General features: G+C 49.2%; 3 protein-coding genes across 4 annotated transcripts in view; all 3 read left to right on the top strand.

Annotated features, from left to right (window-relative positions):
• LOC116955887 (tyrosine-protein kinase SRK3-like) overlaps positions 1 to 13136 on the top strand; it is a 15506-nt gene extending 2370 nt beyond the window's left edge. Inside the window, exons 1-8 of one of the 2 annotated variants that reach the window (XM_076053612.1) lie at positions 4924 to 5471; positions 5780 to 5901; positions 6591 to 6754; positions 7832 to 8000; positions 8879 to 9031; positions 9203 to 9384; positions 11136 to 11289; positions 11652 to 13136. In XM_076053612.1, the coding sequence (XP_075909727.1) occupies positions 5796 to 5901; positions 6591 to 6754; positions 7832 to 8000; positions 8879 to 9031; positions 9203 to 9384; positions 11136 to 11289; positions 11652 to 11848 (1125 nt within the window). In that variant the 5' untranslated portion in view covers positions 4924 to 5471; positions 5780 to 5795 and the 3' untranslated portion in view covers positions 11849 to 13136. Of the gene's footprint in view, positions 1 to 4923; positions 5472 to 5779; positions 5902 to 6590; positions 6755 to 7831; positions 8001 to 8878; positions 9032 to 9202; positions 9385 to 11135; positions 11290 to 11651 lie in introns of those variants that run through there. The other variant, XM_032977218.2, reaches the window with a different exon arrangement.
• A 17848-nt stretch (positions 13137 to 30984) lies between these two features.
• LOC116955876 (tyrosine-protein kinase FRK-like) lies at positions 30985 to 48893 on the top strand. The gene is made up of 9 exons (XM_032977206.2): positions 30985 to 31358; positions 35495 to 35616; positions 41107 to 41270; positions 41683 to 41851; positions 43029 to 43091; positions 43410 to 43562; positions 44534 to 44715; positions 45457 to 45613; positions 46441 to 48893. Exons 1-9 carry the CDS (start codon positions 30985 to 30987, stop codon positions 46638 to 46640), a joined length of 1584 nt encoding a protein of 527 aa, XP_032833097.1. The 3' UTR covers positions 46641 to 48893.
• Positions 48894 to 62493: 13600 nt separating this feature from the next.
• Positions 62494 to 70994, top strand: part of LOC142906238 (tyrosine-protein kinase SRK3-like) — an 11095-nt gene continuing 2594 nt past the window's right edge. Inside the window, exons 1-6 of the mRNA XM_076053611.1 lie at positions 62494 to 62610; positions 67713 to 67876; positions 68289 to 68457; positions 68803 to 68865; positions 69183 to 69335; positions 70179 to 70360. Coding sequence (XP_075909726.1) covers positions 62505 to 62610; positions 67713 to 67876; positions 68289 to 68457; positions 68803 to 68865; positions 69183 to 69335; positions 70179 to 70360 — 837 coding nt within the window. The 5' untranslated portion in view covers positions 62494 to 62504. The remainder of the gene's footprint in view (positions 62611 to 67712; positions 67877 to 68288; positions 68458 to 68802; positions 68866 to 69182; positions 69336 to 70178; positions 70361 to 70994) is intronic.

Genomic DNA, 70994 nt, shown 5'->3' with positions numbered 1-70994 from the left:
TGATCCAGCAACACGCTCCACTAAGTTGATCCAGCAACCCGCTCCACTAAGTTGATCCAGCAACACGCTCCACTAAGTTGATCCAACAACACGCTCCACCAAGTTGACCCAGCAACACGCTCCACTAAGTTGATCCAGCAACACGCTCCACTAAGTTGATCCAGCAACACGCTTCACTAAGTTGATCCAGCCACACACTCCACTAAGTTGACCTGGCCACACACTCCACTAAATTGATCCAGCAACACGCTCCACAAAGTTGATCTGCCCACACAGTCCACTAAGTTGATCCAGCAACACGCTCCACTAAGTTGATCCAGCAATACGCTCCACTAAGTTGATCTGCCCACACAGTCCACTAAATTGATCCAGCAACACACTCCACTAAGTTGATCCAGCAACACGCTCCACCAAGTTGATCCAGCAACACGCTCCACTAAGTTGATCCAGCCACACACTCCACTAAGTTGATCCAGCAACACACTCCACTAAGTTGACCTGGCCACACACTCCACTAAATTGATCCAGCAACACGCTCCACAAAGTTGATCTGCCCACACAGTCCACTAAGTTGATCCTGCAACACGCTCCACTAAGTTGATCCAGCAACACGCTCCACTAAGTTGATCTGCCCACACAGTCCACTAAGTTGATCCAGCAACACGCTCCACCAAGTTGATCCAGCAACACGCTCCACTAAGTTGATCCAGCAACCCGCTCCACTAAGTTGATCCAGCAACACGCTCCACTAAGTTGATCCAGCAACACGCTCCACCAAGTTGATCCAGCAACACGCTCCACTAAGTTGATCCAGCAACACGCTCCACTAAGTTGATCCAGCAACATGCTCCACCAAGTTGATCCAGCAACACGCTCCACTAAGTTGATCCAGCCACACACTCCACTAAGTTGATCCAGCAACACACTCCACTAAGTTGACCTGGCCACACACGCCACTAAATTGATCCAGCAACAGGCTCCACAAAGTTGATCTGCCCACACAGTCCACTAAGTTGATCCAGCAACACGCTCCACTAAGTTGATCCAGCAATACGCTCCACTAAGTTGATCTGCCCACACAGTCCACTAAGTTGATCCAGCAACACACTCCACTAAGTTGATCCAGCAACACGCTCCACCAAGTTGATCCAGCAACACGCTCCACTAAGTTGATCCAGCAACACGCTCCACTAAGTTGATCCAGCAACACGCTCCACCAAGTTGATCCAGCAACACGCTCCACTAAGTTGATCCAGCAACACACTCCACTAAGTTGATCCAGCAACACACTCCACTAAGTTGACCTGGCCACACACTCCACTAAATTGATCCAGCAACACGCTCCACCAAGTTGATCCAGCAACACGCTCCACTAAGTTGATCCAGCAACACGCTCCACTAAGTTGATCTGCCCACACAGTCCACTAAGTTGATCCAGCAACACACTCCATCAAGTTGATCCAGCAACACGCTCCACTAAGTTGATCCAGCAACCCGCTCCACTAAGTTGATCCAGCAACACGCTCCACTAAGTTGATCCAACAACACGCTCCACCAAGTTGACCCAGCAACACGCTCCACTAAGTTGATCCAGCAACACGCTCCACTAAGTTGATCCAGCAACACGCTTCACTAAGTTGATCCAGCCACACACTCCACTAAGTTGACCTGGCCACACACTCCACTAAATTGATCCAGCAACACGCTCCACAAAGTTGATCTGCCCACACAGTCCACTAAGTTGATCCAGCAACACGCTCCACTAAGTTGATCCAGCAATACGCTCCACTAAGTTGATCTGCCCACACAGTCCACTAAATTGATCCAGCAACACACTCCACTAAGTTGATCCAGCAACACGCTCCACCAAGTTGATCCAGCAACACGCTCCACTAAGTTGATCCAGCCACACACTCCACTAAGTTGATCCAGCAACACACTCCACTAAGTTGACCTGGCCACACACTCCACTAAATTGATCCAGCAACACGCTCCACGAAGTTGATCTGCCCACACAGTCCACTAAGTTGATCCTGCAACACGCTCCACTAAGTTGATCCAGCAACACGCTCCACTAAGTTGATCTGCCCACACAGTCCACTAAGTTGATCCAGCAACACGCTCCACCAAGTTGATCCAGCAACACGCTCCACTAAGTTGATCCAGCAACCCGCTCCACTAAGTTGATCCAGCAACACGCTCCACTAAGTTGATCCAGCAACACGCTCCACCAAGTTGATCCAGCAACACGCTCCACTAAGTTGATCCAGCAACACGCTCCACTAAGTTGATCCAGCAACACGCTCCACCAAGTTTATCCAGCAACACGCTCCACTAAGTTGATCCAGCCACACACTCCACTAAGTTGATCCAGCAACACACTCCACTAAGTTGACCTGGCCACACACTCCACTAAATTGATCCAGCAACAGGCTCCACAAAGTTGATCTGCCCACACAGTCCACTAAGTTGATCCAGCAACACGCTCCACTAAGTTGATCCAGCAATATGCTCCACTAAGTTGATCTGCCCACACAGTCCACTAAGTTGATCCAGCAACACACTCCACTAAGTTGATCCAGCAACACGCTCCACCAAGTTGATCCAGCAACACGCTCCACTAAGTTGATCCAGCAACACGCTCCACTAAGTTGATCCAGCAACACGCTCCACCAAGTTGATCCAGCAATACGCTCCACTAAGTTGATCCAGCAACACGCTCCACTAAGTTGATCCAGCAACACGCTTCACTAAGTTGATCCAGCAACACGCTTCACCAAGTTGATCCAGCCACACACTCCACTAAGTTGATCCAGCAACACACTCCACTAAGTTGATCCAGCAACACGCTCCACTAAGTTAATCCAGCAACACGCTCCACTAAGTTGATTCAGCCACACGCTCCACTAAGTGGAGGCGGCCACACGCTCCACTAAGTTGATCTGCCCACACACTCCACTAAGTTGATCCAGCAACACGCTCCACTAAGTTGATCCAGCAACACGCTTCACTAAGTTGATCCAGCAACACGCTTCACCAAGTTGATCCAGCCACACACTCCACTAAGTTGATCCAGCAACACACTCCACTAAGTTGATCCAGCAACACGCTTCACTAAGTTGATCCAGCAACACGCTCCACTAAGTTGATCCAGCCACACACTCCACTAAGTTGATCCAGCAACACACTCCACTAAGTTGATCCAGCAACACGCTTCACTAAGTTGATCCAGCAACACGCTCCACCAAGTTGATCCAGCCACACACTCCACTAAGTTGATCCAGCAACACACTCCACTAAGTTGATCCAGCAACACGCTCCACTAAGTTGATCCAGTAACACGCTCCACTAAGTTGATTCAGCCACACGCTTCACTAAGTGGAGGCGGCCACACGCTCCACTAAGTTGATCTGCCCACACACTCCACTAAGTTGATCCAGCAACACACTCCACTAAGTTGATCCAGCAACACGCTCCACTAAGTTGATCCAGCAACACGCTCCACTAAGTTGATTCAGCCACACACTTCACTAAGTGGAGGCGGCCACACGCTCCACTAAGTTGATCTGCCCACACACTCCACTAAGTTGATCCAGCAACACACTCTACTAAGTTGATCCAGCAACACGCTCCACTAAGTTGATCCGGCCACACACTCCACTAAGTGGATCCAGCCGCATGCTCCACTAAGTTGAATCTGGCCATACGCTCCACTAAGTTGATCCGGCAGCATGCTCCACTAAGTTGATCCAGCAACACACTCCACTAAGTTGATCCAGCAACACGCTCCACTAAGTTGATCTGCCCACACACTCGACTAAGTTGATCTGCCCACACACTCCACTAAGTTGATCCGGCAGCATGCTCCTCCACTGAGATCCACCGACGGCGCCCGACTCGGTGTGGCCACCGCGCTCCAGGCTCCGAGCCCTGAGGTCCCCACCGGGTTTTATTCTGCACGGCGCCCAGGCCCTCGAGGTCCCTGCCCTTGGAGGTCAGGGAACTCGCAGTCGACGGAGACTTCTGAGTCCCGGGTGAAGATCCACAACACCATCACCACCAGTTGTTTAGCACGGCGACCTCCTCTCTCTCTGGTTCTTGGGATGGCAGTCTCCCATCACAAGCACCAGACTTAGCCCTGCTCAGCTTCTGAGATCTCACGAGACCGGGCATATCTGGCCTCTATTCATTGTGCAAGTCCGTTGGGACTCTCGTCTTTGCTACGTAATGTAAGTTTCCTGAACTGCAAAAAACCCTGCCCTCCAACCTGACTCCCACAAGGCAGGGTAGTTGATTGAGGGTACAACACCTTTATTACCGGTGTGTTTTTGTTGGTGTCTCGGGCCCGGGTATTGTGCCCTCTATCAGGGAACGCTGTTCAAGTCAACGGCGCGTTTTTGGAATGAATTGCTTTGAGGGTCAAGGCGGTTGGAGGCGGAGTGCGGGTGAGAGGCGGTTAACTCGGAATCAATTTAAATTGTACAACAAAAAAACACATTCTTATATTAACGACATTGCTTATATCGGCCACGTTTTTTTTTCTTAATGAAAACATTCAGGGAAATAATAATGAACCCGATAACCCTATTTGCTTTCATTTCTTGATTCTAAAAGTTGGTTTTACCATAATGGCTTTGACAGCCATCCTTATTTGGGAAGGTGTCTCGGAACGTTGAGCCCTGACGGCACAGCTTCCATGCTGTCTCAAGCTGTCTGCTGCCGTCTGGGAACCCCGTTGGTCAGAGACTGATCAAAAGCGGCTCTCCACGTGAATCATGAGTATCATCGACACGCAGGAGTGCGTGGAAGCTGCGAACAGAGACAACAGTCACGTGGCCACAGTTTGTGTGACTCCCTCTCTCTGGGTCGGTGGTCCTCCCACGGGGCTACGCATCGATCACCGGGCACGACTGAAAGGGCCCCATCTCGTGGTCACAGCCGCGCCTTTTGGTGTCTCGAAATCACCTTTGGATTATAATTTGTCATGGTGGGGGGGGGGGGGGAATCTGACATTTGTAATTTAATAATCATGTGTATTTAACTTTGTTGAATGCTTGTACAGGCTGCATGGAAAGTCCCTCGCCCCCGCAGCTCACACCAACCAAGTGAACTCGTTGAGCTAAACAAAGCGTGGGGAATTCCAACCTGAGAACAGCCACTCCCCTTCTAAAATCACGATATAAATAGGCCTTAATGAACGTAAACTAAAATTGTTATTTCAAGTACACTCGTGCACTGTAACTGTAGCTAGTGAACAAGCTGTGCGTTCGGAAGATAGACCTACCTACTACAAGTGTCCATAATAGAGGGGTTTGTTTTGGGGTTAGATCGCGTAAATATATAAATGTGTCGTTAAAACCCACCACCACCCGACACAGCCAACTAGTAGGGGTTGTCACGTAAACAGAACATGCCAATTAGTACAGCACACCGGTGTGTTGGAGAGCCAAGCCTCAACATTTACAATCTGAGTAAGATACTAAAAGTATCTTAGCGTTTATATTCTTTGGGTCTTTCGGTAAAGTCACGGAGATAGGTTCAAGTTAGTAAAACTAAAATAAACAAAAAACTACGACGTTTCGATCACCGGATGACGATCGCTTGTAGTTAAAAAATGATCTTGTTATTAAGCCCCCTTGCCCCCCCCACCAATTATAAAGTCAAACTCCGCCTATGCCCTGTGTAGTAATTAGGAGAATCATTGCACCGCTATCACCGCTCGGCCTCTTTAACGCCGTGTCGCGCTACGCGCCGCTCTCTCTATCTCCCTCCCGTGCAGGTGGTTCTTTGGGCAGATGCAGAGAGAGGAGTCGGTGCAGCTGTTGATGAAGAAGCCCAAAGAGGAAGGGCGCTTCCTTATCCGCAATGCCCGCACGCTGCCCAACACCTACGTGCTCTCCGGTGAGCCGTACAGGGGAGCCAGGCGGCTCGCCGCTCCAAGGCAACGAGCCCCCCCCCTCCCGCGCAGTCATCCGCAGCCCGGTGCCGTGCTGCCTTGGTCGGTGTGGGCCGGGCGTCACTGCCTCGGTGTCGCACGAGCTGCGAGCGCCTTCCGATCGTGGCCGCCCGATCTGCCGTGCACGACGCCGTAGACGGATGGCGCCGTCGCTGCAAGCAGCCCGTGCGAGGGGCTGGCTCGCTCCCTCCCGCCTGCCCGCCCCCTGCACGTGGCCTGGCACCCCTTGGGCCCCTGCGGGCCAGGAGTTGCGGTGGCTGCTGTGCACCCACGTGTGGGCACGGCAGCCAAGTGCCACAGCTGGTGGAGGCCGCGTGGATTGGGAAGATGCAGAGTCAGCGAGTTGTGATGATAATTTTTGTACACTTAATCCCAAACTAACTTAAGGCATAATACATGTTTATTGGGTTAGGTTGCGTAAATATGAATGCGTCGTTAAACCTGCTACCACCCAACACAGCGAATGAGTAAGGTTTGACAAACCTAACTCAAAAACAAACCTTTATTATGGATCATATTGGTTGCGAAAGCCGACGTGTTAAATTAACTTAGGGCACTGTACCAGGGGTGTGAGATGGCATTTCTCCCGTCTCACTGGCCTGCGCTAACCCCACTCTCTCGCTCCCCTCCGCAGTGCTCAAGGAGGACGAGGTAATGCACGTCAAAATCAACTGTTTTGACGATGGAGAATTCGGCTTCACCAAAGATGCAACCTTCCCCTCCGTTGAGAGTCTGGTGGAGCATCACTCCGCGCATTACAACCAGCAGATTGGTCAACTGACCGAGCCTTGCGAGAAGGTGACCTGTGACTGTGCTCGCCCGGCTCGTGTGTAACTGTGTGCGCGCTGTTGTACTGTAGCTCTACGCTCCCGCAGATATGCTGCCCACCTTCACCCACCTGTGGCGATCGGCCACGGTCAAGTATCCCCCACCGACGTCATTACGCAGTGTACACACACGTACACACACGTACACACACGTACACACACACAACGGTGTGTAGTGTGTGCGTTGAACCAAGCAAACCCGAGTTCAATTCCCTCCTACGGCTAACGTTAGCGGCAAGAGATATCCGAACCAGTCTTGAGACTCCCTCTTCGCTATCCGATGACTGAGCAGGATGGTGAAGTATGGTAAAAACAGCATGGGAGACCTTTATCCAGCAGTGGAACTAATGATCACAAACACAAACGTGGATGAGGATGATCACTGTTAATGTCCCGCTAACTAGTATTCATTGTTAATACTACTTAGTGGGATGTTAACAGTGGGAGGGTAGGGGATGGGGTGCACTGGGGAGCGCTAGGGAAGGGGGCCGGAGGGTGCCACGCACGATGGAGGGGGGGGGGCACCCTGTGGCGGTGGGGGGGATGTTGGAGGTGGCACCGTTGTTGGATGATGGGCACTGCCACCAGTAGGTGCCCTGGGTGGCAAGCCAAGAATTTAACACGTAGGCTTTCGCGACCAATATTATTCATAATAAACGTTTTTGGGTTAGATCGCGTTATTTATAAATGTGTCGTAACCTTCCACCACCCGACACGGCCAATCAGTAAAACAGTGACACGTTGACAAAAGACAAAATAGTTCACTACTTTAGCCCACCGGTGTGTTGAAGAGTGAATCCACAACATTTACGATTTTTGAGTACGAAGTTTCGCTGGTAATTGCATCTAATATCATCGGGCAACTTGCTAGAATTCTGTTGAAAGCCAAGAATCCCTGGCGTGGGTGGCGTGGGCGGCGTGTGCTCCAGCCAACAGTGCGGGGTGGATTTGTGGTCGTCGCTTCTGCTTCTCGCCCCATGCTCGGTGATCGGGCTGGACGTGCGTTGCGTGTGAACGGCAACGCGTGACCCTCCTGCTTGCGTTCCAGGAGTCGGCGCCGCCCATCTCGGACCTCAGTGTGGAGCTCATGAACACGTGGCACGTTCCTCGATCCTCCATCAAGATGGGGAATCTACTCGGCAGGGGCAACTTCGGCGAGGTGTACGAGGGCCGATGGAACGACACCACGGACGTTGCGATCAAGATCGTGCGCACGAGTGAGTGGCTGTGCGCGTAGCCACGCGCGTCCATTCAAACCCACGCTGACCGGCGTGGTATGGCCAAAACGACCCCAACTGCCAGCCAGCAGCGAGTGGGGAGGCCCTTAACACCACTGATCGGCTTTGTCAAGTCCAGTCAACATAGTACAGCCAACAGATAATGAAACATTTAAAAGCCGTTATATACGTGCATTAGTCTCTTGAAAATAGCCAACATATGGTGTGGGTTCGGGGCATACCAACCATCCGCAGTGCAGCTTTGTGCAGTAAAGACAGTGTATGTACTTATGTTGAACTTCTTTCGTACCGTACGTAGCCAACTGTGTTGATCAGAGGTGCGGGGAAAGGACAAACTTAACAGGAAAAGCAATTCTAAAGAAATGCTTTTTAAATCGAGATTTGTAAGTGTATAACTCCAATATATTCTTAATATCAGAAGGAAGAGTGTTCTACGCGGCTGCAGAAGTGCATCTGGAATTGTGCGATGCAGTGAACGTTTGTAATGGTTAGCCAAAAGCCGTTGTGAGGATGACCAGAGTTTGCGTGATGGTTTATGCTCATCAATGTAATCGAGGGACTGTGTGTTGGAATGGTGTGGTCTGGGACTGTTGTTGTTTTGCTGCCTTGCCAAGCTTGCATTTGGTGTTGACAAATCGGCAGGAATATATATGTACTTGTGCAATTTGTACTTCTAAACTTTATATACACTTTTTTGCGATTTGCTTACTTTTTATTAATGTTGCTCTTATAGCGTTGTTTTATTGTTTGTTGATGTAACTCACTAACCCGCCCTTACTAGACATCTGTGAAAAAGAGCTTCATAGCTCATCAGATTCCTCCAGGATAAATAGAGATTCTGAAATGTTTTATTACAGATTCCAGCTTCGACACGTTTATGAAGGAGGTGAAGACCATGATCTCCTTCAAGCATGAGAACGTCCTTCAGATTTACGCCGTGTGTAAGGAGAAGTGGCCCTACTGGATCGTCACGGAGCTGGTGCCATACGGAAATATGCTGCACTACCTGGGTACACCGCTAAAGCCTCATTAGCCACCATCATCAGGCAGATTCCAGAACGCCTCTCTCACATTTCCATTTAAAATGTTCGATTACTGGCAAAGAAAGGGAGAAGTGGAAGTGGGATGAAGTGGAATTTCGCCCTGACAGTCTCGGCTGGCTCTCGATTTGTGATTTGCAGGTCGCTTTGGACACGAATTGAGCGAGGTCGAGCGGCTGTACATGGCGTTCGGGATAGCAAGTGGCATGGCCTACCTGAGTAAGAAGAGGTGCATCCATTGCGACCTGGCGGGCCGAAACATCCTGATGGGACAACACAACATCTGCAAGGTGGCCGACTTTGGACTGTCCCACAAACTAAAGGTACTCCCCCTCATTAACACGTGCATTCGCTGTTTTTCTAACAACGGCACGATGTTAGAGAAAATGGGCTGATTTTCCAAGAGTGACCAATGACCATTAGTCCCAAGTGCCATTAGAGCTCTACAGGTTATTTGGTGCTGCTGCTCCATTGGCAGTGGTGCACAGACACACAACTGCAGACACTCGTCAATAACAGTGGCCTTACTAGAATAGTAATATATATACGTTTCTATGATAGGTGGAATCTTGGCTATGGGGCTAGTTCACAGAAGGGCCATTGCCTGAAATGTCTCAGCTAAAATGCTAAAACTATAAAAGGCAGCCCAGAACAGTGTACACTAAGCTCATTGACCAATGTATGAGTGTGTACGCCACACATCGCAGGAGATGGACACTCAAAACTCACTTCTTTCTTTGTGTTTAGTTTGTTGTCCTTTCTCCACACCACCAATTAAAACGGTTGGTTACTTACGGTGCGAAAGAAGTTCAACAGACATACAGACTGTAACCCTCTTCCATGTGGTTTGCCAAAATAAAATCAATATAGCTACCTTGTCTGAATGAAGAATATGCAGAGATACGTAGGAGGTATGGACAATCCAATCATCCACAAGTAGCCACCTATAGCACCCCTTGATGGCGTGAAGGCCAGCCTGAAGATCCCATTGGGGAGACGCGACGTCAGTAGGTGGACGACCTCTAAGCAACAGAGCATAGACACTTGGTCGTTAGGAAGCTCGGCTAAACACAAAGCCCTAACCCAGACTCATGTCAAGAGGTCTCCTAAAACGGGAGTGTTGGTATGGTATACCTGTCCAAAGTGGCCCAGGCAGAGCAAAGTCAGAACTTTCGAGGCATCGATTGTAAACAAACTTGGCGTTACGAGAAGACATCTCCACAGATCTATCCGAATGAAAGCTTCCAGTCGTTCTCAATAGAATAAATATACCAGGAAATTATTTCAATGAAGGTAGGGAAATCCCCTGGATTTGACGATGTATTATTACCTGAACCCCCACAACATCTGGGAAGTAACAGCCACGGACTCTCCATCTTCAAGTCTCACGTCATACAGGAGAGCACGAAACGCAAAATATTGCTCAGATCCAAAGTGATTGGTGTACCAGAGCCAGGCAAGAGACCACTCTCTGTCATTAAAGTACTACTCTTGAGCTGTAGCTACACGTTTCTAGGGCATTGGAGAATGGCCCAACTGTGCAGATGCAGTGATGTAGACCGTGGGAGATGCTGTTGCACACACACACACAGGGTGGTTTGCTCTTCCTGTGCTGGACTCTCTGGACGTCTTCCACAGCTGAACACTGAAGACTCAGAGGCCATTGAATGTTTCAACATAATGTTGCTCCATTATTAGTATTTTGGACCTCATCTTGTTTGTCTTAGCCACGTGCATTTTCAATCAATATATCGGCAGTAAGTGATATGTGAACTGGTCCTGGGTCTTCACTTGACCAACTTGAACTGACCTGCTTGGTGAAGTATGGGTAAACATATTCCTATGAGAAATTTGGCCATTAAGAGGCCTCCGACCGGCAGCTGATTGATAAAGGGCTGAAAATATATTTTTTATCTAAATATATTTCCATCCGACACAGCCCACAAAGCAGCAGGAAGTGTTCACATGACAACTGAATTAATGTGCCCTGTTACAATCATTATTAGTTTTGTACGAGTTGGTTTGGCTAAAGCTGCCGTTGATGTATCGCCGTGTTCCGCTCGTCTCTCCGCAGGAGGAGTACTATGACGCAACAGGCCATGTTGTCCCGTTCCAGTGGATGGCTCCCGAGGTCTTGATTCAGTTGAAGTTCACGCGCAAGTCGGACGTGTGGTCGTTCGGAGTGCTTCTCTATGAACTGTTCACCGATGGCAAGCGTCCGTATGCAGGTGACCTGGGGGCCCAGCATGGTTGTCCTCACGAGACCAAACTTTCCCCACAATGCATCGTGCCAGCAACATTTCATAATACTCTTTGGTTCTATTCGGTAAAGTCACGTAGGTAAAAAATAAAATAACATGACTTTACCGAATAGAACCAAAGAGTATGGATCCTTGCAGCCACGCAAGCTTCAAATCGAGAACATTTCATAATCTTTACTTTTTATACAAATCAGTTTATTTAGTAACATTTTGTAATTATTGATGAATTTGTCGAGCGGATAACGTGCGTTGTTGACGTGATTACTATACTATTATTATTGTTATTATTGTTCTATTATACCAACAGTTGTTGTGTGGTGTGTGTGCAGACATGGATAAGCAGCAAGTACAGGATCTTATCAAATGTGGCGGAAGGCTGAAGAGGCCCGACGCGTGCCCCAATGTGGTGTACCACATCATGCAGCGCTGCTGGAACTTCGAGCATCGGAAGCGACCGCCGTTCTGCAAGCTCAAAAGGGAGTTGCTCACCATGTGTCTGGAGGATGAGAGACTAGAGGGGCTGTAGGGATGCCGCACGGCCGATTTGTGGTTTGGGCGCCGTGCCGCATTAAAAGACAATCATTCACGGTTGAGACAAATACAAATCTGAACTGCCACTGTGGGTAATTCAGATTTCCGATCGGTTTAATATTCTCTGCACGAGTGTGAAAAGGGAATTTTATAGTGAGGATTTCCAAACATTTCAGGAATTTTTACTTTTCGTGGTTGTGAGGTGTTGTATATGCCGGATATGAAAATTTAATGAAAATAATAAAATTTAAATGAAATTTGGAATAATGCGTAACTATCCTAAAATATAAATTTTGATTTAAAGCTTTCGTGACTACAGTAATTCATATTCTTATATTCTTATATTGTATTATTTTGTTGTTTCTCTTCAACGTGACTTTACCAAAAAAACTAAGAATATCCTAAAATATGTTAAGTGATATAATTATGCGCATAAATTATGCTAATTCGAGATAACCATATTGATTTATGCGAATGTATGCGATTATGCTAATGAGATCAGTTATGATAATTAGGCTCAACCTCGTTGTCGAGGGAAGTATTATCAATCGGGATAAGACAATTAATTGTATGAAGTTATGCAGGTGTGATGTAAGTATGCTAGATTAAGCTCGGCTTCGTTGTCTAGGGTTGTATAATCAATCGGTATAATACAATTATTCTCGCTTTAACATTTACTGATTATGTATTAGTGTGTTTATATCAGGTCTCCAAATTCAAATCTCACTGCAGGATACAGTTCTTATTATTAAGCTTATTATGCATGAACTTAGGAAGGCACCACGCAGACACGTCTTGTGTTAAGGAATTTAAATTTCTAAACAAAACCTTAACACTCTAATATGCAAACTCTTATGCTTGGAATTGTCAACTCAACTCGCCGTGTTTGGAGGAGGAGGAATGCTGCCTATGACCCCAAGAACACCATCCCCACCGTCAAACATGGAGGTGGAAACATTATGCTTTGGGGGTGTTTTTCTGCTTAAGGGGACAGGACAACTTCACCGCATCAAAGGGACGATGGACGGGGCCATAAGCCGCCAAATCTTGGATGAGAACCTCCTTCCCTCAGCCAGGGCATTGAAAATGGGTCGTGGATGGGTATTCCAGCATGACAATGACCCAAAACACACGGCCAAGGCAACAAAGGAGTGGCTCAAGAAGAAGCACATTAAGGTTCTGGAGTGGCCTAGCCAGTCTCCAGACCTTAATCCCATAAAAAAATCTGTGGAGGGAGCTGACGGTTCGAGTTGCCAAACGTCAGCCTCGAAACCTTAATGACTTGGAGAAGATCTGCAAAGAGGAGTGGGACAAAATTCCTCCTGAGATGTGTGCAAACCCGGTTGCCAACTACAAGAAACGTCTGACCTCTGTGATTGCCACCAATGGTTTTGCCACCAAGTACTAAGTCATGTTTTCCAGAGTGGTCAAATACTTATTTCTCTCATTAAAATGCTAATCAATTAATAACATTTTTGACATGCGTTTTTGTGGATTTTTTTCTTTTCAAATTAACCCACCATTAAAATTATAGACTGATCATTTCTTTGTCAGTGGGCAAACGTACAAAATCAGCAGGGGATCAAATACTTTTTTCCCTCACTGTATGCCTCCACAATGATTGGTCGGGAGGCAGTGTTTGAAAAGATTGGAGGAAAGATGCAAACGGCAAAAAGCGGGAGAGTGGAACCCGGGGGTGACGGTTGGGAACCGTTGGAGGAGAGGGATTGGCTGCGACAAAAACAGTGAGGGAAAGTTCGAGAAAGGGGGCCTCGAGAAGGATAAACAAAAAAGAGCACGAGGAGCGAGGACATTCCAGGGAAGGGACGAGGAGCTTCAAGGTCAAGAACGAAGCCCGTGCCTAGTGTTGTGTCTAAAATAAAGAGGCTCCGAGTACGCAGTCGTTGTCATTTCACCTTGCCTAACAGAATGTGAGAAACTATAGCACGCGGGAGAAGCTTCCATTAGCACGCGGTGGGGGGCGTCATTATTTAACCAGGTTTCTGTTAAAACACGCACTCTAGCTTACGTTCCGTAATGAGGTCATTTATCACGAATGATTTATTGGTGAGTAAAGGAACATTGGATAGTGCAAAATTCATATTGAAAGGGCTGCCCAGGCAGGCCCGAAGAGCAACAGCTCAGACCCGGGGATCAGCAGCTTTCAGTGATGAAGCTAAACATAACTACTCGAGTGTAATACTCGAAAACTAGAAGGCGACTTTAAAACAACAATAATAAATACTCTGATAAAAGCGCACAACTTTATCTGTGATGAACGCTGCACTTTCCGTCGTTTTCATGCAGGGGGCGCTGCAAACCCACGTGTCCCCTGCATGAACGACGGAGGCGCAGGGACAGACGTTCGATCACGTTGGAATCGATCTGCAGACGGCGGTCTTCTCGCACGGCCAGCAGCTCCACGTCGCCTTATCTCGGTCCCGCAATCCCAAACAGGTGGAAGTCCGCATCGAACCGAACCCCCAGCAAGGCCATCTACTTAACGACGAGAGAAAATTCACACGAAATGTCGTTTTCAATGAAGTCTTCCAGATGTAAAATGATATAAGCTTTGAATGAAGAAATACAATTATCTAATTCAAAACATAATACAATTCAAAGATGTTTCATTTTAAAACTTCAAAACAGAGCATCGGGTGCCTGCGTGAATGCGTCGTTCGTGTGCAATTTTCTTGGTGACTGTCCTGGCCGAAGGCCATAAATGGTTGTGAGGGGCGCCATAGGCGCCCCCGAACATCTCCTGGTGTATATAATAAAAGTATAAAGAGGTGAAGCTCAAAGACTAAAAGATGGAGGAGTGTAACAGGTGCAGCATCCCCTTTCATCTTAACACTGTAGGGGCAAGGTGCTGCTAGCGAGCATCTATGAAGGCCGGCATGGCACACGAGGGGGTGGGTGGGCCAACAACCATGCCCTGGTTGCCTTTGTCTCCCCAGTGGCAATGAGTCGACCTAGGGGAGGTCCAGGACCGGTTCAATTTATCGTTACTGGTGTTGTCCATGAGCAGGAATCGAACTCGGGTGGCTGGGTTCGTCAGAGAGAACCTCCTTCCCTACCACTCCATCGAGACATACACACGACAAAGACACACACGTACAGATGTATACCAATGGTGTGGGAGTGACAGAATTGATTCGATTTGTAATTATGCCTCACAAATATTTGAGGGAGTCTGGAGAAGCTCCTGGTTTGAATTTTGTCAATCTTTTATCATAATAATCATCATACTCTTTGGGTCTCTCGGTAAAGTCACGTAGATGGAAAAATTATAAAATAATAAAAAATCACGACGTTTTGATCGCAATACAAGCAATCGTCTTCAGGTGAAAAAATACAGCAGGCGGACTGCTGAGGCAGGAAGAAATGTAGCGAGCTACTGCAGCCAAAGGTTAAAAACCAAGGATAAGTGGGCGGAGCTACAGATGGAATTTGCAAGCTCCGTCGTGATTTTATTATTTTATTATTTTCCTATCTACGTGACTTTACCGAAAGACCCAAACAGTATGAATTCCTGCAGTCACGAAAGCGTCAAGTCAATAATCATCATCTCAACTGCGCCGCCACCGCACGGTACCCGCTCATCGCTCGCAGAGGGATGGGGGCGACCCAGAGGCGTCAGGAGGAGGAGGAGCCACAGACGAGGAGCAGGGAGGCAGCAGCCACGTGGTGGCGTGGACGAGCTGGCACCACCAACAATTGCCCAAGCTCTGCGGTTCTTGATATCTCAAGGTAGGTGTTATAGGCCAATTAAAGCGTTTACGCCCCCTGTACGTAGCACGGTTGTCTACGTACGTTGCGAAAGAAGTTCAGCATACAGGAAACCGGAGAAAATCCCCGCGTGCGAGGGGGAAACACTGTATCGTGTACAGGCGGAGCAGGTAGAGTTAACATTTTTGCTGTAATCTACTGCCGTCTCCTGGTGAGCCACGGTACGGCACTTCCCAGACGTCCACGGGTGGAAGGGAGTCTCCACAACGTCCGTTCGTGATCCATCAACCCTCGCTACCGCTGCCTTCAGAGCGCTGAATCACGGGCGTGCGCCTGTGTATATACCGCCTAGAGGGTTAACGTCGCAGTTTTACTGTGACAGACGACATGGAGTTGAGAGTTTTGAAACTCCGTGAGAGTGGCTCACAGCCGCTGATGCTGCCATCGCAGGGTCTACCGGCGCAGTACAGCAGTGGGCAGCATTGCCCCACTCGCTCGGTTACTTGAAGGTTCACTGCTTGGGATAGTCAAACCGATATTTTCATTTAACCAAATTGAAACTCAATATGATGGCGTGTTCATTTGTGCAGTTATTGTTTACCGGGCTGAGACCATCAACTCACCACACTAGATAACCCGGTTACATACCAGGCGAGGGAGATTTGATCTCGCTCGCCTGGTATGCAGGAGGCCGTCGGTTCGATTCCGACCCTGGCGCCTGCTGCTGTATATACCTGGAGTTTGCTCGTTTTATCTCTCTCGCCGTGGCCGCGTGGATCGGGTCCTCCGGTTTTCCGTGCACATTTCCACGTGATAAGCCACTTCGTTGAGCTATCATTTGTGGCCAGGTCTCTTCTGAAAAAAGAACTATATATCATCTTCTTTGGTTCTTTCGGTAAAGTCACGTAGAATGAGAATAAAATAATAAATTGATAAAATAAAATAACACAATAATATTCTCACGACGTTTCGGCCACAACACAAGCGGCCTTCATCAGGTGAAGGGAGCGAGACTGTCTGGTAGGACAGCGCTGGAGTGAGAGAGCCACGTTCAGATCACGGCTTTTAAGCTGTGTGAGAGGAACAAAGAGCCTTGACGAAGGAATTAGCATAAAATTTAGCATTGAAAAGGCTGAATGATTAGCTTGTGACTGGTCACAGAAATAGCTATGTTAAAAGTTAAAGCATACACATCCGCAGAGGCACCCATTGTTAAAAGGAATTAGCATAGAATTTAGCATTGAAATAGCTAAATTAAGGCATTCGCTTGTAACTGCTACAGAAATAGTTACGTTGAAGTCAGAGCATACACATTCACCGAGGCACTTAGTACAAATCAAAACAGGAGAATTTAGCATTGAAATAACTAGGCGAATTTAGCATTGAAATAACTGGGTGATTTGCTAGTGACTGGTCACAGAAATGCCTACACATCTGAGCTATTCACAGTACTATATAGTGAACCAATAAAAACTAAAATATAAATTACCTTCATGTTATCAATAAACTCTATATTCTCCAATCAGCTAAGCTACCAACCATAAGTCGTTATATATCACAATGCTATATGGCGAAAAAAATGGGTGGATTCTTACCCTCAAATTTCCGTACCACGGATAGCTACGGGCCCCGTTCAGACGGACGAGTTCGTCCATGGTCGGAACAGAGGAGGGGGAGAGAGACAGCTGCGAAGCCCTAGTATACTCCATGTTGTAAACCATACCATTAACCGTGGTGTGAGAGGTATTAAGAGGCAATGCTGGCGAAAGAGCTGCGGTCTGAAGGTCATCGTAAAATTACAATTAATTAAGAACAGAAATGATTTAACACATCTTTCCAGTGGTTACTAAGCCTGAATCCATCTTCTCGGTTGAAATTGTCTCTGTGCTTGTATATGTGAATGGCCTCATGAACGAATCTCTCATGGTAGCCAGTTGGTTTGCAAAGAACCTCCGTCTTGGAGAAGTCAATGTCATGTGAGCCCACTGAATTGTAACAGTGATCTGCCACGGCAGAGGAGTTCGTCTTACCGTGTTTCAAGTCTGCTTTATGTTCGCGGATGCGGTCCGAGATATGTCTTTTGGTTTCTCCAATGTAGCTACTACCACAGAGGCACTTTAGTTTGTAAACGCCCGGGTACTGTATGTCTGGAAGAGCATCTTTTACAGATGGAACTAAATCACGGATTTTGTGTACTGTGTTGAATCGGACCTGGATCTTGTGTTTATTCAGGATTTTGGAGATCTTTTTAGTGACCCCTGCAATGTAGGGTAAGGTGATGGTTTTGAGTGGCTCCACAAGAGGATCCTTCTTCATGACTGGAGTGATGGCTTTGCGGATTGTGTAGTCGGAGTAGCCATTAGCCCTGAGAGCCTGGTGTACGTGCTTGAGTTCACTGGTAATGTGTTCCTGGTCGGAAATGCATTGGGCTCTATGGTATAGAGTCTTGATGAGGCAGTTCTTCTGGGATGGATGGTGGTGGGAATCCGGTTTCAAGTAAGCATCTGTATGGGTAGCTTTCCTGTAGACAGAGTGGCTCATTGAACCATCATGTCTCCTTTTAATTAAGACATCCAGAAAGGGTAGTTTGCCATCTTTTTCGACCTCCATGGTAAATCTGATGGCTGGGTGTATGGAATTGATGTGGTCGCGGAATTGGTCTAGAGCAGGCTGGCCATGTGGCCAGATGACAAAGGTGTCATCAACGTACCTCTTCCATAAGGTCGGGCGTAGAGTGGCAGTCTGGATGGCGTCAGTTTCAAATTTTTCCATGAATACGTTGGCTACAACCGGAGATAGGGGGGAGCCCATTGGGGTGCCCTCAGTTTGTTTGTAGAAAGTTCCATTCCAGGTGAAGTATGTGTTGGTTAAGCAATGTCTCACCAGGGGGGGTACATCAGTATGCAGTCCTTGATGAACCAGGTCTTCAATGATAGCGATGGTGTCAGGTACCGGGACTTTGGTGAACAAGGACACCACATCAAAACTGACAAGCAGGTCGTTTGGGGACAGGGAAATGTCTTTGATTGTCGATACCAGGTGAGTAGAATTTAGTACCGCAGAGGTGGTTTTTCCAGTGAAAGGTCGCAGTATATCAGCCAGAAAACGTGCCAGTTTGTAGGTGGGGGAGCTGATAGTAGAGACGATGGGACGAAGGGGTGTATCTTCTTTGTGTATCTTTGGAAGGCCATATAATCTTGGTGGTCTGGCAGCAGAGGGTTTCAACAAGAACTGTTTGTTCTCATCAATTAATGCTGTTGAATCAGAGATAATTTTGTTCGTTTTGGTGACCAGGCTGTTGCTGGGATCTCTTTTTATTTTTGTATAGCTGCCATCGTTGAGTAGTTCTTGAATTTTGTTGTTATATTCTGTTTTGTCCATGATGACAGTGGCATTGCCTTTGTCGGCTGAGAGAACGACAATATCATCCCTATTCTTAGTTTTTTCGGTAAAGTCACGTTGAAGAGAAACAACAAAAGAACAAAATATATATAAAAACAATAAAAAATTCTCACGACGTTTCGACCATAACTCAAACGGTCATCATCAGGTGTGTCGGTTTGCATAAATTTATTTTGAAAACGACATATTTATTTGTTTATATAAAAATAACGTTTGCGTCACGCGCAACGATTGGCTGTTTGCCAGGACTAGTCCATCTATTTTTTGAAAAGAGGAGGGGGGAGACGAAATTTGTTTTTATGTATGCTGTCTGAAAGCCACTGTAAGCGTGAACAATCAATCAAGAACTGAAATGATTTATCAAATCTTTCCAATGATTGCTAAGATAGAATCCATCTTCTCGGTTGAAATTGTCTCTGTGTTTGTATATGTTTGTATATGTGGATATATATTTGTATATGTGGATATATATTTTGTTCTTTTGTTGTTTCTCTTCAACGTGACTTTACCGAAAAAACTAAGAATATGAATTACTGCAGTCACGAAAGCTTTAAATCAAAATATCATCCCTCTTTTTTAATTGAGATAATTCAAAACGTTCGTCTTTGCTGATGTTGCTAGGTGGCAACTTAGCGTTTTTGAGGGTTGCAGCGATTTCAGATCTTGCTACGTCTGCAGAGATGTGACTCAAGCCCTTGAGTGCAACGTCGACATGGGCAATGATATCATTAACCGGTACGTGTCTCGGTGTGACAGCAAAGTTTAGACCTTTAGCTAAAACGGATTTCAGACCATCAGAAATGGAACTGTTACTGCGATTAATTACGACTTTGTTGACGTCTATCTTTTCGGTGTGTGGATCCGATTTTTTGCTGGAGAGGTGATTGAATTTGGAAATCAAATTGTCCCTACATTGGTTCGACATAGTGGCAGCCGAAGAGGTAGTCATATTGTCTACATGTTCCCAATCCGATGTAGACATTGTTGCTGTCAATTTTAAGTGTGATTTGTAGAGTGTCTTGTCTAACTGATCGAGTTCGGTGCGTGTAAGTCTGATTTTTTCCGAGATAAGAGCGAAGCTAGTTCTAGCTAGAATTCGTTTTGCATTGAGAGAAGTTGCAACAGTAGATGCAAAACGAATTCTAGCTAGAACTAGCTTCGAATTCTAGCTAGAACTAGCTTCGCTCTTATCTCGGAAAAAATCAGACTTACACGCACCGAACTCGATCAGTTAGACAAGACACTCTACAAATCACACTTAAAATTGACAGCAACAATGTCTACATCGGATTGGGAACATGTAGACAATATGACTACCTCTTCGGCTGCCACTATGTCGAACCAATGTAGGGACAATTTGATTTCCAAATTCAATCACCTCTCCAGCAAAAAATCGGATCCACACACCGAAAAGATAGACGTCAACAAAGTCGTAATTAATCGCAGTAACAGTTCCATTTCTGATGGTCTGAAATCCGTTTTAGCTAAAGGTCTAAACTTTGCTGTCACACCGAGACACGTACCGGTTAATGATATCATTGCCCATGTCGACGTTGCACTCAAGGGCTTGAGTCACATCTCTGCAGACGTAGCAAGATCTGAAATCGCTGCAACCCTCAAAAACGCTAAGTTGCCACCTAGCAACATCAGCAAAGACGAACGTTTTGAATTATCTCAATTAAAAAAGAGGGATGATATTGTCGTTCTCTCAGCCGACAAAGGCAATGCCACTGTCATCATGGACAAAACAGAATATAACAACAAAATTCAAGAACTACTCAACGATGGCAGCTATACAAAAATAAAAAGAGATCCCACCAACAGCCTGGTCACCAAAACGAACAAAATTATCTCTGATTCAACAGCATTAATTGATGAGAACAAACAGTTCTTGTTGAAACCCTCTGCTGCCAGACCACCAAGATTATATGGCCTTCCAAAGATACACAAAGAAGATACACCCCTTCGTCCCATCGTCTCTACTATCAGCTCCCCCACCTACAAACTGGCACGTTTTCTGGCTGATATACTGCGACCTTTCACTGGAAAAACCACCTCTGCGGTACTAAATTCTACTCACCTGGTATCGACAATCAAAGACATTTCCCTGTCCCCAAACGACCTGCTTGTCAGTTTTGATGTGGTGTCCTTGTTCACCAAAGTCCCGGTACCTGACACCATCGCTATCATTGAAGACCTGGTTCATCAAGGACTGCATACTGATGTACCCCCCCTGGTGAGACATTGCTTAACCAACACATACTTCACCTGGAATGGAACTTTCTACAAACAAACTGAGGGCACCCCAATGGGCTCCCCCCTATCTCCGGTTGTAGCCAACGTATTCATGGAAAAATTTGAAACTGACGCCATCCAGACTGCCACTCTACGCCCGACCTTATGGAAGAGGTACGTTGATGACACCTTTGTCATCTGGCCACATGGCCAGCCTGCTCTAGACCAATTCCGCGACCACATCAATTCCATACACCCAGCCATCAGATTTACCATGGAGGTCGAAAAAGATGGCAAACTACCCTTTCTGGATGTCTTAATTAAAAGGAGACATGATGGTTCAATGAGCCACTCTGTCTACAGGAAAGCTACCCATACAGATGCTTACTTGAAACCGGATTCCCACCACCATCCATCCCAGAAGAACTGCCTCATCAAGACTCTATACCATAGAGCCCAATGCATTTCCGACCAGGAATACATTACCAGTGAACTCAAGCACGTACACCAGGCTCTCAGGGCTAATGGCTACTCCGACTACACAATCCGCAAAGCCATCACTCCAGTCATGAAGAAGGATCCTCTTGTGGAGCCACTCAAAACCATCACCTTACCCTACATTGCAGGGGTCACTAAAAAGATCTCCAAAATCCTGAATAAACACAAGATCCAGGTCCGATTCAACACAGTACACAAAATCCGTGATTTAGTTCCATCTGTAAAAGATGCTCTTCCAGACATACAGTACCCGGGCGTTTACAAACTAAAGTGCCTCTGTGGTAGTAGCTACATTGGAGAAACCAAAAGACATATCTCGGACCGCATCCGCGAACATAAAGCAGACTTGAAACACGGTAAGACGAACTCCTCTGCCGTGGCAGATCACTGTTACAATTCAGTGGGCTCACATGACATTGACTTCTCCAAGACGGAGGTTCTTTGCAAACCAACTGGCTACCATGAGAGATTCGTTCATGAGGCCATTCACATATACAAGCACAGAGACAATTTCAACCGAGAAGATGGATTCAGGCTTAGTAACCACTGGAAAGATGTGTTAAATCATTTCTGTTCTTAATTAATTGTAATTTTACGATGACCTTCAGACCGCAGCTCTTTCGCCAGCATTGCCTCTTAATACCTCTCACACCACGGTTAATGGTATGGTTTACAACATGGAGTATACTAGGGCTTCGCAGCTGTCTCTCTCCCCCTCCTCTGTTCCGACCATGGACGAACTCGTCCGTCTGAACGGGGCCCGTAGCTATCCGTGGTACGGAAATTTGAGGGTAAGAATCCACCCATTTTTTTCGCCATATAGCATTGTGATATATAACGACTTATGGTTGGTAGCTTAGCTGATTGGAGAATATAGAGTTTATTGATAACATGAAGGTAATTTATATTTTAGTTTTTATTGGTTCACTATATAGTACTGTGAATAGCTCAGATGTGTAGGCATTTCTGTGACCAGTCACTAGCAAATCACCCAGTTATTTCAATGCTAAATTCGCCTAGTTATTTCAATGCTAAATTCTCCTGTTTTGATTTGTACTAAGTGCCTCGGTGAATGTGTATGCTCTGACTTCAACGTAACTATTTCTGTAGCAGTTACAAGCGAATGCCTTAATTTAGCTATTTCAATGCTAAATTCTATGCTAATTCCTTTTAACAATGGGTGCCTCTGCGGATGTGTATGCTTTAACTTTTAACATAGCTATTTCTGTGACCAGTCACAAGCTAATCATTCAGCCTTTTCAATGCTAAATTTTATGCTAATTCCTTCGTCAAGGCTCTATGTTCCTCTCACACAGCTTAAAAGCCGTGATCTGAACGTGGCTCTCTCACTCCAGCGCTGTCCTACCAGACAGTCTCGCTCCCTTCACCTGATGAAGGCCGCTTGTGTTGTGGCCGAAACGTCGTGAGAATATTATTGTGTTATTTTATTTTATCAATTTATTATTTTATTCTCATTCTACGTGACTTTACCGAAAGAACCAAAGAAGATGAATCATTGCAGTCACGAAAGCTTTAAATCGAAACAGAACTATATAGCTCAGTAGGCCTTACCTGGTAAAATAAAAATAGTTTATAGTTTAGTTTTTGTTTAAATCACAACCTGGTCCATGTGTGCATTTAAGGTCATCTTTGTACGTCTATGGGTCTCTACGCGAGTATCGACGTGAGTCTACGGGTTTCTGTGCAAGCCGCTGGAGGCCGGGCTGAGCACCATCAACTCGCGACGCTTGAGAACCCAGATGAATGGCACAGTATTCGGTGATGCTGCTGTGCTGGCAGTGATGCACAAATAACGAAACAACTCGAATCGGTCCGTGTCAATAGCAACAATGTGTGCGGGACTCTCACATGAAACACCCCTGTCGACAATCAGCGACGTTTCAGGCAACTGCACTTCTTCACAGCAGGCCGTCCGTGCCCGAGACCCACGGGCGGTGGTGGCCTCACTGCTGCAAGTGGCTGCTGTAGTCCAGCTCTCTGCAGGCAGCAAGCGGGGGTTGGTGGATCACGCACAGATGCTGTGACCCCCCTTTCCGTGGGCGTCGAGGAGGCGTCGTGCCCCAGCTCTGCCAGGATCATGTGGACGTCACCTGTACCGTCTGTAGGGGATACAGCGTTTCCCCCTTGCTCGTGTTGGTTTTCAATGGGTGCTCCGGTTTGCTCCCAAACGTAAGGGCTCATTATTTGGCCGATAACACCTTGATGTAGAGAGGACCGTAGAGCTCGGGCAATTGTTGGAGGAGCCGACTCCTCAAGCGCGTGGCTGCTGCTTCATCCCCACTCCTTGTCTGCGGTTGCTCCTCCTCTGAGTCGTCTTCTCGCTCTCTCTACGAGAGCGAGGAGCGGGTACCGTGTGGCGGTCGCGCAGCTAACGTTGTTATAGCTTAAGATGCATGACAATATATTAACATTTGTTTAAAGTTTACTTAACTTAATAATAATCTTGATTTGAAGTTTTCGTGACTGCAGGAATCCATGCTCTTTGGTTCTTTCGGTAAAGTCACATAGAAAAGTATTAATAATAAATCACCACGTTTCGATCGCCTCCATCGGGCAAGTAATGAGTGTTTACAAGTGTAGAGGTGTTAACTACGCACTGTTCGGTAACCTGCATTGTCACAAGGTATCAAAGGGGCAGTGCAGCGTTACCTCTGTGTACATAACGATTGGGGTCAGACGAGGTGAAGTGGATCGTAGCCACAGTTTGGTAAGAACCAATCAGACAGTTCCACGTGGGAATGTGGGATTGGTTACACCTGGCCACAAACGAGTATAAGAAGGGTGACCACGCAAAGCACGGGGAGTTCTCTCCCTACATGAAGACCGAAGCCCGGGCTGAAGAATAGCTAGGACCCTGGACCCAGCCTTCCAGCCCTTCTGAGGGCTAAGGCTCGGCGTATCAAGTGGTCAGGACTCACCGGGCCAGCGGTGAGTCAGATAGCCTCTCCTAGGTTCCAGCCGGAGGACTCTGGGATAGCGGTAGACGTGTAAGTCCCGCCAAGATAGAAGGCTTTACCTCCTTAGGTATCAAGGAGACCTGTGTGTAGGTTACGCTGAGTCCGGAGGCTGTACCTCCTTAGGGTATCGGATGAGGGGACCCTATACCCCTCCGTGTGTTAAGGACTGTGTAAGAGAAAGAATTACAATAAACAGAGTGTGCCTCATAATAAGTTTATTCGTATTCCTAGTATTTTTATAAATAAATAAATACACCGTTTAAAAATAAATAAATGTATGCAAACCGACATACCTGAAGACGACCGTTTGTGTTATGGTCGAAACGTGAGAATTTTTATTGTTATATATATTTTATTATTTTATTGTTTCCCTTCAACGTGACTTTACCGAAAGAACTAAGAATATGAATTACTGCAGTCATGAAAGCTTTAAATCAAAGTTTATTCGTCTTTATAAACACTACACAAGTAATGAGTATTTACAAGTAATGACCATTTACAAGTAATGAGTGTTTACAAGTGGTAGGAAACCGGAGCACCCCGAGAAAACCCACACGTGAGAGAGGGGGAAACACGATATCCCATACAGACGGAACATTTGGAGATGAGTCGACGTTTTCGCTGTTCTTCTGGCGAGTCAGGGCTGCGGCTCCATGACACCCACAGCGCTGGGTCACAGCAGCGCCGTGCAGCAGCGCGGTCACCGCCACGCTAAACGTCTACCTTGTCGTGACCTTGTCGTGACCTTGTCGTGCCTGCCCATCCCCCTATGTCCCCCCCACCGCTCGCCCCGCGCGTCAAGCGACGTCAGGTAGCTCGCACATCGCAACAGCTGCGACAAATCCGTGGTGCAGCTCGCAAGACCCCGCGCCGCCCCGCCTCCACGCTGTTGTGTGCGACGTCAGACGCCCCTAGTCACGGTCAGTGAGCAGAGGCACGGGACGAGGAATGTTTCCTTGACGCACGCAGCAAACCTCTGGATCTGCCGGTCCAACTCGTTTCCTCTCTGCAGATTTCGGCCCCAAAGCAAACAACGCTCTGCCCGCGTCCCTCGCGTCCGCCTATGCAATCAGAACACCCCCCCCCCCCCCTGCAAGGCGGCCGTCAGCGACGGAAGAGATTGGCGGTGAATTTGTTCACCTTGAGCCAGCGGGCAGAGCGAGGAGGCCGACGGCGACTCCCCGTGTTGTTTTTGATGGGGAGCGGGAGCGGTGGCGCAGAAGTTAGCGCACCGCGCTACGAACACGGCGAACGAGCACAGTTCTAGGCCGACTCACGGCTAACGTCAGCGACGAAGATCTGAACCGTTGCCGCGCCGAACCTAGGACAACTCAGCCGTAAATGATTGCCTGGTGCGGTGTTTTAAGCGTCAGAACTGCAGAGATACAAAGGCGGCCGGGGAGTGATCCCAATCAGAACACCCCCTCGTGTGCCGTGCCGACGTTTCGAGGTGCTCGCTGACAGCCCTTGCCCCCGACGATGTGTTAAGGCTGTATCAGCATGGCGCACAAGGGCGTGGGTGGCCAGCACCACGCCCGGCCGCCTTTGTCTCCCCAGTGCTGATGTTTACACACCGCACAAGGAAACCCATTAAGGCTGAGTCGACCTAAGGGAGGACCAGTTCAGATATGTGCCACTGTAATAATTATTGGTCGTGAGCTTGAATCGAAATACGGCTCACTGGGTTCGTAGCGCACAGCAGCGCTCACCACTGCACTACCACAACATTGCACCCCCATCAACCAGCTTGGTGAAGTATGGTCAAACAGTTATGGGGGGGTGCGGGTGCTCAAAAAGGAGTGCAGCATTGCATGTGTACCAAACGCTCTCCTCAACTTAATCCAGACCACCGCATCAATAGAACTGCCATTCATGTTTGGCGTCTTCTTTCTATCACATCCAGCTGCTCAAGCCAGATGACCGCGTCAGGAGCAGCGGAGTTAGATCGCTGTGATGTCTCCTTCGTATTTGTGGAAGTCGCACACTGCTGGAGAGTTTTTAATTCTACATTTGTGCACCAACCATCCGCACCTGCCATGGATTGTGTGCCAACATTGTTCGTTGTCGGCCACCAGCTTAATAGCTGAGAGTGCGGCCACCGCTTGCAGCAGGCAGCAGCGAGACGAGGACCCGACGGTGAGGCGTGTTGAGCCCTCTTCAGGGGACTCCTCTGTTGCGTCGTTATATACAGAGGAGCGCAGAGCTCGGGCAATTGTTGGAAGAGAAGCTCCTCCCTCCCCGTGGCTGCTGCTACCTCCCCTGCTCCTCATCTCTGGGTCCTCCTCCACCTCCTCCTCCACCTGGCGCCTCTGAGTCGCCCCCCCCCTCTTTCTGAGTCGCCCCCTCTTTCTGAGTCGCCCCCCCCTCTCTCTCTCTCTCTGACTCGCCCCCCCCTCTTTCTGAGTCGCCCCCCCCTCTCTCTCTCTGAGTCGCCCCCCCCTCTCGTTCTGAGTCGCCCCCTCTTTCTGAGTCGCCCCCCCTCTCTCTCTCTGACTCGCCCCCCCTCTTTCTGAGTCGCCCCCCCTCTTTCTCTGAGTCGCCCCCCTCTCTCTGACTCGCCCCCCCTCTCTCTCTGAGTCGCCCCCCCCTCTCTCTGACTCGCCCCCCCCCCCTCTCTCTAAGTCGCCCCCCTCTCTCTCTCTGAGTCGCCCCCCTCTCTCTCTCTGACTCGCCCCCCCCCCTCTCTCTGACTCGCCCCCCCTCTCTCTCTGAGTCGCCCCCCCCCTCTCTCTCTGACTCGCCCCCCCTCTCTCTCTGAGTCGCCCCCCCTCTCTCTCTCTGAGTCGCCCCCCCCCTCTCTCTTTGACTCGCCCCCCCTCTCTCTCTGACTCGTCCCCCCCTCTCTGACTCGCCCCCCCCTCTCTCTCTGACTCGCCCCCCCCTCTCTCTGAGTCGCCCCCCCTCTCTCTCTCTGAGTCGCTCCCCCCTCTCTGAGTCGCCCCCCCCTCTCTCTCTGAGTCGCCCCCCTCTCTCTCTCTGACTCGCCCCCCCCTTTTTCTGAGTCGCCCCCCTCTCTCTCTGAGTCGCCCCCCCTGTCTCTCTGAGTCGCCCCCCCCTCTCTCTCTCTGAGTCGCCCCCCCTCTCTCTCTCTGAGTCGCCCCCCCCTCTCTCTGAGTCGCCCCCCCCTCTCTCTCTGAGTCGCCCCCCTCTCTCTCTCTGACTCGCCCCCCCTCTCTCTCTGAGTCGCCCCCCCTCTCTCTCTCTCTGACTCGCCCCCCCCTCTCTCTCTGACTCGCCCCCCCTCTCTCTCTGAGTCGCCCCCCCTCTCTCTCTGACTCGCCCCCCCTTCTCTCTCTCTGAGCGAGGTGCGGGCACAATGCGGCCGTGGCAGCGGCGCAGTGTCACGAGCTGACGAGTCGAGATGATGAATTATGAACATCCCCAATTCAAGACTAATTGCCCCCGCCTCCACCCCCCCCCCCATTCAATTGTGCCCCCCCCCACCCCCACGCGTGTTACCCGTCGATCGACACCCTCGTCGTAGGGGCTCACGACACAGGTGGTGATGGTGAAGCCGCTGCTCGTTCATTTAACTCGGGCGGATTTTCCAGGCCGCCTGGTCACGCGACGAACCAGTCGGGCAGCATCTCGGACCGCGCGCGTGGAAAGGGGCCGCCACGTGTCGCGAGTCCAGCCCTTGCGCAACCAACACAGGAATGCATTTCCTCCTCCTCCTCCTCCTCCAGCCCTGAGCGCCCCGTACGCAGAGGACGACACCTCGACCCCCCCCCCTCCTCCGTGCGTGGTTCCCCAGCGCTCGCGCGGCTCGTGTGCCGCACCCGAAGGCCTCCCCACTCGCGCTGCCACCGCTCGTACGTGACAATCGTCTTGGGGTCGTATTTCATCACCACGCTGCTTAGTGCGGCGTGTTGGTGGTGCTGATGGGGACGTGCTGGCAGGGCTGGTTCAGCCTCTCCAGTCGCCACTGATGATGCAAAGGCGACGATGACCGTGGCTGGGAAGCTGATCTTGGGTCTGTGTGTTTACACGTTGCGTTCCGAGCGCGGTTGCGTTGCTAACCGCTACGCCACGTACAGCCGAATTGCTTGACTCAACTAATTGAGTGGGGATGCTATTTTATATATTTGGGGTAGAATAAATTCCCTAATTAAAGCAATCCATGCTGTAGGCGGGTGCCTAGTAAGCTAGCGGTGAAGATTACCACAAGTCTAAGTAATCTGATATTAACCCAAGGTATGTATAACCGTTCACAGTGTCATTATTACTTAATCATAACCTTTTGACTCTGCGTATAGGCGAGTCAATCACATTTGCGTGCCATATATATTTCAAGTCCGAAATGATTCCGAATGTAATTGAGGGGCGACGGACGACACGGAACCTACGGGGCTCGAGGTGAGGAGAGCGGAGCGCAACTGCGGGGCGCGGCGTTGGGTGGAGCCCGAGCCGATAGCAGAGTCGGAGTCGTCCACCGTCACCACCATCGTCCACCACCACCACCACCACCATCGTCCACCACCACCATCGTCATGACCATGAGCTGGCTCCAGTGCAGTCATCATTCTGATCACACGAGGCCGCTAAGTCCGCTCCGACACCCGACGTTTGGTGAGTTTGATTTGAATCACAATGGCCAACTCTATAATAACCGCGTCACTGTTCATTACATCTGCAACTTTAAACGGGATGACGTGACGATGGTTTCTTTTACACTTACAGCTTTACTAATATTAATAGCAATGCATGATTACATAGCCATTAACAGCTCTGTCAATCAGTAATGCTATTAAACCACCAGAGGATGTATGTGTACGGTGGACATGCACCGTGCCCATGTCTCGAATTAACATGACGCCGTTCGCTTTTTAAATCCGACACAGGGGAATAAACAACCCCTCGCGTTTCCTCCCTCGCTGTTTCTGTCAGCAGCTGCGGGGTGACTCGGTGAGCCATCAACTACGGAGTGATTCGGTGAGCCATCAACTACGGAGTGACTCGGTGAGCCATCAACTGCGGGGTGACTCGGTGAGCCATCAACTGCGGAGTGACTCGGTGAGCCAGCAGCTGCGGAGTGACTCGGTGAGCCATCAGCTGCGGAGTGACTCGGTGAGCCATCAGCTGCGGAGTGACTCGGTGAGCCATCAGCTGCGGAGTGACTCAGTGAGCCATCAGCTGCGGAGTGACTCGGTGAGCCATCAGCTGCGGGGTGACTCGGTGAGTCAGCAGCTGCGGGGTGACTCGGTGTGTCAGCAGCTGCGGAGTGACTCGGTGAGCCAGCAGCTGCGGAGTGACTCGGTGAGCCATCAGCTGCGGAGTGACTCGGTGAGCCATCAACTGCGGAGTGACTCGGTGAGCCATCAACTGAGGAGTGACTCGGTGAGCCATCAGCTGCGGGGTGACTCGGTGAGCCAGCATCTGCGGGGTGACTCGGTGAGCCAGCAGCTGCGGAGTGACTCGGTGAGTCAACAGCTGAGGGGTGACTCTGTGAGCCATCAACTGCGGAGTGACTCGGTGAGCCAGCAGCTGAGGGGTGACTCTGTGAGCCATCAACTGCGGAGTGACTCGGTGAGTCAGCAGCTGAGGGGTGACTCTGTGAGCCACCAACTGCGGAGTGACTCGGTGAGCCAGCAGCTGAGGGGTGACTCTGTGAGCCATCAACTGCGGAGTGACTCGGTGAGCCATCAGCTGAGGGGTGACTCGGTGAGCCATCAACTGAGGGGTGACTCGGTGAGCCATCAACTGCGGGGTGACTCAGTGAGCCATCAACTGCGGAGTGACTCGGTGAGCCAGCAGCTGAGGGGTGACTCTGTGAGCCAGCAGCTGAGGGGTGACTCTGTGAGCCAGCAGCTGAGGGGTGACTCGGTGAGCCATCAACTGCGGAGTGACTTGGCGAGCCATCAACTGCGGAGTGACTCGGTGTGTCAGCAGCTGCGGGGTGACTCGGTGAGCCAGCAGCTGAGGGGTGACTCAGTGAGCCATCAACTGAGGGGTGACTCGGTGAGCCAGCAGCTGAGGGGTGACTCAGTGAGCCATCAACTGAGGGGTGACTCGGTGAGCCAGCAGCTGAGGGGTGACTTGGCGAGCCAGCAGCGGGGCTCACCCACTCACCCAATTCCAACCTCGCAACACACGGCAGCGTTACACCCTCCAGTTTACCCCAAACACGTGAGCACAAGGAGGAGACTGAACGTTTCGTTACTCATTCCCGATTTAACAGCTCCGGGGTTAATGAATCAGTAACCCAGCAGGAGGCGATTGCTACAGTTGGGCCGTCAACGTTACTCCAGAGTGGCAGCCTGCCCCCAACTTAGCTGCGCAACTGAGGGCGATGATGGCAGAAGGCAGCGGTTGCTGGGCCTCGTTCAGGAAACGATGCTGCCACTGCTGCCGAGCGCACGGCGCTGCCGAAGTGAATTTAGGAGACGTCCAAGATGACAAACAGCATACCCAGATACAGCGGCTTCCGAGTGACGTCGGCGAGGTGGTTGAGGAGGTGGCGTTCGTTGCTCTGCACGACTACAAGGCGAGGGCCCAGGTGGACATGAGCTTCAAGAAGGGCCAGAGATTTCGCATCATCGCGAGAACAAACGCCGACTGGTGGCTGGCTCAGCCAGAGGAGGTGGACGAGGTGGACGAGGAGGTTACAAGAGGCTTCATCCCGGCAAACTACATCGCTCCCGCGCTCAGCCTGGAGGCAATGCCGTGAGTTGACACGATACGGTTCTTTGAGTCGTAATTGATCGCGCAAGTTGCCGCGATTGCTGGCAACAGAGCGGTGGTGACGAGGGGGCTGCTTGTTGGTAACCACCAGCGAAACGTCGTACGAGCCAACTGTTCAATGATGGGGATCGCTCTCCACCGTTCCCGGCGTGGTGAAGCAGTAATAGATTGGCACGTTTGTTCACCACTTGTCAGCGTGCTTAACTTTGCTTGGTCGGGTGGAGGAAGGGTTGACTCACGTACGATTATCTGACCCAAACATAAATTATGAATAATTACATTGGTCGTGAAAGCCTCGACGAGTCCGGCCAGCAACACTCACCCCTGATTCATTCCAGCCCCTCGCTCACTCAGCTCACTGACTGGAGCTCAGTTGCCTCCTTGTCACTCTTCTATCGCTACTACCATGCTTCTTATTCTCACGAACTTAAGTCTTTGGACTTCTGACGCGTTGTCGGGTTGTACCGCGTGTCGGTAGGCATGGTGTCCGACGTTTCACTCCGCGTGCTGGGAACTCAATGTCAGAGAGCTATGCAGCATGATTGAAAGAAAATCCCTTCCCAGTAGAGTAACATCACCCTTTGATTCCGCCACCCGTGTTGACGACTCGACCTTCCAGACACTGACTTTCATCTCATCCACCACACTGTTCAATCACCACCTCACTGCAGATCACAATTCACTCACTCACCCACACACTCACCCACACACTCCGATGTGTTAGCCTCAAAGGGTCCCAATCACGCCCACGGCAAACATCAGTGGCGAGTGATATCTGGAACTGCTCCAGCGCCCTTTTCTTTCTCAAATCCACGAACCATTTCGTGGCCAAACATCCTCAGTGACTTTGTACGGAGTGGGGAGGTGGATCCAGCAGTGGATCCACAAAAGGGCTGTATTTTGCGCTGGGCACTCCACGCTGTGCACTCCGCGCTGTATCCGCCGTGCGCCGAACGTCTGATGGATGAGCCTTTGCTGCGACCCAAGAAGAAGCCACAGCGAGTGCGTGCAAGCGCGCCGGTTGTCGGCAGCAAAGCGGGGCTTGAGTCTCGTTCAGAACGAGTCGAGTAAAGGCGCGCGGCCTCGACACAAACAGCCAGCAGCAGCTCGTGAAGAACTCCACTGCGGTCGTCTTGCTGTCTTAGCTCACCGTGAAAATACATTTGAGGGAACGTGAACGGCTGACAGCAGTGCGGACCGGTTTTCGTGCTGATTAAGACTCATCAGCACGTCAGTAGTCATCACTGCTGCAAAGACCGCCGCTGGGAGCCGTCCCTGGTGGAGTCCCCAGTTCCGCACAACCCGTGGGGGGTGACGAGAGGATGAAAGCGGCACCCCAGCAGGTATCCACCTCTGTAGTGCAACAACAACAACAAGAGGAACAATACGCAGTTCCTCAGGAACTCGTGATGGACGTTTGCATAATGAACAACGACTGAGTGCTGCGTGTGCCCGTGTCTGTGTGGTGGTGGTTGTTGAGTTGTTGTCAGCTCGTGGGTTTCCGCCTCGCGCGGTGTTTCTGCTCCGAGGGGGTTTCCCCTCGTTTCACAAACAAATCAGATCACTGACGTCCCCAGGCCGGTGCTGCACCACAAACGCCTTCGTGCTTGGGAGCATAGAGAGGCGACGAGAGCGGCGCGGCTGTGGCTGTGCCAACCCAAACTGAGGACCGCACAGTCAACCCACTTTGGTCAGCGCTCCTTCAACGGAGTTTGAAGAACAGCGACGCGACACGAAGTCTCCCTCTGCTGAAGCCCTTTCTCGTCACGGCAGCAGCAGAACTCGACATTGGCATCGAGCTCATGAACCTCGCTGCTGCTGCTGCCGCCATCACGCGCACAAATATAAAGTCTGGGACTGCCACATTTTGTAATGTTAATGGGGCTGCCAGGTAGCTATGAGATGGCAGCACCGCAATGGATCATTGAATCTATCGGTGCAAGAGCTTTGAGTACCGTACTGTTTATATATCAGTACTGTACAACAATCAAAGCTGTGTAGCCGGGCTGCGGTGGCTACGCACGTGGCTGCTGCGATCGAGCGCCGTGGAGACAGCAGCAGCGAGGGTTGGTGGGTCACACACAGATGGGCTGTGAAACTCCCTTCCCGTACCCTGGCTCGCCAGGAAAAGGCGGAGCAGTCGACATGTGGACTACACTTGTTACACCTCTATGGGATCGAGTATTTCTCCCTCGCACACGTGGCTTTGCTCCAGGTGCTCCGGTTTCCTCCCACATATAAACATCCGTGATTTGGCCTCTGCTGCTCCCTCCCCGCTCCTCGGCTCTGGTTCCTCCTCCTGGTGCCTCTGAGTCGTCCTCGGCGACATTTTTATTTATCTGACACAACTTACGTAACACGATATTTACATGACTATAATATTGATTGATCTTTGTGCGGTGTTATCGGTTTCTGTAGAGCTCTTGCCTGGCTCTGATTTTCTATCAGATTGCTGTACTCTTTATTCAGAGCCATTGTCCCACCTCTGGTTAAACACAATCTACTTGAAAAGTAAACTCGCTCTCTCACTCTTGCAAATGAGACTATTCTGGGGTCTCGCTCGAGTTTCCCTAGCGGGGTTAAACAAATAAACACTGCGTGACCTCTCCCGACACGAAGCCAGTCATTGATGGGATCGCCCGAACCCCGCCTTGGCTGAACTCTCGCGAGCCAAACTCAGGGCCTCGCTGAGGCCTTCACGGTGAATGTTAGCAGAGAGGACGTCGCCTGCAGCTCTATTGAAACGCTGCCTCTATTCCCCTTGTTGAACCTAATATAAATTCTCCTTCGGCGATCTCGTTGCGGTATACGCCGGTCCGTTCACAACCGCGAAGAATCACGCTGCGTGTGTGGAGGGGGAGCGGGCGCGCAGTGGTTGGCGCACTGCGCAGCGAAATCCGGTGACCCGAGTTCGATTTCGGCTCACTACCAATAACAGTGGAGCATGTTTTTTTCCTTGTTCTGGGCCTCCCCGTCGTCGACTCGGCATCAAATTAGTACTTTGTGCGATGTGAAAACATTAGCATTGGGGAGATAAAGGTGGCTTGGCGTGGTGCTGACCACCCACCCCCCTCAGCCTTCAAAAATGCTACTCACAAACAGCAATTACCCACACAGCAGTCTGTTAAAGGCTACAGGGGGGACCTTTGTCTTTGTGTGTACAGGGGGAGTGGATAACATCATGATAAAACAAACACTGTTGTGTCTGAACCTGTTCTGGGCCTCCCTTGGGTCGACTCAGCATTAAACGATGGCACGGTTTGGTGGGTGAACAGCAGCACTGGAGAGACAATGACGACTCTGGGCACGATGGTGCTGACCTTAATAGTTGGTTGTTTCCTGGACTTGCAGTGCCATCACTGGGTGTGGATCTACTCGGGATCATTATACTATAGCACCTGTGTCCATACCAATGCTGCTCACCAGGCAGATACTTGCCGCCGTCTGGCAGCGCAATAGTAACACTCGTGCCTCGCAGCAAAAAGCGCCTGGGTTCGATTTCCAACTCGGGCTCCTTTCTACGTGGAGTGTGTGTTCTCCCTCCTGCTCGGCATGGATTTCCTCCGGGCTGTCTGGTTTCATCCCATAGCTAAACCTACACAGACTTATAGTGCCCCTGGTATTGGCCAAACAAACATCCCAATACTGAAAAATTACCTGCAAATTACTCAGTTGGGATCACACACAATACCAGCAGCAGCAACGTCGCCCCATGTACTGCGAAAATTTGGCAGAACCCTCCTGAAAAAGAGCCTTGAGACTCAGTGGGATTTCCCTGGGTTAACGAGTGGCATAACGATAGCAAGAGTAATGCGAGCATGACATGACCTGGTCAAGCCCACTTTTGTGAAGTCATTGTAATGCCTCGAACTTCAATAACCCTCAAACATCTAAGCACTCATTAATTGGCCAATAACACCCTAAACCCTAAACATATAGAGGACTGCAGAGTTTGGGGGCAATCGTTGGTAGCACCGGCTCCTCATTGAGTGGCTGCTATCTTCCAGCTCGTCTGTGGTTCCTCCTCCTGGTGCCTCCGAGTCGCCAACACCAATGCCGCCGCGCGGCTCTCACGAAGTGCACGCGATGACCACCGGGTCATGTTTGTCGTCCCCCAGGTGGTACTTTGGGCTGATGCAGCGGCAGGAGTGCGAGAGGCTTCTGAAGAAGGAGCCCAGGCAAGAGGGAAGGTTCCTGGTGCGCGCCAGCCCCTCGCGCCCCGACTCCTACTCGCTCTCTGGTAACGTCTTCTCCCTGCCGCGTTTGGACAGAGAGCAGCGGCCAGCTACAGTCGTGGGTCTAACGGGGCAGCCGGACAGAGAGCAGTGACCGGCTACAGTCGTGGGTCTAACGGGGCAGCCAGTCAAAGAGCAGCGGCTGGCTACAGTCGTGGGTCTAACGGGGCAGCCAGTCAGAGATCAGCGGCAGGCTACAGTCGTGGGTCTAACGGGGCAGCCGGACAGAGATCAGTGGCTGGCTACAGTCGTGGGTCTAACGGGGCAGCCAGTCAGAGATCAGCGGCAGGCTACAGTCGTGGGTCTAACGGGGCAGCCGGACAGAGATCAGTGGCAGGCTACAGTCGTGGGTCTAACGGGGCAGCCAGTCAGAGAGCAGTGACCGGCTACAGTCGTGGGTCTAACGGGGCAGCCAGTCAAAGAGCAGCGGCTGGCTACAGTCGTGGGTCTAACGGGGCAGCCAGTCAGAGATCAGCGGCAGGCTACAGTCGTGGGTCTAACGGGGCAGCCGGACAGAGATCAGCGGCAGGCTACAGTCGTGGGTCTAACGGGGCAGCCAGTCAGAGAGCAGCGGGTGGCTACAGTCGTGGGTCTAACGGGGCAGCCAGTCAGAGAGCAGCGGGTGGCTACAGTCGTGGGTCTAACGGGGCAGCCAGTCAGAGAGCAGTGGCCGGCTACAGTCGTGGGTCTAACGGGGCAGCCAGTCAGAGAGCAGCGGGTGGCTACAGTCGTGGGTCTAACGGGGCAGCCAGTCAGAGAGCAGCGGGTGGCTACAGTCGTGGGTCTAACGGGGCAGCCAGTCAGAGAGCAGCGGGTGGCTACAGTCGTGGGTCTAACGGGGCAGCCAGTCAGAGAGCAGTGGGTGGCTACAGTCGTGGGTCTAACGGGGCAGCCAGTCAGAGATCAGCGACCGGCTATCGTCATTCGTCTAATGGGTCAGCGTCCCGGGAGCTCGATGCTTTTGTGGACAACTGCCGTGCACTTTTCCGGATGGTTCAGATCAAAGTGGTCCGCAGAGGGCGGCAGAACAGCGAAGGCCACGGCGTTGTTCGGTCCTCAGTAGTTTCGTTTTTAGTTTACTTGTCCACTCCAGCGTCTGTTGCTGTACGCCTTCACCAACGTACAGCGACCGCCTTGGTGAAGTACGGCCAAGGAACCTCCACGATGTGCCATCACGCGAAACACCTCTAGCACTTCCTGACCAAAGTGCATTGTGGTCCGCTTGGCTTAGGCCACATACAGATACATTTTAAGAGGGCTGCCAAACTTTTTTTCACTGTAGGCCAACGGCCGGGCGAATTCTTGTTCAGCCTAGGTCTGTAAAAACATGTGCAGTCTACTGTAATAACCTACACGTCAATTATAATGATTACCTCTTTACACAGAAGAGAGACACTGGTTCGAAAGACTTTTTTAGGGGGATTCTGCATTCAATTTTTTTGTCCAACACCAATGGGAGGAAACGCATGCAGGGGGAGAACATACAAACTCCACTCATTCACTCTGTAGAACAGGGGGAGATCACACAAACTCCACTTCACTCACTCTGTAGAACAGGGGGAGATCACACAAACTCCACTCATTCACTCTGTAGAACAAGGGGAGATCACACAAACTCCACTCACTCACTCTGTAGAACAGGGGGAGATCACACAAACTCTGCTCACTCACTTTGTAGGACAGGGGGAGAATATACAAACTCTGCTCACTCACTTTGTAGGACAGGGGGAGAACATACAAACTCTGCTCACTCACTTGTAGGACAGGAAGAGAACATGCAAACTCCACTCACTCACTCTGTAGAATAGGGGGAGATCATACAAACTTCACTCACTCTGTAGAACAGGGGGAGATCATACAAACTCCACTCACTCTGTAGAACAGGGGGAGATCAAACGGACTCCACTCACTCACTCTGTAGAACAGGAGGAGATCACACAAACTCCACTTATTCACACACTCTATAGGCCAGGTCAAGAGAACATATACATTCCTCAAAGGTTTTTGGGCTAGATCGCGTTATTTATAAATGTGTCACAACCCTCCACCACCCGACATGGCCAATCAGTAAAAAAAGTGTCACGTTGATAAAAGACAAAATAGTTCACTACGTTAGTCCACCGGCGTGTTGAAGAGTGAATCCACAACATTTACAATTTTTGAGCACGCCGTTTCGCTGGTAATTACATTTAATATCATCGGGCGATTTGCCAGAATAGTGAAGCCCTCCACCTGCTCCCGGTCTTAAATAGAGCAGCAGCAGGGTGACGTCATCATTTAACCCAATCAGGTGCAGAGATCAGAGGCGGAGAGGGGGGGGGGTGTAATTATATAATAGATTAGTAATCAGTTAAATGTTATCATTAGTAATCAGTTGTAGATTAGCAATCAGTTGCAATGTGTATTATTTAATAACTGAACCACCCAATCACTATACCAAATCAGGTGTAGAAATCAGAGGTGGGGGGGGGGGGGTATTGTAATGATATACTACGTTAGTAATCAGTTAGTATGCGTTTCACCTATAAGGAATTGTAATGGTAATATGTATTATTTAATAATATGCTTCCAAGCCGCACTAAGCCTGTCGCTGTCAGAGCGATTAAAGTTATTTGTATTTCTCTCAATTTCAATGGATTCTCTAATTTGTCTTGGCCAGTCATAATTAGTTTTACACAACGCTTCAACGTTATCAAAATCAATTGAGTGTCCTTGTTGGCAAGCATGTTCTGCCACTCCGACAGTTGTGTTTGAGATCATTTAATGTTCCTTTGGTGTTATTTTAGTCTTATGCTGATGTTACGTCCCGTCTGTCCAATATAGCATCTGCCACATAAGCAATTCATCTGATATACACCTTCTGTTGATAATTTAGGTAATTCGTCTTTAGTACAAGATACTAGTTTTTTTTTTATTTTGTGTACTGTACCAAATCTTACTTGAATGTTTTGCTTTTGCAAAACACGGGCTAATTTGTCAGTTACTCCTGAGATATATGGTATTTTTTAATAATCTGATCACTTTCAGCAGTGTTGCTTTGCGATCGTGATTTGTCAATTAAATGTTCTGTTAACTTGAGCATTATTGTAGCCATTCTGGTGTAGTTCTTCCTTAACATGTTAATCTCTCTCCCTAGACTTTCACCATCTGACACTGTTTTAGCCCGATGTATGAGCGTCTTGATAAGAGAGGATTTCTGAGCTGGGTGATGATGTGAATCTACATTCAGATAGGCATCAGTGTGCGTTTGCTTTCTGTAAACGCTGTGTGCTATTTTGCCATTTAGACCATGTCCAAGCGAAATATATAGGAAAGGGAGCATGTTATTCAACTCCATTTCCACGGTGAACTGGATGGCCGGGTTTTGTGCATTGAGATGATTTAGAAATTCATTAAGTGCATCTTTACCATGTGGCCAGACAACCAAAGTGTCATCTACATATCTAAATGAAAACTATGGTTTTAATGTACTTGAGGCAAGTGCTCTTGTTTCAAAGTCTTCCATGTACAGATTTGCTATAGCAGGAGATAAAGGAGAGCCCATTGCTGCTCCTTCCTTTTGTTTAAAGAAATCACCTCTCCATAAGAAGTAAGTGTTATTTAAACAATGGTCAGCTAGTTTTGGAATATATTTTGGTAAACCTGTATTCTTTACTAGTGTATCAAGTAATTTAAGCGACTCGTTAACTGGAACCTTGGTGAACAGAGAAATCACATCAAAACTCACCAGAATATCATTAGGGTTAAGTTTAATATCTTTAATCACATTCACAAGATGTTCTGAATTTCTTATGAATAAAGATGTCCTACCGATGTAGGGCAGTATTTGTTTAGTTATATATTTTGCTAATTTATATGTGGCAGAGCCAATTGTACTGACTATGGGTCGTAATGGGATGCCGATTTTATTAATCTTTGGTAGTCCATACAGTCTAGGTGGTTTTGAGGCCCTTGGCTTAATTTGGTATTGCTCAGTCTTGGGGATTAATGGATTTGCAGTGATTGCAGTAGTCTTACGTTCTAAAGTATTATTTGGATCTCGTTTAATTTTAATGTAGGTACTTTCCTCTAGTAAATATTGAATTGTATTATCATAATCGGCTCGTGACATTACTACAGTAGTGTGGCCTTTATCAGCTGCCAGGATTTGGATATCTTTATTTACACGGAGCTCTCTTAAGGCTTTTGCTTCGTTAGAGCTAATATTTACTTTTGGTACTTTGCTATTCTCAATTATTTTGGCAACCTCGTGTCTAGTCATCTCTGCCTCATTATGTGGAAGATGTCTTAACGCTGATTCTACCTCAGTAATGATCTCATCCACTGGAATTGTGCGTGGGGTAACGGCAAAGTTAAGGCCTTTAGAAAGGACGGAAATCATGTCGCTGGTTAAATCAGTGTTAGTTCAGTTCATTGAGGTTTTGTTTTAAAATTGTTCGTTTTTAGTTGGAAATTGTTTGTTATGAAGTCTAGAGAATTTATTAATTTGGTTAGTTTTTGTTAGATTAAATACATTATCAGCCGATTGTTGTGTTATAGTATCGATTATATTCCAATAATGCATGGATACACTATTGCTGATATTTAAGTGCAAGTGCCTTAGAGATTTCGAAATGTGATATAATTCACTCCTGTTGTGCTGTATTCTCTCTAGTAATAATAATTCGCTGGCTTTGTGTAGTATTTGGTTAGCTTTAACAGACTTTATGTGATGTGTTATTGTAACTGCGTTTGGTATTACCCTCGAACATATCAACTCCACGCAGAAAGGTGCCCGGGTCAGAGTCAAACCCAGGCCCTTTCTTCTGACTGTGAGGTCCGCATCCAGCAGTGTCACGGTGGTGAGATGTTAACTACCTCGCCTGGTATGCAGGAGGTCTTAGGTTCAATCCCAACTGACTCCTGTATATTTGGAGTTTGTTTGTCTCGCTCCCTGTGGTAGCATGGATTTTTCTCTGGGTCCTCCGGGTTTTCTCCCAAAATGTAGAGTCAACAACATACGTCTAGAGCAGTGGTTCTTCAGCTGGGGTGCACGCACCCCCTGAGGGTGCGAGATGCCCTTTTTGGGGGTGCGAGACACGGACAGATGTTTTCACAAGGTAAATAATTGAAACACAAATTAAGCAGGGCACATAAGTACAACTACTTTGTTTCATCAAACCCCTATGTATTTATTAACATACATTTATTTACGATTGAGAACCAAATGGGTGCAAGGCTGGAGTAAAGGTTAAGAACCACTGGTCTAGCGTATTTGGCTCCTATAAATTTCACTTAATAAACCACTTCGTTGAGGTATCATTTGTGGCCGGGTCGCTTCTGAAAAAGAGCTATATAGCTCAGTGCTCCTTATCTGGTAAAATAAAAAAAAATTAGTTTCATCGTTTTCTTATCAGTGTTTTGTGGTTCTGCTATGCCCGTGATGACAATCCCTGTGCATGAGAACACCCGTCTCAAGTGTTATTGTGTTGTGGCGCCGGCTGGTGGGTGGGCAGTGTATGCGCAGAGCGAGGTGGTGCACTACCTCGTGACGAAGGGACCGGACAGGCACGTGAGCATCCAGGAGGGCCTGGCCTTCGCCTCCGTGCTGCAGCTGGTGGAGCACTACCTGGAGACGCCCGATGGCATGATCTGTCCCCTCGGCCCGCCCTGCGAGAAGGTGCCAGCGCACAGCACCGGTCACTGCAAGAGCGGTGAAGATTTCTGTCAGAGCCACCCCTCCATCACGACAAGGCAACCTGCAGTGCTAGCAGCAGTCGCCCAAGCTATGGGGTCCTCTATCTAGTAAGACTTTTCAGCTGATTAAATGAGTGTTTATACACGTGACAGAAAGCTGAAGTGCCCGGAGAAAACCCACGCTTGGGATGGGGCGCCACTCTACTCCGTGCAGATGGGACAGATGGAGTTTAGTCCACACTTTGCTATACCGCCTTCTCCTGGTGAGCCAATGGTACGGCTCCTCCTCGACGCCATCCCACCCCGGGGGTAGTAGGCAGATTTGCAACATTTGTGCGTACGATCTGCTAACCCCACTGCCTGCAACTCCCAACCCCCCTTCCCACGTTGGCCAGGAGTACGTGCCAACCATCAGCAGCCTGAGCCCGGACCTCTTCAACGAGTGGGAAGTGCCACGTGAGTCCATCGACCTGGGCGAGAAGCTGGGAGCGGGCCGGTTCAGCACCGTTTTCGAAGGCCGGTGGAATGGCCACATCAGAGTGGCCGTCAAGATCTTCAATGTGGGTGGGTGCTGTCTCGCTCAAACACGCGGCCTGCACCCAGCACCATGGGTAGTGGGGTGGGACTCGGTGTGTGGGTAGTGGGGTGGGACTCGGTATGTGGGTAGTGGGGTGGGACTCGGTATGTGGGTAGTGGGGTGGGACTCGGTGTGTGGGTAGTGGGGTGGGACTCGGTGTGTGGGTAGTGGGGTGGGACTCGGTGTGTGGGTAGTGGGGTGGGACTCGGTGTGTGGGCAGTGGGGTGGGACTCGGTGTGTGGGTAGTGGGGTGGGACTCGGTGTGTGGGTAGTGGGGTGGGACTCGGTGTGTGGGTAGTGGGGTGGGACTCGGTGTGTGGGTAGTGGGGTGGGACTCGGTGTGTGGGTAGTGGGGTGGGACTCGGTGTGTGGGTAGTGGGGTGGGACTCGGTGTGTGGGTAGTGGGGTGGGACTCGGTATGTGGGTAGTGGGGTGGGACTCGGTGTGTGGGTAGTGGGGTGGGACTCGGTGTGTGGGTAGTGGGGTGGGACTCGGTGTGTGGGTAGTGGAGTGGGACTCGGTGTGTGGGTAGTGGGGTGGGACTCGGTGTGTGGGTAGTGGGGTGGGACTCGGTGTGTGGGTAGTGGGGTGGGACTCGGTGTGTGGGTAGTGGGGTGGGACTCGGTGTGTGGGTAGTGGGGTGGGACTCGGTGTGTGGGTAGTGGAGTGGGACTCGGTGTGTGGGTAGTGGGGTGGGACTCGGTGTGTGGGTAGTGGGGTGGGACTCGGTGTGTGGGTAGTGGGGTGGGACTCGGTGTGTGGGTAGTGGGGTGGGACTCGGTGTGTGGGTAGTGGGGTGGGACTCGGTGTGTGGGTAGTGGGGTGGGACTCGGTGTGTGGGTAGTGGGGTGGGACTCGGTGTGTGGGTAGTGGGGTGGGACTCGGTGTGTGGGTAGTGGGGTGGGACTCAGTGTGTGGGTAGTGGGGTGGGACTCGGTGTGTGGGTAGTGGGGTGGGACTCGGTGTGTGGGTAGTGGAGTGGGACTCGGTGTGTGGGTAGTGGGGTGGGACTTGGTGTGTGGGTAGTGGAGTGGGACCCAGCAGCATCAGCAGGAGCGGCCAGGCAATGAGGAGCTGATACCAGCAATTGTCCAAGTTCTGTGGTCCTCTCTATATCCTGGTGTTCTCTCTGTGCTGTACTCACCGCTCGTTCTCTCGTGTTAGATTTGGGGCAGATGGAGGGATCCTGCAGCGACGAATTCAACGGCCTGCGCCCACCGTCGCAATGTGAGTTACACATTTCCCTTGCAATGGACTTAAACGTTTTTATGTCCTTATTTGAGCACGACAGTTTAATATTTTTTCACGCCATTTAAGATTTTTCACTTTTAACAAAAAGTTTCATGCATGATACAAACATTTCAATCCATTAGGTTTTTTTATTTCAATAATTTAAATTAAAAAACAATCTTTATTCACGTTTCCAAGACAAGGAGCATTCCAACAATAAAATCAGCACCCGGCGGTGGTGATTCACAAACAGTGGCACCATTGAGGCTAAACGAGCATTGGCACTCACGTCAACTGTGAACTTTGCCCTTTCAGCCACGACCCCGAAGGATTTCCTGAGCGAGGTGAGGAAGATGACTCTTTTCAAGGACGAGAACGTCCTCAAGATCTTCGCCATCTGCCAGGACCGCTCCGCCTGCTGGATCGTCACAGAGCTCATTCCGAACGGCAGCCTCCAGCTTTACCTGGGTGAAGCTCCCAACCTCCCTCCATCCCTCCCTCCCTCCCTCCCTCCCTCCCTCCCTCCCTCCCTCCCTCCCTCCCTCCCTCCCTCCCTCCCTCCCTCCCTCCCTCCCTCCCTCCCTCCCTCCCTCCCTCCCTCCCTCCCTCCCTCCCTCCCTCCCTCCAGATTTACCTGGCTGAAGCTCTCTCCCCCTCCCTCCCTCCCTCTCTCCAGCTGTACCTGGCTGAAGCTCTCTTCTTCTCCCTCCCTCCCTCCCTCCCTCCCACCCTCCCTCCCTCTCTCTAGCTGTACCTGGCTGAAGCTCTCTCCCCCTCTCCCTCCTCCTCCCTCTCTCCCTCTCTTTCTCCCTCCCTCTCCCCCTCCCTCATTCCCTCCCTCTCTCTCCAGCAATATCTGGCTGAAGCTGTAACATTATCGGCGGCAGCAGCAACCAACGCGCGCGCCTCATAGCAAGAAGACGCTTGGGTTTGATTCCCAACTCGAGCTGCCTTGCCGTGTGTGGATTGTGTATGTTCTTACTCTGTTCTGCAGAGTGTGAGCGACTGAGAGTGTGAGCGTTTGCCATTTGTATGATCTCCCCCTGGCCTCCACGGGTTTCTACTGGGCTCTGCAATTTCTACCCATAGCTGAGAGTTATAACAATGTTACTGTTATTGGCCACAAAACATTGAAATGCTGCAAAATCACCTGCAAATTACTTCGTAGGGATCACACACAGCAGCAGCAGGAGCAGCATCGCTACCCTGATGGATACCTTTACCTGTCTGTGAAGCAGAGCGCCTCACGTTGAATGGCCGCCCCTACTGGGCATCTGTGAAAAGAGCTTCATAGCATGAATACTAAACTATGTAAAAATTATATCAGATAACCGATACTCTCTCTGCCACCACTACCACCGTCACCATCACTGCCACCGCCATCACCGCCACCACCGTCACCGCCACCGCCACTACCGCCACCACCATTGCCAACACAGGCCGATGCAGGCAGGAGCTGGGCCTGGCGGACATGCTGTTCATGGCGCACGGCGTCGCCTCGGGCATGGAGTACCTGGAGAGCAACAACTACATCCACTGCGACCTGGCGGCCCGGAACGTCCTCGTGGGGGACGCCGGCATCTGCAAGGTGGCCGACTTCGGACTCGCCCACTTCCTGAAGGTGGGAGCGCTGGAGACAGGGGGCGGGGGTGTCTCTATGGTCATCAAGCGACGACGTGACCTCGTGGCGGCACCACGGCCGCACGGTACCTTCTCATCCCTCACATCGAGAGAGACAGAGGGCGACTCGGAGGAGGCACCAGGAGGAGGAACCACAGATGAGGAGCGGGGAGATAGCAGTAGCACCAACAATTGCCCAAGCTGTGCAGTCCTCTATATATTAAGGTGTTAACGGTCAATTAATGAACACTTATGTGTGGTGTCTGCACATCGAGAGGTGAACCACGCATGAGCAGCACGACACAGGGGCCTTGTACCCCACCTAGGTCTCTTTTCCCACCCTACATTACCGGCTCAATTTCGGCCACATGGTTGTGCCACGTGGTGAGTTGGCAGCCACCTCTGTCAGGCTCCAGCTACCATTACACAGCCACGCCTCGTTTGGCAGTGCGACCTGTGATCTCCAGCTGTGGACGAGGGTTGCGTTGCCAGCAACCAAATGGGAACCCCCCCCCCCCCCCCGTGGTTTGCCGCACGTATATCGAAATGTCTGTGATTCGCAATGGATGTTTTGGGTGCTGTGCGCCCTCCTCCACCTTACAGTCACATTCATAAAAAAATGTCACGTGATGCGCAAACGTGTGAATGTATTACTGCTGCTGCTGCTGCTGTACTCGCTGCCGGGCGCTGTGTCCGTGACGGTGGGGCTCACGAGGGATGGAAACGCTCGCGGTCTGCACAGGGTGACTACTACCAGATAACGGACGGCATGCACGTGCCCATCCCATGGACTGCCCCGGAAACCATGGAGCACGGCGTGTACACGCGCGAGTGTGATGTGTGGTCATTCGGCGTGGTCCTCTACGAGATATTCACCTTCGGGGCGATGCCATACTCAGGTGAGAGCGGCCCAGCACCCAGCACGTGAGTGCGGTCATTATTAGTTTTATTGCTTTTGTAAAGCGCTCTGAGATATTTTGATAAGACATACGCTTTTAACAAATAAAAACGATGATGATGACGAGTGGGATGGTGTGGCTGTCCGCACGTCGTCACCACGGGCCGTTGTCCGACGTTTTGCTCGATGCAATGCCCAAAGCCGGACCGTATTGGGCAAAGTCCCGTCCCTCGCGTGTCCCCTACACTGCTGTGGCACGATGGTCCCCCTGTTCCCCTCCCTCTCCCTCATCAGGAGGGGGGGGGACTTGGCTACCCCGCCCGACCACCCCGCCCCACCCACGCAGGCTGGGAGCTAATTGATGAACCTATCACCCCCTGCCTCACACGCTTGGGTTCTTTTCCAGCTGCTCCAGTATATATTCAGGTGTCATTACCTTAATGTCTAAAGCACCGCAGAGCTTGGGCAATTGTTGTAGCGCTGGCTCCCCACCATGTGGCTGCTTCCTCCCTGTTCCTCGTCTGCAGTTCCTCCTCCTGGCTCCTCTGAGTCCCCCCCCCCTTTCTCTACGAGAGCAATGAGCAGGTACCGTGCAGTGGTTTTCTTTCGGTAGCCAATGCGGTGGTTTTCTATCGGTAGCCATTCATTTTATACAGCTATTTGTTAATTAAATCTCTGCTGATTCTTCCAGGAGAAAGCCCCCCCTAACCCCTGAAGTTCTCGACATCGGGCCGTAGGATGGAGGGGGCAGGTGGGAGGGTGCCAAATGGCACGTGCCGCTCTCCCGCCCACCATGTTGTTAACTGCCACCCATGCGTGTGTCTCTAGGGATGACGATGAAGAACATCCAGTACTTCGTCTGTTCAGGGGGCCGGCTGGAGAAGCCGGAAGGCTGCCCAGACGCCGTGTACCGGATCATTCTCAAGTGCTGGCACGCAGAACACAGGAAGAGGCCGTCCTTTGCAGACCTCAAGCCAGAGCTGCACAGAGTCTCACTCGCTTACCAGCGTGAAAAGGGCGGCTTTTAAACGTCGCAGAAACAGGGGGACTTTAAGGAAAACCCTTCGAGTCCGACCACGAACTTGCACGTGGGATATGCACTAACGAGTGGCCAGGTGGATCGTAATGGCCGTGTTGGAGGCATTGAGCTGATGCTGCTGGGAATCGGGTTTTGGGACCACGGTGTTTGTTTTCGGCCACCTGTGTGATCGAATCGGGTTTAGTCCACATGTGGCTCGGAGGTCAGAGCGCTGAGCCGGCACGGCTGAGCTCCTGGGTTCTGATCCTGGCAGCCAGTCACTTGCATGAAGTTTAACTGGGTTCCCAAGTACAGTGAGTTGATGGTCTCAGCTCTTTGACCAATAACTTACATAGAGACCCGTAGACTCACACAGAGACTGAGTTGCGATTAAACTAGGTCCTCAAGTATAGTGAGTTGGTCTCAGCTCCATCACGAATGATTGCACAACACCAAAAACACCATCAAACATGATTAAGTTTGGTTTTTCACTCACATTTTGTCAAAAATTTAGTTCTGAGATTTAAAAACATGAGTTCGGCTGTCGAGCATTGCTCGCGTGTGGCAGGGAGGGTGGGAAATAATATTTGTAGAATTTAAAAACAATATAATAACGTTGGTTTATGTGCTATGAAAAAGGGTAATTTCCCGAAGGATCAACGATTATACATTTTTATTCTTTGAAACAAGCTGTAAAATGGGCTACATCGGGATGTTCATGGCAATATCGGGGGGTTCTTCGTAAGGAAGTAGATAAAGCAGCAGGCACAGCCACAACCCCGGCACTCACGGCGGCATTTGGAGGACGCCACTGCCGCTCCCTGCACCACATGGGACATGTTCTTGTCGCGAGAGACTCTCTGGCTGTGGAGGCCGATCGCGATTCACGTGTGGGATCTCGGGACAATGAGGGGGACCGTGTGGGCGGTGCAGCGTCATGAGCGGACATCGTTCTTATTCTTGTGAAATATCAGGGACCGCACGGAATTACCCCTTTCAGCAAATGCGCTCCCCTGCCCATAGAGAGGCATGGCCACCAACTGCTGTGGGCCTGGCTGTGTATGCGAGTGACTATTTCACCTGTGAGTGGCCATGCAGGCTCTCAGCGATTCCACATGCTCCTGCCTCTCCCGCTACCACGAGCAGAGGTCCCACGGATTGCTAACCATTCGCAGATGCGACTCTCGGTTTCTCTATGGACTCGTTTGTATTTTTCGATTTAAAGCTTGTAATACATGTATTGTTTCATGTATTACCATTTCATTAGTACTGTTTTGTTTGTACTGTTCCATGTATCTTCTTTGGTTCTACGTGATGTTACCGAAAGAACCAAAGAAGATGAATCATTGCAGTCACGAAAGCTTTAAATCGAAATGTTCCATGTATATTTCTTCGATTCGCTCCCATGTGGTTGGTTGAACTAGCACAAATGTGGGTCTGTAAATGCGGTGATTTTTTTCTATAATTGTTTACTCCCGTTTGTATTATTTCTCGAATTGACTCATTTGTATAGTGATGTTTACCCAATAAGCCTACATTTACATTAATTGTAAATAGTGTATTCTTCGATTGTTTTACGTGTATCATGAGTCGGTGTCTTATGACATGTGTACTCATGGCACGGTAGGATATTAAACAACCTGTGAACGGAGTGAAGGTCCATGGCAGACTTCAATTGGCAGACTGCAAACCACAGCCGTGAGGCCATGGTGATGGTGGCTACGCTGCTGCACGTGACAGCTGTGGCCCAGTGTTGTGGAGGAGGCAGCAGCAAGGGTTGGTGGATCACCACACAGATGCTGTGAAAGTCATGTCCTGTAGGCGTCGAGGTGCCATACCTCAGGCACAGCAAAAGTGTGGACTCCACCTGTTCCATCTGTGTGGGATGAAGCGTTTCCCCCTCATGCGCTTGGTTTTCTGCCATGGTTTGCACACTGGACGATGCGGTTCAGGATTTGTGGTCCATGAGCTTATCGGCAGGAGATCGCAGCCAGGGTCTCCTCTCACGAGGTGTTCGTGACTTCTTGTGGAAGTCCATTGCTGCTATCCGACCACCATCAGGGTTGAACTCACTTTGTCGAAGGTTGAGCGACCTCAAACGGTGGTGCGGAAGGTTCTTGATGGCCTGGTGTATGGGTAGACAGACGTGTTCCACCACATCGCAGTTTAGGACCAATGTGTAATCACCACGGAAACACAACTTCCTGATATATCTTGGTTAGTATTACACCACTCGCAAAACAATAAAACAACTGGCTAACTATTTAAGTGAGAATCGGTGCGTGTGTGAATGCTTAGCACAAGAAGTCCTTTAAAACACAATGATTCATTGTGGCAACTATCCTTTAAAAAAAATCTATAATTAAACTTAAAACGTAGGCTTTCGCGACCAATATCCATAATATACGTTTTTTGGATTAGATCACGTAAATATAAATGTGTCCTTAAACCTGCCACCATCCGACAGACAATTTAGTATTTTTTGTCACAAACAGAACGTGCCAATTCGTTACTTGTGTAAGGACGACTCTGACGGACTGTCCTAGGAAGGCCTTCTTTATTCACGAGCCACGTGCTCACACTCACAGAGGCGCAGACCCCACTGCAACAGCCCCGAGTCTCCCGTGCATCTCCCTTATATACGGTCCGAAGCCACGCCCCCATTCCCGAACCTTCTCGCTGGTCCTAGACCACTTGCTCTACCAGCTGACTCCACTGTCCTCTTCTGTCACCACCTGGCCATGCTCCTATTCTCGATCATTTCCGTAGCCACCAGTCCATTCGTACTGCAGGGTGACTGTCATTACCTCCCGTAGCCACTAGTCCACTCACACCATAGTTTGACTACTGTCATTACACCCCCCACCTCTTAAAAATGTAGCCATCCCAGCTAATACTAAGAACTTTATAAAATATCAACAATTGGGGCAGAATGACAAAACACATCCACATCGAAGAGGGGCAGAATGACAAAACACATCCACATCGAAGAGAACCTGACGCACGACTTTCGCAATGAAGAACAACAATATGACGAGTGAGTGGTGTAAGCCATCTTGCAACGAATGAACAACCGCACCAAGGAACACAACAATGATTGGACGTGAGAAAAGATAGTCCATGAGAATAGGTTTTCCCCTCTTTTTTGGCAACAAAACAGATGTTAAGATGTTAAAACACCAAACTGAAACCTTTTACAAGGAATAATGTCTGCATTAACCACAATACTCGTGGTCAGAATGCAAACAAAAAACATACTCTGATAATTATTATTAAGATAGTCCATCTTCGTGGTTTGGAGAGCCATCAACGTAGCCGTAAACTTTTCGATCGGGTCCTTGATGCCGGTCCATTGCATCTAGCGGAGGTTTGTGGGCCTCTGCGACTCAGAGGGTGGCATTCTGTGGGCGGCACAATGCGTTTTTCGGGTCGCACAGTTACTTTGGACAGCTGCCCTGGCACGTCGGACACTCCAGACCCCGGCCGTACAGGACATGCAGATGTGATGATGTGGTGGGGATGGACTATGGTTTGAGGCGTGATGGGTGAACAAACCAACGGCGACGCCCCACCTGTACTCGCACGCACTGTGGCTGATTCACCTCTACAATTTAGACCAGCTCTCGCGAGTTGGGCGGTGCAATTTTGGCGATGTACGCAGGGGCACCTGCGAGCAATGCAGTCGCACCTTTCCCCCGACTGCCGAAGGAAGCACGTGCTTGCGACGCCCGACATTCTTCTCACTAGCGGATTGTGTTCTGGTGGCATTTTCCTCCGCCGCCGCACGTGCTTCCAACACCCACTCGAGCGTAACCTGCAATGTCACGGGTACGTCCCGTCGTGTATTGGAGGCTTTGCCCAGTTGACTCTCTGGGAAGCTCCTGCTCCCGCCCGTACATTAGACAAACAGGGGAGAGCCCCGTGGAGGAGTGTGGAGCCATCCTATAGGCCGCCAAGACCCCTTGATGCAGGTCCCAATGATGCACACCGCACCAAGTACTCATTTAAGGCTGAGTTGACCCTAGGGGAGGCCCTGAACCGGTTCAGATATTCGCCAATGGTGTTCCACGGTTGTGAGCGGGAATCGAACTTGTGTTGCCGAGGTTCATAGTGCGCTCACCATTGCACTACGAACCGCTATTGCCGCCCACAGAACCGACTCAACAAGAATTGTCCCAAAACAATCACGTGTGCATGCATGTACATCCAGCCTCTCGCTGAATCCACTGCTGGATGACGGCCTCATCCAAGCAAACACGTGGTGTGCTCAACTCTGTTTGTTCTACTGAGCCAGATGTATCGTTCCACATTCATATGACAGGGCCAAGTCCATCCTTCATTAAACAATGCACACTGGGCCTTGACTAGGACGTGCGTGTACACAGCCTTTCTTGCCGGATGTGCGGGCCGTGTTACGGGATGCAGAATCCATTCGTAAATCTGTCCGCGAGAGAATGAGAGGAGGGTGATTTTGATTCGAGGAGGAGCATGACGACGACGATGATGAAGAGAGAATGACGAGATGAAATCTCGAGCTGAGTGGAAGTGGTGGTCGCAGTGATCAACGATGGGAGCCCCAGGCTGAGCCACCCGTTAATTAAACTTCGTCAACAGAGGGGGCAGTTGGGGGTGTGGGGGGGGGGGTTCGTGACTCTCGGGGTCCAGTCGCCGCTTTATCATCCACGAGTCGGAGTCTCCATCATCATCCTCCTCCTCCTCCTCAACTCCATCATCTCCATGAGTCCTCGCGTCTCCTCCACCGTCGACGGATCCCGCAAGAAGGGTCCTGCCTCTATCTCTCGTTGGAACTCCCTGCCGGGTCCCTGCGCTGTGGGGGTCCGAAATGAGGCCGCGGTTCCACACGACCTTCATCCTGATCCTCGCCGGTGCCCGCCCGGGCGGGTTCGTCCCGTGCGGCTCCTCTCCCCGTCTCTCCTGAATCCGTGTATCTGTGTATGTTTGTCTAAACTCCGTGTATCTCTGTGTGTGTCTAAACTCCGTGTATCTCTGTGTATGTTTGTCTAAACTCCGTGTATCTCTGTGTGTGTTTGTCTAAACTCCGTGTATCTGTGTGTGTTTGTCTAAACTCCGTGTATCTCTGTGTGTGTTTGTCTAAACTCCGTGTATCTCTGTGTGTGTCTAAACTCCGTGTATCTCTGTGTATGTTTGTCTAAACTCCGTGTATCTCTGTGTGTGTTTGTCTAAACTCCGTGTATCTGTGTGTGTTTGTCTAAACTCCGTGTATCTCTGTGTGTGTTTGTCTAAACTCCGTGTATCTCTGTGTGTGTCTAAACTCCGTGTATCTCTGTGTATGTTTGTCTAAACTCCGTGTATCTCTGTGTGTGTCTAAACTCCGTGTATCTATGTGTGTGTTTGTCTAACCTCCGTGTCTCTGTGTCTGTTTGTCTAAACTCCGTGTATCTGTGTGTGTTTGTCTAAACTCCGTGTATCTCTGTGTGTGTTTGTCTAAACTCCGTGTATCTCTGTGTGTTTGTCTAAACTCCGTGCATCTATGTGTGTGTTTGTCTAAACTCCGTGTCTCTGTGTATGTTTGTCTAAACTCCGTGTATCTCTGTGTGTGTCTAAACTCCGTGTATCTATGTGTGTGTTTGTCTAACCTCCGTGTCTCTGTGTGTGTTTGTCTAAACTCCGTGTATCTGTGTGTGTTTGTCTAAACTCCGTGTATCTCTGTGTGTGTTTGTCTAAACTCCGTGTATCTCTGTGTGTTTGTCTAAACTCCGTGCATCTATGTGTGTGTTTGTCTAACCTCCGTGTCTCTGTGTGTGTTTGTCTAAACTCCGTGTATCTGTGTGTGTTTGTCTAAACTCCGTGTATCTATGTGTGTGTTTGTCTAACCTCTGTGTCTCTGTGTGTGTTTGTTTAAACTCCGTGTCTCTGTGTGTTTGTCTAAACTCCTTGTCTGTGTGCGTGTTTGTCTAAACTCCGTGTCTCTGTGTGCGTGTTTGTCTAAACTCCGTGTGTCTCTGTGTGTGTTTGTCTAAACTCCGTGTATCTCGTGTGTGTTTGTCTAAACTCCGTGTCTCTGTGTGTGTTTGTATAAACTCCGTGTCTCTGTGTGTGTTTGTCTAACCTCCGTGTATCTCTGTGTGTGTTTGTCTAAACTTCGTGTGTCTGTGTGTGTGTTTGTCTAAACTCCGTGTCTGTGTGTTTTTGTCTAAACTCCGTGTCTCTGTGTGTGTTTGTCTTAACTCCGTGTGTCTGTGTGTGTTTGTCTAAACTCCGTGTCTCTGTGTGTGTTTGTCTAAACTCCGTGTCTGTGTGTGTTTGTCTTAACTCCGTATCTCTGTGTGTTTGTCTAAACTCCGTGTGTCTGTGTGTGTTTGTCTAAACTCCGTGTCTCTGTGTGTTTGTCTAAACTCCGTGTCTGTGTGTGTTTGTCTAAATTCCGTGTCTCTGTGTGTGTTTGTCTAAACTCCGTGTCTATGTGTGTTTATCTTAACTCCGTGTCTGTGTGTGTTTGTCTAAACTCCGTGTCTGTGTGTGTTTGTCTTAACTCCGTGTCTGTGTGCGTTTTTTTATAAACTCCGTGTATCTTTGTGTGTGTTTGTCTAAACTCCGTGTATCTGTGTGTGTGTGTTTGTCTAAACTCCGTGTCTCTGTGTGTGTTTGTCTAAACTCCGTGTGTCTGTGTGTGTTTGTCTAAACTCCGTGTATCTGTGTGTGTTTGTCTAAACTTCGTGTGTCTGTGTGTTTGTCTTAACTCCGTGTGTCTGTGCGTGTTTGTCTAAACTCCGTGTCTGTGTGTGTTTGTCTAAACTCCGTGTATCTCTGTGTGTTTGTCTAAACTCCGTGTCTGTGTGTGTTTGTCTAACCTCCATGTCTGTGTGTGTTTGTCTAAACTCCGTGTCTCTGTGTGTGTTTGTCTAAACACCGTGTCTCTGTGTGTGTTTGTCTAAACTCCGTGTATCTCTGTATGTGTTTATATAAACTCTGTGTCTCTGTGTGTGTTTGTCTAAACTCCGTGTGTCTGTGTGTGTTTGTCTAAACTCCGTGTATCTGTGTGTGTTTGTCTAAACTTCGTGTGTCTGTGTGTTTGTCTTAACTCCGTGTGTCTGTGTGTGTTTGTCTAAACTCCGTGTCTGTGTGTGTTTGTCTAAACTCCGTGTATCTCTGTGTGTTTGTCTAAACTCCGTGTCTGTGTGTGTTTGTCTAACCTCCGTGTCTGTGTGTGTTTGTCTAAACTCCGTGTCTCTGTGTGTGTTTGTCTAAACTCCGTGTCTCTGTGTGTGTTTGTCTAAACTCCGTGTATCTCTGTGTGTGTTTGTCTAAACTCTGTGTCTCTGTGTGTTTGTCTAAACTCCGTGTGTCTGTGTGTGTTTGTCTAAACTCTGTGTCTCTGTGTGTGTTTGTCTAAACTCCGTGTCTCTGCGTGTGTTTGTCTAAACTCCGTGTCTCTGTGTGTGTTTGTCTAAACTCCGTGTCTGTGTGTTTGTCTAAACTCCGTGTCTCTGTGTGTGTGTTGTCTTAACTCCGTGTCTGTGCGTGTTTGCCTAAACTCCGTGTCTGTGTGTGTGTTTGTCTAAACTCCGTGTCTCTGTATGTGTTTGTCTAAACTCCGTGTCTCTGTGTGTTTGTCTAAACTCCGTGTCTGTGTGTTTGTCTTAACTCCGTGTCTCTGTGTGTGTTTGTCTAAACTCCGTGTCTGTGTGTTTGTCTAAACTCCGTGTCTGTGTGTGTGTTTGTCTAAACTCCGTGTCTGTGTGTTTGTCTAAACTCCGTGTGTCTGTGTGTGTGTTTGTCTAAACTCCGTGTCTGTGTGCGTGTTTGTCTAAACTGCGTGTGTCTGTGTGTGTTTGTCTAAACTCCGTGTCTCTGTGTGTGTTTGTCTAAACTCCGTGTCTGTGTGTGTTTTTCTAAACTCCGTGTCTCTGTGTGTGTTTGTCTAAACTCCGTGTATCTCTGTGTGTGTTTGTCTAAACTCCGTGTCTCTGTGTGTTTGTCTAAACTCCGTGTCTCTGTGTGTGTTTGTCTAAACTCTGTGTCTGTGTGTGTTTGTCTAAACTCCGTGTCTCTGTGTGTTTGTCTAAACTCCGTGTCTCTGTGTGTGTTTGTCTTAACTCCGTGTCTCTGTGTGTTTGTCTAAACTCCGTGTCTCTGTGTGTGTTTGTCTAAACTCCGTGTCTGTGTGTGTGTTTGTCTAAACTCCGTGTCTGTGTGTGTTTGTCTATCCTCCGTGTCTGTGTGTGTGTTTGTCTAAACTCCGTGTCTCTGTGTGTGTTTGTCTAAACTCCGTGTCTCTGTGTGTGTTTGTCTAAACTCCGTGTATCTCTGTGTGTTTGTCCAAACTCCGTGTCTCTGTGTGTGTTTGTCTTAACTCCGTGTCTGTGTGTGTTTGTCTAAACTCCGTGTATCTCTGTGTGTGTTTGTCTAAACTCCGTGTCTCTGTGTGTGTTTGTCTAAACTCTGTGTCTGTGTGTGTTTGTCTAAACTCCGTGTCTCTGTGTGTTTGTCTAAACTCCGTGTCTTTGTGTGTTTGTCTTAACTCCGTGTCTCTGTGTGTTTGTCTAAACTCCGTGTCTCTGTGTGTGTTTGTCTAAACTCCGTGTCTGTGTGTGTGTTTGTCTAAACTCCGTGTATCTCTGTGTGTGTTTGTCTAAACTCCGTGTCTGTGTGTGTTTGTCTAACCTCCGTGTCTGTGTGTGTTTGTCTAAACTCCGTGTCTCTGTGTGTGTTTGTCTAAACTCCGTGTCTCTGTGTGTGTTTGTCTAAACTCCGTGTCTGTGTGTGTTTGTCTAAACTCCGTGTCTGTGTGTGTGTTTGTCTAAACTCCGTGTCTGTGTGTGTTTGTCTAAACTCCGTGTCTGTGTGTGTTTGTCTAACCTCCGTGTCTGTGTGTGTGTTTGTCTAAACTCCGTGTCTCTGTGTGTGTTTGTCTAAACTCCGTGTCTCTGTGTGTGTTTGTCTAAACTCCGTGTCTGTGTGTGTTTGTCTAAACTCCGTGTCTCTGTGTGTGTTTGTCTAAACTCCGTGTATCTCTGTGTATGTTTGTCTAAACTCCGTGTCTCTGTGTGTTTGTCTAAACTCCGTGTCTCTGTGTGTTTGTCTAAACTCTGTGTCTGTGTGTGTTTGTCTAAACTCCGTGTCTCTGTGTGTTTGTCTAAACTCCGTGTCTCTGTGTGTGTTTGTCTTAACTCCGTGTCTCTGTGTGTTTGTCTAAACTCCGTGTCTGTGTGTGTGTTTGTCTAAACTCCGTGTATCTCTGTGTGTGTCTAAACTCCGTGTCTCTGTGTGTGTTTGTCTTAACTCCGTGTCTGTTTGTCTAAACTCCGTGTCTCTGTGTGTGTTTGTCTAAACTCCGTGTCTCTGTGTGTGTTTGTCTAAACTCCGTGTCTCTGCGTGTGTTTGTCTAAACTCCGTGTCTCTGTGTGTGTTTGTCTAAACTCCGTGTCTCTGTGTGTTTGTCTAAACTCCGTGTCTCTGTGTGTGTTTGTCTAAACTCCGTGTGTCTGTGTGTGTTTGTCTAAACTCCGTGTCTGTGTGCGTCTTCGTGTACGGCTCACATTGCTTTTATGGGTTTATTTTGGTGATGTCGAAAACTTTTTTGGTTTGGCCATGTTTGTTGTAGTACGGAGTTAGACTGATGGCCTTAATCTAAGTTGTCTTGTGGTTGTTGTTGTTGTTTGACTTGCATCCCACCGGGATTTTTGCACACAGCATTGGTGTATGGTGCTTTTTCAGGAATATTTTGCTGTGTTTTTCCTGGATTTTCTGTTTGCACAGTCACATAGTCACTTTAAGATGTTTTCTTGTTCGTGTTTTTTGTTTTTTGTTTGTTGCGGTTGCACCCGATTCAAGAGCCGAATGGCTCACAGGGCTATACCAAATCAATGAAACTGAAACTGAAGGACATCACGGTTTATGTGAGGAGTGGTGGCACAGTCATCAGTGCATTTCAATGAACCAATTTCCTTCGTTTCATTGCAAACTGCGACTAACCTCAGTGGCGAGTACCCAGTGCGGTGCGTCAAACAGCAGCACTGCGGGAGATGAAGACCGCTGGCCGTGAATCTGGCCACACCACCTCTGAGCACTCTTAGAGCCTTAATAGGCGCTCGCCAACAGCCCTCGCCCCAACAGTTCGTGCAAGCAACATGAGGGTCTCTGATGAGATTTCGATTTAACGTCAAACAGCCGCGAGCGACAGGGTCATCATTAAACACAAATTACAATCATCAGCATCATCAGCATCGAGCAGCACAGCCATTATCATTAAGCTGGCAGCAGCATCATCAAGATCATCATTTTTGTCATCGTCATCTGCAGCAGCAGCAACGTCACCATAATAGGTGATCGCAAAGAGCACGTCGCCTGACGAGACGATTACCAATGGATAAGCCTGGTGATGGAGTGGCAGCCAAAGGTAGTACAACACATCAATGAGGACGCCCATCACGGAGATGGAGCGAAAAGTAATGTGCAGTGAATAGGAAAAGGTTGATTATGATCATCATTTGTGGGTATGTGTGTATATATGGCCTCTAAATGAATGTTGCGTCTATGTTTCTATGTATGTCTATGGGTCTCTTAAATGTCGAATGTATATGCATCTGTCCCTACGAATCACTATGCGTCTTTATGGGTCTGTATGTGTGTCCGTGTGTGTGTATGGGTCTCAATGTGTGTCTGTGTGTGTGTATGGGTCTCTATGTGCGTCTGTGTGTATGGGTCTCTATGTCTGTTCGTGTGTGTATGTGTCTCTTTGTGTGTCTGTGTGTGTGTATGGGTCTCAATGTGTGTCCGTGTGAGTGTATGGGTCTAGATGTCTGTCCGTGTGTGTATGGGTCTCTATGTGCGTCCGTGTGTGTATGGGTCTCTATGTCTGTCCGTGTGTGTATGTGTCTCTTTGTGTGTCTGTGTGTGTGTGTATGGGTCTCAATGTGTGTCCGTGTGTGTGTATGGGTCTCTATGTGCGTCCGTGTGTGTATGGGTCAAGATGTCTGTCCGTGTGTGTGTGTATGGGTCTCTATGTGTGTCCGTGTGTGTGTATGGGTCTCTATGTGTGTCCGTGTGTGTGTATGGGTCTGTATGTGTGTCCGTGTGTGTATGGGTCTGTATGTGTGTCCGTGTGTATGGGTCTCGATGTGTGTCCGTGTGTGTATGGGTCTCTATGTATGTCCGTGTGTATGGGTGTCGATGTGTGTCCATGTGTGTGTATGGCTCTCTATGTGTGTCCGTGTGTGTGTATGGGTCTAGATGTCTGTCCGTGTGTGTGTATGGGTCTAGATGTCTGTCCGTGTGTGTGTATGGGTCTCTATGTGTGTCCGTGTGTGTGTATGGGTCTCTATGTGTGTCCGTGTGTGTGTATGGGTCTCTATGTGTGTCCGTGTGTGTGTATGGGTCTCAATGTGTGTCCGTGTGTGTGTATGGGTCTCTATGTGTGTCCGTGTGTGTATGGGTCTCTATGTGTGTCCGTGTGTGTGTATGGGTATCAATGTGTGTCCGTGTGTGTGTATGGGTCTGTATGTGTGCCCGTGTGTATGGGTCTCGATGTGTGTCCGTGTGTGTATGGGTGTCTATGTGCATCTGTGTGTATGGTTCTCTATGTGTGTCCGTGTGTGTGTATGGTTCTCTATGTGTGTCCGTGTGTATGGGTCTCGATGTGTGTCCGGGTCTCGATGTGTGTCCATGCTCCCAGCGACAGAGCGATCCAGCGCAGCTTTTGACATGCATGCTAATCTTCTTTGGTTCTTTCGGTAAAGTCACGTAGAATGAGAATAAAATAATAAATTGATAAAATAAAATAACACAATAATATTCTCACGACGTTTCGGCCACAACACAAGCGGCCTTCATCAGGTGAAGGGGGGCGAGACTGTCTGGTAGGACAGCGCTGGAGTGAGAGAGCCACGTTCAGATCACGGCTTTTAAGCTGTGTGAGAGGAACAAAGAGCCTTGACAAAGGAATTAGCATACAATTTAGCATTGAAATGGCTGAATGATTAGCTTGTGACTGGTCACAGAAATAGCTATGTTAAAAGTTAAAGCATACACATCCGCAGAGGTACCCATTGTTAAAAGGAATTAGCATAGAATTTAGCATTGAAATAGCTAAGTTAAGGCATACACATCCGCAGAGGCACCCCTTGACAATGGGATTAGCATAGAATTTAGCATTGAAATGGCTGAGTGATTCGCTTGTAACTGCTACAGAAATAGCTACGTTGAAGTCAGAGCATACACATTCACCGAGGCACTTAGTACAAATCAAACAGGAGAATTTAGCATTGAAATAACTAGGCGAATTTAGCATTGAAATAACTGGGTGATTTGCTAGTGACTGGTCACAGAAATGACTACACATCTGAGCTATTCACAGTACTATATAGTGAACCAATAAAAACTAAAATATAAATTACCTTCATGTTATCAATAAACTCTATATTCTCCAATCAGCTAAGCTACCAACCATAAGTCGTTATATATCACAATGCTATATGGCGAAAAAATGGGTGGATTCTTACCCTCAAATTTCCGTACCACGGATAGCTACGGGCCCCGTTCAGACGGACGAGTTCGTCCATGGTCGGAACAGAGGAGGGGGAGAGAGACAGCTGCGAGGCCCTAGTATACTCCATGTTGTAAACCATACCATTAACCGTGGTGTGAGAGGTATTAAGAGGCAATGCTGGCGAAAGAGCTGCGGTCTGAAGGTCATCGTAAAATTACAATTAATTAAGAACAGAAATGATTTAACACATCTTTCCAGTGGTTACTAAGCCTGAATCCATCTTCTCGGTTGAAATTGTCTCTGTGCTTGTATATGTGAATGGCCTCATGAACGAATCTCTCATGGTAGCCGGTTGGTTTGCAAAGAACCTCCATCTTGGAGAAGTCAATGTCATGTGAGCCCACTGAATTGTAACAGTGATCTGCCACGGCAGAGGAGTTCGTCTTACCGTGTTTCAAGTCTGCTTTATGTTCGCGGATGCGGTCCGAGATATGTCTTTTGGTTTCTCCAATGTAGCTACTACCACAGAGGCACTTTAGTTTGTAAACGCCTGGGTACTGTATGTCTGGAAGAGCATCTTTTACAGATGGAACTAAATCACGGCACCCCAGCAGGTATCCACCTCTGTAGTGCAACAACAACAACAAGAGGAACAATACGCAGTTCCTCAGGAACTCGTGATGGACGTTTGCATAATGAACAACGACTGAGTGCTGCGTGTGCCCGTGTCTGTGTGGTGGTGGTTGTTGAGTTGTTGTCAGCTCGTGGGTTTCCGCCTCGCGCGGTGTTTCTGCTCCGAGGGGGTTTCCCCTCGTTTCACAAACAAATCAGATCACTGACGTCCCCAGGCCGGTGCTGCACCACAAACGCCTTCGTGCTTGGGAGCATAGAGAGGCGACGAGAGCGGCGCGGCTGTGGCTGTGCCAACCCAAACTGAGGACCGCACAGTCAACCCACTTTGGTCAGCGCTCCTTCAACGGAGTTTGAAGAACAGCGACGCGACACGAAGTCTCCCTCTGCTGAAGCCCTTTCTCGTCACGGCAGCAGCAGAACTCGACATTGGCATCGAGCTCATGAACCTCGCTGCTGCTGCTGCCGCCATCACGCGCACAAATATAAAGTCTGGGACTGCCACATTTTGTAATGTTAATGGGGCTGCCAGGTAGCTATGAGATGGCAGCACCGCAATGGATCATTGAATCTATCGGTGCAAGAGCTTTGAGTACCGTACTGTTTATATATCAGTACTGTACAACAATCAAAGCTGTGTAGCCGGGCTGCGGTGGCTACGCACGTGGCTGCTGCGATCGAGCGCCGTGGAGACAGCAGCAGCGAGGGTTGGTGGGTCACACACAGATGGGCTGTGAAACTCCCTTCCCGTACCCTGGCTCGCCAGGAAAAGGCGGAGCAGTCGACATGTGGACTACACTTGTTACACCTCTATGGGATCGAGTATTTCTCCCTCGCACACGTGGCTTTGCTCCGGGTGCTCCGGTTTCCTCCCACATATAAACATCCGTGATTTGGCCTCTGCTGCTCCCTCCCCGCTCCTCGGCTCTGGTTCCTCCTCCTGGTGCCTCTGAGTCGTCCTCGGCGACATTTTTATTTATCTGATACAACTTACGTAACACGATATTTACATGACTATAATATTGATTGATCTTTGTGCGGTGTTATCGGTTTCTGTAGAGCTCTTGCCTGGCTCTGATTTTCTATCAGATTGCTGTACTCTTTATTCAGAGCCATTGTCCCACCTCTGGTTAAACACAATCTACTTGAAAAGTAAACTCGCTCTCTCACTCTTGCAAATTAGACTATTCTGGGGTCTCGCTCGAGTTTCCCTCGCGGGGTTAAACAAATAAACACTGCGTGACCTCTCCCGACACGAAGCCAGTCATTGATGGGATCGCCCGAACCCCGCCTTGGCTGAACTCTCGCGAGCCAAACTCAGGGCCTCGCTGAGGCCTTCACGGTGAATGTTAGCAGAGAGGACGTCGCCTGCAGCTCTATTGAAACGCTGCCTCTATTCCCCTTGTTGAACCTAATATAAATTCTCCTTCGGCGATCTCGTTGCGGTATACGCCGGTCCGTTCACAACCGCGAAGAATCACGCTGCGTGTGTGGAGGGGGAGCGGGCGCGCAGTGGTTGGCGCACTGCGCAGCGAAATCCGGTGACCCGAGTTCGATTTCGGCTCACTACCAATAACAGTGGAGCATATTTTTTTCCTTGTTCTGGGCCTCCCTGTGGTCGACTCGGCATCAAATTAGTACTTTGTGCGATGTGAAAACATTAGCATTGGGGAGATAAAGGTGGCTTGGCGTGGTGCTGACCACCCACCCCCCTCAGCCTTCAAAAATGCTACTCACGAACAGCAATTACCCACACAGCAGTCTGTTAAAGGCTACAGGGGGGACCTTTGTCTTTGTGTGTACAGGGGGAGTGGATAACATCATGATAAAACAAACACTGTTGTGTCTGAACCTGTTCTGGGCCTCCCTTGGGTCGACTCAGCGTTAAACGATGGCACGGTTTGGTGGGTGAACAGCAGCACTGGAGAGACAAAGACGACTCTGGGCACGATGGTGCTGACCTTAATAGTCGGTTGTTTCCTGGACTTGCAGTGCCATCACTGGGTGTGGATCTACTCGGGATCATTATACTATAGCACCTGTGTCCATACCAATGCTGCTCACCAGGCAGATACTTGCCGCCGTCTGGCAGCGCAATAGTAACACTCGTGCCTCGCAGCAAAAAGCGCCTGGGTTCGATTTCCAACTCGGGCTCCTTTCTACGTGGAGTGTGTGTTCTCCCTCCTGCTCGGCATGGATTTCCTCCGGGCTGTCTGGTTTCATCCCATAGCTAAACCCACACAGACTTATAGTGCCCCTGGTATTGGCCAAACAAACATCCCAATACTGAAAAATTACCTGCAAATTACTCAGTTGGGATCACACACAATACCAGCAGCAGCAACGTCGCCCCATGTACTGCGAAAATTTGGCAGAACCCTCCTGAAAAAGAGCCTTGAGACTCAGTGGGATTTCCCTGGGTTAACGAGTGGCATAACGATAGCAAGAGTAATGCGAGCATGACATGACCTGGTCAAGCCCACTTTTGTGAAGTCATTGTAATGCCTCGAACTTCAATAACCCTCAAACATCTAAGCACTCATTAATTGGCCAATAACACCCTAAACCCTAAACATATAGAGGACTGCAGAGTTTGGGGGCAATCGTTGGTAGCACCGGCTCCTCATTGAGTGGCTGCTATCTTCCAGCTCGTCTGTGGTTCCTCCTCCTGGTGCCTCCGAGTCGCCAACACCAATGCTGCCGCGCGGCTCTCACGAAGTGCACGCGATGACCACCGGGTCATGTTTGTCATCCCCCAGGTGGTACTTTGGGCTGATGCAGCGGCAGGAGTGCGAGAGGCTTCTGAAGAAGGAGCCCAGGCAAGAGGGAAGGTTCCTGGTGCGCGCCAGCCCCTCGCGCCCCGACTCCTACTCGCTCTCTGGTAACGTCTTCTCCCTGCCGCGTTTGGACAGAGAGCAGCGGCCAGCTACAGTCGTGGGTCTAACGGGGCAGCCAGTCAAAGAGCAGCGGCCAGCTACAGTCGTGGGTCTAACGGGGCAGCCGGACAGAGAGCAGTGACCGGCTACAGTCGTGGGTCTAACGGGGCAGCCAGTCAGAGATCAGCGGCAGGCTACAGTCGTGGGTCTAACGGGGCAGCCGGACAGAGATCAGCGGCAGGCTACAGTCGTGGGTCTAACGGGGCAGCCAGTCAAAGAGCAGTGGCTGGCTACAGTCGTGGGTCTAACGGGGCAGCCAGTCAGAGAGCAGTGGGTGGCTACAGTCGTGGGTCTAACGGGGCAGCCAGTCAGAGAGCAGTGGGTGGCTACAGTCGTGGGTCTAACGGGGCAGCCAGTCAGAGAGCAGTGGCCGGCTACAGTCGTGGGTCTAACGGGGCAGCCAGTCAGAGAGCAGCAGGTGGCTACAGTCGTGGGTCTAACGGGGCATCCAATCAGAGATCAGCGACCGGCTATCGTCATTCGTCTAATGGATCAGCGTCCCGGGAGCTCGATGCTTTTGTGGACAACTGCCGTGCACTTTTCCGGATGGTTCAGATCAAAGTGGTCCGCAGAGGGCGGCAGAACAGCGAAGGCCACGGCGTTGTTCGGTCCTCAGTAGTTTCGTTTTTAGTTTACTTGTGCACTCCAGCGTCTGTTGCTGTACGCCTTCACCAACGTACAGCGACCGCCTTGGTGAAGTACGGCCAAGGAACCTCCACGATGTGCCATCACGCGAAACACCTCCAGCACTTCCTGACCAAAGTGCATTGTGGTCCGCTTGGCTTAGGCCACATACAGATACATTTGAAGAGGGCTGCCAAACTTTTTTTCACTGTAGGCCAACGGCCGAGCGAATTCTTGTTCAGCCTAGGTCTGTAAAAACATGTGCAGTCTACTGTAATAACCTACACGTCAATTATAATGATTACCTCTTTACACAGAAGAGAGACACTGGTTCGAAATACTTTTTTAGGGGGATTCTGCATTAAATTTTTTGTCCAACACCAATGGGAGGAAACGCATGCAGGGGGAGAACATACAAACTCCACTCATTCACTCTGTAGAACAGGGGGAGATCACACAAACTCCACTTCACTCACTCTGTAGAACAGGGGGAGATCACACAAACTCCACTCATTCACTCTGTAGAACAAGGGGAGATCACACAAACTCCACTCACTCACTCTGTAGAACAGGGGGAGATCACACAAACTCTGCTCACTCACTTTGTAGGACAGGGGGAGAATATACAAACTCTGCTCACTCACTTTGTAGGACAGGGGGAGAACATACAAACTCTGCTCACTCACTTGTAGGACAGGAAGAGAACATGCAAACTCCACTCACTCACTCTGTAGAATAGGGGGAGATCATACAAACTCCACTCACTCTGTAGAACAGGGGGAGATCATACAAACTCCACTCACTCTGTAGAACAGGGGGAGATCAAACGGACTCCACTCACTCACTCTGTAGAACAGGAGGAGATCACACAAACTCCACTTATTCACACACTCTATAGGCCAGGTCGAGAGAACATATACATTCCTCAAAGGTTTTTGGGTTAGATTGCGTTATTTATAAATGTGTCACAACCCTCCACCACCCGACATGGCCAATCAGTAAAAAAAGTGTCACGTTGATAAAAGACAAAATAGTTCACTACGTTAGTCCACCGGCGTGTTGAAGAGTGAATCCACAACATTTACAATTTTTGAGCACGCCGTTTCGCTGGTAATTACATTTAATATCATCGGGCGATTTGCCAGAATAGTGAAGCCCTCCACCTGCTCCCGGTCTTAAATAGAGCAGCAGCAGGGTGACGTCATCATTTAACCCAATCAGGTGCAGAGATCAGAGGCGGAGAGGGGGGGGGTGTAATTATATAATAGATTAGTAATCAGTTAAATGTTATCATTAGTAATCAGTTGTAGATTAGCAATCAGTTGCAATGTGTATTATTTAATAACTGAACCACCCAATCACTATACCAAATCAGGTGTAGAAATCAGAGGTGGGGGGGGGGGTATTGTAATGATATACTACTTTAGTAATCAGTTAGTATGCGTTTCACCTATAAGGAATTGTAATGGTAATATGTATTATTTAATAATATGCTTCCAAGCCGCACTAAGCCTGTCGCTGTCAGAGCGATTAAAGTTATTTGTATTTCTCTCAATTTCAATGGATTCTCTAATTTGTCTTGGCCAGTCATAATTAGTTTTACACAACGCTTCAACGTTATCAAAATCAATTGAGTGTCCTTGTTGGCAAGCATGTTCTGCCACTCCGACAGTTGTGTTTGAGATCATTTAATGTTCCTTTGGTGTTCTTTTAGTCTTATGCTGATGTTACATCCCGTCTGTCCAATATAGCATCTGCCACATAAGCAATTCATCTGATATACACCTTCTGTTGATAATTTAGGTAATTCGTCTTTAGTACAAGATGCTAGTTTTTTAATTTTGTGTACTGTGCCAAATCTTACTTTAATGTTTTGCTTTTGCAAAACACGGGCTAATTTGTCAGTTACTCCTGAGATATATGGTATTTTTTTATAATCTGATCACTTTCAGCAGTGTTGCTTTGCGATCGTGATTTGTCAATTAAATGTTCTGTTAACTTGAGCATTATTGTAGCCATTCTGTCGTAGTTCTTCTTTAACATGTTAATCTCTCTCCCTAGACTTTCACCATCTGACACTGTTTTAGCCCGATGTATGAGCGTCTTGATAAGAGAGGATTTCTGAGCTGGGTGATGATGTGAATCTACATTCAGATAGGCATCAGTGTGCGTTTGCTTTCTGTAAACGCTGTGTGCTATTTTGCCATTTAGACCATGTCCAAGCGAAATATATAGGAAAGGGAGCATGTTATTCAACTCCATTTCCACGGTGAACTGGATGGCCGGGTTTTGTGCATTGAGATGATTTAGAAATTCATTAAGTGCATCTTTACCATGTGGCCAGACAACCAAAGTGTCATCTACATATCTAAACGAAAACTATGGTTTTAATGTACTTGAGGCAAGTGCTCTTGTTTCAAAGTCTTCCATGTACAGATTTGCTATAGCAGGAGATAAAGGAGAGCCCATTGCTGCTCCTTCCTTTTGTTTAAAGAAATCACCTCTCCATAAGAAGTAAGTGTTATTTAAACAATGGTCAGCTAGTTTTGGAATATATTTTGGTAAACCTGTATTCTTTACTAGTGTATCAAGTAATTTAAGCGACTCGTTAACTGGAACCTTGGTGAACAGAGAAATCACATCAAAACTCACCAGAATATCATTAGGGTTAAGTTTAATATCTTTAATCACATTCACAAGATGTTCTGAATTTCTTATGAATAAAGATGTCCTACCGATGTAGGGCAGTATTTGTTTAGTTATATATTTTGCTAATTTATATGTGGCAGAGCCAATTGTACTGACTATGGGTCGTAATGGGATGCCGATTTTATTAATCTTTGGTAGTCCATACAGTCTAGGTGGTTTTGAGGCCCTTGGCTTAATTTGGTATTGCTCAGTCTTGGGGATTAATGGATTTGCAATGATTGCAGTAGTCTTACGTTCTAAAGTATTATTTGGATCTCGTTTAATTTTAATGTAGGTACTTTCCTCTAGTAAATATTGAATTGTATTATCATAATCGGCTCGTGACATTACTACAGTAGTGTGGCCTTTATCAGCTGCCAGGATTTGGATATCTTTATTTACACGGAGCTCTCTTAAGGCTTTTGCTTCGTTAGAGCTAATATTTACTTTTGGTACTTTGCTATTCTCAATTATTTTGGCAACCTCGTGTCTAGTCATCTCTGCCTCATTATGTGGAAGATGTCTTAACGCTGATTCTACCTCAGTAATGATCTCATCCACTGGAATTGTGCGTGGGGTAACGGCAAAGTTAAGGCCTTTAGAAAGGACGGAAATCATGTCGCTGGTTAAATCAGTGTTAGTTCAGTTCATTGAGGTTTTGTTTTAAAATTGTTCGTTTTTAGTTGGGAATTGTTTGTTATGAAGTCTAGAGAATTTATTAATTTGGTTAGTTTTTGTTAGATTAAATACATTATCAGCCGATTGTTGTGTTATAGTATTGATTATATTCCAATAATGCATGGATACACTATTGCTGATATTTAAGTGCAAGTGCCTTAGAGATTTCGAAATGTGATATAATTCACTCCTGTTGTGCTGTATTCTCTCTAGTAATAATAATTCGCTGGCTTTGTGTAGTATTTGGTTAGCTTTAACAGACTTTATGTGATGTGTTATTGTAACTGCGTTTGGTATTACCCTCGAACATATCAACTCCACGCAGAAAGGTGCCCGGGTCAGAGTCAAACCCAGGCCCTTTCTTCTGACTGTGAGGTCCGCATCCAGCAGTGTCACGGTGGTGAGATGTTAACTACCTCGCCTGGTATGCAGGAGGTCTTAGGTTCAATCCCGACTGACTCCTGTATATTTGGAGTTTGTTTGTCTCGCTCCCTGTGGTAGCATGGATTTTTCTCTGGGTCCTCCGGGTTTTCTCCCAAAATGTAGAGTCAACAACATACGTCTAGAGCAGTGGTTCTTCAGCTGGGGTGCACGCACCCCCTGATGGTGCGAGATGCCCTTTTTGGGGGTGCGAGACACGGACAGATGTTTTCACAAGGTAAATAATTGAAACACAAATTAAGCAGGGCACATAAGTACAACTACTTTGTTTCATCAAACCCATATGTATTTATTAACATACATTTATTTACGATTGAGAACCAAATGGGTGCAAGGCTGGAGTAAAGGTTAAGAACCACTGGTCTAGCGTATTTGGCTCCTATAAATTTCACTTAATAAACCACTTCGTTGAGGTATCATTTGTGGCCGGGTCGCTTCTGAAAAAGAGCTATATAGCTCAGTGCTCCTTATCTTGTAAAATATAAAAAAAAGTTTAGTTTCATCGTTTTCTTATCAGTGTTTTGTGGTTCTGCTATGCCCGTGATGACAATCCCTGTGCATGAGAACGCCCGTCTCGAGTGTTATTGTGTTGTGGCGCCGGCTGGTGGGTGGGCAGTGTATGCGCAGAGCGAGGTGGTGCACTACCTCGTGACGAAGGGACCGGACAGGCACGTGAGCATCCAGGAGGGCCTGGCCTTCGCCTCCGTGCTGCAGCTGGTGGAGCACTACCTGGAGACGGCCGATGGCATGATCTGTCCCCTCGGCCCGCCCTGCGAGAAGGTGCCAGCGCACAGCACCGGTCACTGCAAGAGCGGTGAAGATTTCTGTCAGAGCCACCCCTCCATCACGACAAGGCAACCTGCAGTGCTAGCAGCAGTCGCCCAAGCTATGGGGTCCTCTATCTAGTAAGACTTTTCAGCTGATTAAATGAGTGTTTATACACGTGACAGAAAGCTGAAGTGCCCGGAGAAAACCCACGCTTGGGATGGGGCGCCACTCTACTCCGTGCAGATGGGACAGATGGAGTTTAGTCCACACTTTGCTATACCGCCTTCTCCTGGTGAGCCAATGGTACGGCTCCTCCTCGACGCCATCCCACCCCGGGGGTAGTAGGCAGATTTGCAACATTTGTGCGTACGATCTGCTAACCCCACTGCCTGCAACTCCCAACCCCCCTTCCCGCGTTGGCCAGGAGTACGTGCCAACCATCAGCAGCCTGAGCCCGGACCTCTTCAACGAGTGGGAAGTGCCACGTGAGTCCATCGACCTGGGCGAGAAGCTGGGAGCGGGCCGGTTCAGCACCGTTTTCGAAGGCCGGTGGAATGGCCACATCAGAGTGGCCGTCAAGATCTTCAATGTGGGTGGGTGCTGTCTCGCTCAAACACGCAGCCTGCACCCAGCACCATGGGTAGTGGGGTGGGACTCGGTGTGTGGGTAGTGGGGTGGGACTCGGTGTGTGGGTAGTGGGGTGGGACTCGGTGTGTGGGTAGTGGGGTGGGACTCGGTGTGTGGGTAGTGGGGTGGGACTCGGTGTGTGGGCAGTGGGGTGGGACTTGGTGTGTGGGTAGTGGAGTGGGACCCAGCAGCATCAACAGGAGCGGCCAGGCAATGAGGAGCTGATACCAGCAATTGTCCAAGTTCTGTGGTCCTCTCTATATCCTAGTGTTCTCTCTGTGCTGTACTCACCGCTCGTTCTCTCGTGTTAGATTTGGGGCAGATGGAGGGATCCTGCAGCGACGAATTCAACGGCCTGTGCCCACCGTCGCAATGTGAGTTACACATTTCCCTTGCAATGGACTTAAACTTTTTTATGTCCTTATTTGAGCACGACAGTTTAATATTTTTTCACGCCATTTAAGATTTTCACTTTTAACAAAAAGTTTCATGCATGATACAAACATTTCAATCCATTAGGTTTTTTTATTTCAATAATTTAAATTAAAAAAAAATCTTTATTCACGTTTCCGAGACAAGGAGCATTCCAACAATAAAATCAGCACCCGGCGGTGGTGATTCACAAACAGTGGCACCATTGAGGCTAAACGAGCATTGGCACTCACGTCAACTGTGAACTTTGCCCTTTCAGCCACGACCCCGAAGGATTTCCTGAGCGAGGTGAGGAAGATGACTCTTTTCAAGGACGAGAACGTCCTCAAGATCTTCGCCATCTGCCAGGACCGCTCCGCCTGCTGGATCGTCACAGAGCTCATTCCGAACGGCAGCCTCCAGCTTTACCTGGGTGAAGCTCCCAACCTCCCTCCATCCCTCCCTCCCTCCCTCCAGATTTACCTGGCTGAAGCTCTCTCCCCCTCTCTCCCTCCCTCCCTCCCTCTCTCCAGCTGTACCTGGCTGAAGCTCTCTTCCTCTCCCTCCCTCCCTCTCTCTAGCTGTACCTGGCTGAAGCTCTCTCCCCCTCTCCCTCCTCCTCCCTCTCTCCCTCTCTTTCTCCCTCCCTCTCCCCCTCCCTCATTCCCTCCCTCCCTCTCTCTCCAGCAATATCTGGCTGAAGCTGTAACATTATCGGCGGCAGCAGCAACCAACGCGCGTGCCTCATAGCAAGAAGACGCTTGGGTTTGATTCCCAACTCGAGCTGCCTTGCCGTGTGTGGATTGTGTATGTTCTTACTCTGTTCTGCAGAGTGTGAGCGACTGAGAGTGTGAGCGTTTGCCATTTTTATGATCTCCCCCTGGCCTCCACGGGTTTCTACTGGGCTCTGCAATTTCTACTCATAGCTGAGAGTTATAACAATGTTACTGTTATTGGCCACAAAACATTGAAATGCTGCAAAATCACCTGCAAATTACTTCGTAGGGATCACACACAGCAGCAGCAGGAGCAGCATCGCTACCCTGATGGATACCTTTACCTGTCTGTGAAGCAGAGCGCCTCACGTTGAATGGCCGCCCCTACTGGGCATTTGTGAAAAGAGCTTCATAGCATGAATACTAAACTATGTAAAAATTATATCAGATAACCGATACTCTCTCTGCCACCACTACCACCGTCACCATCACTGCCACCGCCATCACCGCCACCACCGTCACCGCCACCGCCACTACCGCCACCACCATTGCCAACACAGGCCGATGCAGGCAGGAGCTGGGCCTGGCGGACATGCTGTTCATGGCGCACGGCGTCGCCTCGGGCATGGAGTACCTGGAGAGCAACAACTACATCCACTGCGACCTGGCGGCCCGGAACGTCCTCGTGGGGGACGCCGGCATCTGCAAGGTGGCCGACTTCGGACTCGCCCACTTCCTGAAGGTGGGAGCGCTGGAGACGGGGGGCGGGGGGTGTCTCTATGGTCATCAAGCGACGACGTGACCTCGTGGCGGCACCACGGCCACACGGTACCTTCTCATCCCTCACATCGAGAGAGACAGAGGGCGACTCGGAGGAGGCACCAGGAGGAGGAACCACAGATGAGGAGCGGGGAGATAGCAGTAGCACCAACAATTGCCCAAGCTGTGCAGTCCTCTATATATTAAGGTGTTAACGGTCAATTAATGAACACTTATGTGTGGTGTCTGCACATCGAGAGGTGAACCACGCATGAGCAGCACGACACAGGGGCTTTGTACCCCACCTAGGTCTCTTTTCCCACCCTACATTACCGGCTCAATTTCGGCCACATGGTTGTGCCACGTGGTGAGTTGGCAGCCACCTCTGTCAGGCTCCAGCTACCATTACACAGCCACGCCTCGTTTGGCAGTGCGACCTGTGATCTCCAGCTGTGGACGAGGGTTGCGTTGCCAGCAACCAAATGGGAACCCCCCCCCACCCCCCCGTGGTTTGCCGCACGTATATCGAAATGTCTGTGATTCGCAATGGATGTTTTGGGTGCTGTGCGCCCTCCTCCACCTTACAGTCACATTCATAAAAAAATGTCACGTGATGC

The sequence above is a fragment of the Petromyzon marinus genome, chromosome 62 (genome assembly GCF_048934315.1).
Source record: "Petromyzon marinus isolate PM22_M1 ecotype Great Lakes invasive population chromosome 62, UKy_Petmar_22M1.pri1.0, whole genome shotgun sequence".
Taxonomy (NCBI): Eukaryota; Metazoa; Chordata; class Hyperoartia; order Petromyzontiformes; family Petromyzontidae; genus Petromyzon; species Petromyzon marinus.
This window is presented reverse-complemented; position numbering and strand designations above follow the sequence as displayed.

Bases quoted from the DNA above. Each gene is read 5' to 3' on its own strand.
- LOC116955876 (XM_032977206.2), top strand. From the start codon at position 30,985: ATGATGGCAGAAGGCAGCGGTTGCTGGGCCTCGTTCAGGAAACGATGC. The intron at 35,617-41,106 runs GTAACGTCTTCT...GTGGGTGGGCAG, and splicing joins CGACTCCTACTCGCTCTCTG to TGTATGCGCAGAGCGAGGTG. The intron at 41,271-41,682 runs GTGCCAGCGCAC...CACGTTGGCCAG, and splicing joins TCGGCCCGCCCTGCGAGAAG to GAGTACGTGCCAACCATCAG.